The sequence below is a fragment of the Anomaloglossus baeobatrachus genome, unplaced genomic scaffold (genome assembly GCF_048569485.1).
Source record: "Anomaloglossus baeobatrachus isolate aAnoBae1 unplaced genomic scaffold, aAnoBae1.hap1 Scaffold_516, whole genome shotgun sequence".
NCBI lineage: Eukaryota > Metazoa > Chordata > Amphibia > Anura > Aromobatidae > Anomaloglossus > Anomaloglossus baeobatrachus.
This window is the reverse complement of record NW_027444522.1, coordinates 22,837-94,925: the sequence shown is the minus strand read 5'-3', so window position 1 is coordinate 94,925 and position 72,089 is coordinate 22,837. Positions and strand designations below refer to the sequence as shown.

General features: G+C 48.5%; 1 protein-coding gene across 5 annotated transcripts; it reads left to right on the top strand.

Moving 5' to 3' along the window:
* Positions 1–63,834: 63,834 nt before the first annotated feature.
* Positions 63,835–70,348, top strand: LOC142282650 (uncharacterized). 5 transcript variants are annotated; one of them, XR_012744514.1, is made up of 9 exons: positions 63,835–63,874; positions 63,983–65,122; positions 66,374–66,531; positions 66,677–66,795; positions 66,891–67,170; positions 67,441–67,536; positions 67,771–67,920; positions 68,055–68,194; positions 68,303–70,348. XR_012744514.1 is itself a non-coding variant. In XM_075333005.1 (5 exons), the coding sequence occupies exons 1-4, from the start codon at positions 66,882–66,884 to the stop codon at positions 68,162–68,164; spliced, it is 645 nt and encodes a 214-aa protein (XP_075189120.1). In that variant the 5' UTR covers positions 66,818–66,881; the 3' UTR covers positions 68,165–68,194; positions 68,303–70,348. The 5 variants fall into 5 exon arrangements, 1 of the variants encoding a protein (XP_075189120.1); XR_012744515.1 differs by having other exon boundaries at positions 63,983–65,098; positions 66,401–66,531; positions 68,303–70,347; XR_012744513.1 differs by having other exon boundaries at positions 66,401–66,531; positions 68,303–70,347.
* Positions 70,349–72,089: the final 1,741 nt, after the last annotated feature.

The following is a 72,089-nucleotide window of genomic DNA, read 5'->3' as shown; positions in this document are numbered from 1 at the left end:
GGCACCACGTCTCTAGCTGTTCGGAGGGTATGTGGTTACTGACAGGGGGTGCTGAGGTAGGTGAGGTGGCCTCGTGAAGGGTGTGAGGGTCTAGGGTAAGCAACTTGGCCAGTGTGGCCTAACGGGGAAGCCTGACTTCTTCCTCCCCACAATTCAGCACTCTCACAGGCACTCTTCCCTTCTTGACATCAACCACCCCTCTGGCCGCCATCACCGTGGGCCAGTGTTCCGAAGGCACGGGTTCCACCATTGCCGGGTAGTCGCGCCCTTGAGGACCTACTGCTGCCCTGCACCAGATCATCATCTCACTTCTGGGGGGCACTACCAAGGGGGCCACATCCATCACCCTCACGCCACCAATCTCTCCACCCGTTGAATTCACTTGCTGCCGATATAGGAGGGCCCGGATCTCACGCTGCACAGCTCTCTGTCGGCCTCCTCCTGCTGTGGCGGCCAACTGCTGCAACAGACTCAGCACCTCACTCATACAATGCTCCATCACATTGGTCCCTAGGACTACTTTTGGGTTATGATCACTGGGTTCATTCATCACCACAATCATCCCTTGGTGTTTTAGCTCCGCACGTCCCACGGTTAGGGTCACTTGTTTGTATCCCACCTGAGTTAAAGGGAGTCCATTGGCTGCAACCAGGATCAGGCTATCATCAAGGGGGGGCAAGTTCATCAGTGCCCTAATACTGCTGGTACAGTGAGTATGGTATCGTGGTTACCTGTGATCCTGTGTCCAATAGGGCCATAAGCGGGATGCCGTCTACTGCCAGAGGGATGATGGGGCGAGCTCCGACGTACCGGTCTCACCAGTCGGGGGGGCCGTAGGTGTCTACTCCTGAGGATTGGCCCTTGGCCCCAGGGGTTGCTCGTTTAACGGACACCGCCTAGAGTAGTGCCTGGGCTTGCTGCACCTGTAACAAATAGGAGGCCCATACCGTGAGTCATTGGTCTTTCTCCGCTGCATCCAGGGGACGTCCTCTGGGCTATCAGCGAGTTGGATCCTCCCTGGGGGCTTGACATTCGTCGGGAGCTGGAGTGCGGTGAGGATCTTGGCTAGGTCTCCATCCATGCGGCGGACCTGGGCAGCCAGCTCCTCCATCATCCCGGCGGGCGCTGCAGGGACCGGTAGCGCCGGGAGAGTAGGCGCCACCGTGATGGGAGCAGTTTCAGCCGGCCATGGGGCCGCATCGGGGGCGTCTGGTGCTGGGGGCTGCAGGGCCTTGATGGCCCGCTCCTTCAATACTGCAAAGTCCAGATCCAGGTGCTCCAGGGCCCACAGCCGTAGCTGCTTGCGGTCCTCCGCGGACCCCAGTCCCTGCAAGAATTGTTCCACGAGCATCTTATTGCTGTCCACCTCTTTAATAGTATCCACTTGCTTCGGAGCACGGAGAGCGGTTTGAAGGCGCAAGGCATAGTCTCTTATATTATCCACAGGCCGCTGTCAGCACTGGTAAAACTGCATCCGTAGCTCCGCTTCCGTGCGGGTCTCAAAAGCGGTTTGGAGTTTCTAAAAAATGATAGTCACCGAGGCCCGGTCCGCGTCGGTCCAGGTCTCCGTCTCCTGCTCAGCCGTGCCGGTTAGCTGCCCCAGCACTACCGCTGCCCGTTGCCTGTCCGTCAAGGGGTATAAATCGAGGACCGGGCTAATATTTTTCCAGAACACCTGCAAAGCATCAGGTTTCCCATCGTACTGCGGTAGCCAGGTAGCACCGGGCACATAGGGCAGAGAGAATGGCATCACCTGGGCGACCGCTGGACCCGCAGCCAGCCCCGCTCCTGCGGCCGGAGTACGGGCTGCCCCGTCTCTGTCTGCGGGCGCCGCTGCGGCTGCGACCGCCGCTCCTCCAACGGCTTCGTCGGGCGCAGACATCTTCTTCCCATCCCCCCTTGGTACTTTCTAGCACTCTTTCTCTCTCGGGGGCGGGGCTTCTCCTTCGCGCCTTCCCTGCTCGGGGAAGACGCTCGAGCGGGAAATCTTGAGGGAAAGATGGCGGCGCTTCAAATTTTTCTGCCGGACGCCGCCCGCGGGGACCACAAGGCGCACGTCCACTGGTAAGTCAGATCCTGTTCGTGACGCCAAGTTGTTGCGGGCGGCGGGGCGCTGCGCTTGCTAACGCTCGGGTCCGGCGCTGCTGCTGCTCGGTGGCTCGAGCGGTGGGCCAGATCCGGGGACTCGAGCGGCGCTCCTCGCCCGTGAGTGAAAGGGGAATGATTGGTATGGGGAGATTGTCCGTGACACCACCCACGGTGTGTGGTGACAGTGGCACCACCGCTGCCGGTGACGGGAATCCCGGGAGAGATGACAGGGGGCAGCGAGGATGTTTTCCCCCTCCGTGGGTAGGGGGGTTGGTGCTCCCGGGGCCCGATGGAGTTGACGGGGAGGCTTGACCGGTGGGGGTGCAGGGTCGCAGGGACAGCGCGGTGCGGTGCCGGACGGCACTGGTGTACACACTCAGATAGTCAATGACAGAGTCTCTGGTAAACCAAACGGCCGGATGGACGGGTCCCGCAGCCGGCTGCAGTGCTGATGTTGTGCTCTCCCCGGACGGCTGATGGTGGCTGTCTTTCCCTGCACCTGTGTACTTGGTTGACTCCGATGGTTCCCCAAACGGTAGTCCGCTCCCCGGCGTATAGGTGCCGTAGGAGCCCTTTTGCCCGCAGACGCTGGCCCTTGGATCTCTACCCTTGGCGGTGGCTGTATATCCTCACGATGTGAGCGGTTGCCTTCTAACGGGACTTGGGTTGTTAGGAAACCCCTGGGGTTCCGGTCACACTTGGTATTTGACCTTTGCTGGCGACTCTAAGCCTGGTCGGGGTCCGATGGCCCTGCCTGTGTGCTAACTTCACTCCAGTCCCCGGTTTGATACCGGTGGGCCACCGCCCAACCCCGGTCCTACGGTTCCGCGTCAATCCACCACTCCTGCAGACGGCCACCACCGTCTGCCAACCTTGCTGTCAGTGCCTGGGCTCCCTCCCAGACACCAGCAGTAGCTCCTCTCACTTTAACTGCTCAACACTATCTGCTTCCTTTTCCCGCCTCCAGGCCTGTGAACTCCTCAGTGGGTGGGGCCAACCGCCTGGCTCCACCCCACCTGGTGTGGACATCAGCCCCTGGAGGGAGGCAACAAGGATTTTGTGTCTGACTCTGGTGTTTCTGCCCGGGGGTGGGGGTGTGAGTGTTATTCATGTCGCTACCTGGCTAGTCCAGGGCGCCACATTCCCCCTTGGTAAAATGCAGACCGTCCGCGGGCTGCCCGTCCATCACCGGTTTTATTTTCACAACTGAAAAAGATAAAACATGTAAACATTTCGAACATAAGCATACTTTTCTGGTCACTTGAACGGTGCAAACATATTTACATTTTTTAATAATAACGGACGGACGGACTTCCGCTCTCCCACCCAAGCAACCTAGCCCTGATGCTGCCTCTAAGAAATTGGCAGCACCCCTTTACCCCAGTCCAGGTCCAGGCTGCCCGAGCGGGAACGGTACGGTATCTCGCACCCGGCTGTCGCTTCAGGGACCCCCACGTCCAAGGGGGACCCCTAACCCTCGGAGGATCGCCACCGGTTACTGTAGTGGCGGGCCTGGGCCATCACTTTCCTCCAGGCCCATCCTCCAAATCTGCCTCTCCGGAGGCAGCAACGGCATCCATCCCACAACATATTTACAAACCCACAAGTTTGTGGGTGCCCTGCAAGTTCTCGGGCCTGTTCATGAGTAGTTCCTCATGTGGGTATGGAGTCAACGGAACAACAGAGACAACTCCAGTCCCAATGGGGACGGTTCTTTTCGGATGGTAAATCAGGTGATTTTTTGGTTAGATCAGTACTTATCAACAGGAACAACGGTGCTGGGGGTCCCAACGGGGACAACGGCTGCAACGGTGGACTGCTGCCTATTCCACCTCTTCCTCTGAGGTGGCCTCGTCCTCTAACAGGGCAAACATACGGTAACAGTTCCGGTGGGAGAGGGCCACGCGGTATCCGTTCCCACCGCCGCACGGGACATAGAAAGCTATTGGCGCATTGCCGTCGGAGAGGCTCTCGCCCGCTTCCTCTGACTCAGAGACCAGTTCTGTATCGGGACCGGAGCTATCACTATCGGTCTCCTCCTGGGCAGGCATCCCCTCTTGGGCTGGGCAGACTGCCGGGGCCCCACTTCCTTCCGCGTTAGGCAAATCACCTCCAACTGCAGCAGCATCCGGGCCTGCGACCGTCTCCGTTTCTCCGACCTTTGGACCTCCTGAGATCAGCACTTCGGGCCCCGCCGCCATAGTATGGGACAGCGGGCCAGGTAGGTCAGCGCTGGCGGCCCCCACGGGGGATGGCAGGGACGGTACAAGGGGCAGGATCAGACCGGGTCTCCCAGCCGCAGCGACCAGTCCCTGTGGGACATGGAGGCGTGGGTCACTCACCAGCTCCATCACGTTGGCTCCCATTTCGTGCATTTGGGCGATCCCAACCAGCGCCTCCACCTCGGTGGTCCACTGCTCCGCCAGGAGACGTATCTGGCTCCGATGGTGTTGGTTAGACTCAGTCACTTGGGCCCTCATCCATGCCACGGTTCCGGGCGCGGGCTGCGGGGTCTCCGGCTGTGCAGGCGGGGTGGACATGGTGCAGCGGCTTCGGGATTCCAGGAACGGTATTAACACGGAGTCCTGGCGTCCCCGCTTCTCCACAACCTCGGCTACATGCGGCCGGCCGCCATTCGTCCCCCCTTGGTACTCTCTTGGCACTCCCTCTTTAGGGGCGGGGCTTTGTTTTTCCCGCCTCCTCTGCTCGAGAAGGCGCTCGAGTGGGAAAATCTTCGCGCCCAAGATGGCGGAATCTGAAATTTTTCGGTTGGACACCGCCGGCGGGGCTACAAGGCGCACTTCTACCAGCCGGTAGAACGGTAAGTATCCTGTTCGTGACGCCAAGTTCGCGGCGCTCCTCGCCCGTGAGTGAAAAGGGGATAGTTTTGTTTGGGGGTTGAGTCCGTGACGCCACCCACGGGTTGTGGTGAAGATGGGCACCACCGCTGCTGGTGACGGAGGATCCCGGGAGCGGTGTTAGGGAGCAGCTGGGATGTTGTTCTCCCCCTCCGTGGGTAGGGGTTGGTGGTCCCGGGGCCCGGTGAGGTGATGGGGAGGCAGGGTTGGTGAGGTGCAGGGTTGCTGGGACAGCGCAGCGCGGTGCCGGATGACACTGGTGTACTCACTCAGCAATAGATACACAAAGTCTCCGGTAAACCAAACGGCTCGATGGACGGGTTCCGCAGCCGGCTGCAGTGTCTCTCTCCCCGGACAGGTGATGGCGGCTGTCTTTCCCTGCACCTGTGTAGTGTTTTGGCTCCGATGGCTTCCCAACAGTAGCCCGCTCCCTGGCGTATAGGTGCCAGAGGAGCCCGTTTTGCCCGCAGGCACTGGCCCTTGGATCTCTAGCTTCTGGCTGTAGCTGTATATCCTCTGGTGCGGACGGTTGCCTTCTAACGGGTCTTTGGTTGTTAGGAAACCCCTGGGGTTCCGGTCACTAACGGATTTGACCTTTAACGGCGGCTCCAAGCCTGGACGGGGTCCGCAGGCCCTGCCTGTGTGTGCTGGCTTCACTTCGCTCCCCGGTTCGGTACCGGCGGGCCACCCCCCGACCCCGTTCCTACGGTTCCGCGTCGATCCACCGTCGATCCACCGTCTGCCAACCTTGCTGTCAGTGCCTGGGCTCCCTCCTAGACACCAGCAGTAGCTCCTCTCACTTTCACTGCTCAACACTATCTGCTTCCTTTTCCCGCCTCCAGGCCTGTGAACTCCTCAGTGGGTGGGGCCAACCGCCTGGCTCCACCCCACCTGGTGTGGACATCAGCCCCTGGAGGGAGGAAACAAGGATTTTGTGTCTGACTCTGGTGTTTCTGCCCGGGGGTGGGGGTGTGAGTGTTATTCATGTGGCTACCTGGCTAGTCCAGGGCGCCACACAACAATCCCCTGATACGTCCGGGCTCGCAGGCCCCTGCCATTGCCATACCCTGCACAGAGACACTGAGTCCCGGAGTCCCGGGGAAACCATTTCTACCCACGGAGGGGTTAACATCCAGCTGCCACTACATCTCCCCCGGGTGTCCGACAACAGCAGGGGTAGTGTCCCACTTCCCCAGGCACCGTGGGTGGCGTCACGAACTACGTACGGTCAAGCCAGTACAACTACGTCCTCCTTTTCATTTGGCGTGTCCGCGTGACCCCCGGGTCTGGAGGATCCCTCAAGCCACACACAGCGGGTCCAGATCCGAGCAGCCCGGCTGCTACAGGCATGGGAGCGGCACACTTGCATCAGATACAGAATATCTGCAGGTAGGAAAAGTGTGACGCCCTGGCGCTGCCAAGTGGTCACACACAAATAGACTCCTGCACAACACCCTCCCTCACAGGGTTACACCAAGCCAACAAAACCCTAGTCACCCCCACAAAGCAGGACAGGCACACCAGTAGGCGGGACCAGGTGGAAGGAAATGCCCACCTAGGGGTATAGAGAGTCCGGGGGGGGGGGGAAAGAGTGAGTTCAGGTTGAGCTTCAAGTGAGAGTTGAAGTGGAGAGTGAGAGTTGAGAGAGGAGAGAGTAAAGTGCAAGTGAGAAGCCAGAGAGGAAAGGCCGTCGGGGTTGGAGCCCCGGCGAGCTGGCTAGGTGGCAGACGGTGGTCCGTGTCTGACAGGAGACGGGAAGACGGCTGCCGGAGATCTGAGGTGGACAGGGACAGGGTAGGAGCCTGCCGGTACAGACACCGGAGAACTGACCCGGAAACCGTGCACAGAGGGGGTACCTGGACCCTGAAGCAGAGACTGGAACAACCGACTTTGTTAATTAACCAGTTGAGGACAGGATTACAGGTCCTGTCCCACCCAAAGTCCCAATAGCAGACCAGCAGCCCACCGGGGGGGATAGGGCATCCGCCAGGGCCCCTTTAGATCCCAAGGGCCAGCGTCTGCGGGCAAGGCTCCCACCCGTAGTTCTGGGAGCGGACTCCTGAGTTCCATACCGAAAAGTCCAAACTAAAAACAGTTCAGAGGAAAGTGACACAGACCATCACCCCGGTGAGGGACCAGAATATACCCGGCCGCGGAGCTCTGGCCACTGCACCTTAGTTACACTGGACTTGTGTGATTTCTTCAATAGTGAGTAGCCTAACATCCCCGGTCCGACCGGGTTCGCCGGCCCCTGCAGCCACCATCCTCAGCACAGAGACACTGGGCCCCGAGGCATCCATCCCTATCCACGGAGGGGTTAACATCCAGCTGCCATCCCATCGCCCCCGGGTGCTCCCCAACAGTAGCGGTGGTGTCACATCTCACCACTAGACTTGAGCGATGTTCGAGGTTCGATATTCGCCAATTTCATGTTCGAATGATTTTACGGGTGCTTGAGATCGAACTCGAGATTTTTGCTAAAAGCTCGACAGTTCGAGTAACGTTCGAGAACGGTTCAATCAACAAAAAGCCTAGCTAGTTACTAGCTGGCTTTTTACTTTAATAGTGTGAGTCACTGTGATTTACGCTATTATCAAATTTCAGCGTATAGTGTATGGGGGGGACGCGGTTTAGATCTGTGCTGCTGCTGAGTGCTGATATAATGCTGATCGCCATTTTTTTTTTCCTAACTGTGCGTGCAGTGGGGCGGGCCAGGCAGTCAGCCAATCACAGACACACACACAGCTAAGTGGATTTTTGCCAGACAAGCAAGTGCATGTGTCATAGGCTGTGCATGTCACATGTCCTTGCCTTATAAGATACTGCCATTTTCCCCGTCGCCGCCATTATCTGCCTTCTGTGTGTGGGTGACAGTCACCGCTCACGCTGCTGCTCCCGCTCCTGCTGTGTGCGCTATAGACATAGTGCAATCTACATCGCATTGTAGGGATTAGGGACTGCTGGTTATTTCAGCCCTTTTCAGGGCTGATTTCCAGGCGTTCATAGCCATAGCTGCTAGGCAGGTCTGTGCAAACGCTGTGTACAGCTTTAGATAACAACGTCTGACTTCCTCAGCTCAGGAAATTCCTTGCTGCATTTTTTCATTAGCAGGGATAGAAAGTGAGGCTTCCTTTCCTGTCCTGGTACCCACAGAACCCGGGCACTTTACCCACCTGCCCAGTTTTGCCACGCTTTTTTTTTTGCCCAAAGAGCTGACACTTTGTGTGCCATCCTAAAAGTGTCTGGAATACTAAGTTAGTGTTCCTTTCTTGTCCTGGTACCCACAGAACCCGGGCACTCTACCCACCTGTCCAATTCTGCCATGTTATTTTATTTAGCCAAAGAGCTGACACTTTTTGTGCCATCCTAAAAGTGTCTGGAATACTAAGTTAGTGTTCCTTTCCTGTCCTGGTACCCACAGAACCCGGGCACTCTACCCACCTGACCAGTTTTGCCACGCTATTTTATTTGCCCAAAGAGCTGACACTTTTTGTGCCATCCTAAAAGTGTCTGGAATACTAACTTAGTGTTCCTTTCCTGTCCACTGACGCACAGAACCCGGGCACCCTACCCACCTGCCCAGTTTTGCCATGCTTTTTTGTTTGCCCAAAGAGCTGACACTTTTTGTGCCATCCTAAAAGTGTCTGGAATACTAACTTAGTGTTCCTGTGCTGCCAATCAAGGTACACCACATGTGCATTCTACACTCCTCTCCATTACTGCTACGCAATTTTAATTTACAAAAGTGCGGCCACTGTTAGGGGCATACTCCAGTTGTCTGTGATACCACCTTAGTGTTCCTGTGCTGCCAATCAAGGTACACCACATGTGCATTCTACACTCCTCTCCATTTCTGCTACGCAATTTTAATTTTCCAAAGTGCTGACACTTTCAGGGGTGTACTAAAATTGTGTGGGATAGTACCTTAGGGTTTCTTTGCTGTCAAGCACGGTACACCACATGTGCATTCTACACTCCTCTCCATTTCTGCTACACAATTTTTAACTGCAGGTAGTTCAGCCAATCTGTGATGAAGGTGCAGGCGTGGATATAATGTTGCCTTCATCCAAAGGTGGTTCTCTTGATGTCTGAGAGAGCTCAACACCACCCGCTGTTTCCACTTCCAAAACAACTGAGGACATGACAATCACACTCCCTGTTGTGGGTAAAGGGGTGGAAGGTCAGCGTGTAAAGCATGTGTGACTGCTGTCCCCATAGTCACAGAGGATGAAGAGCATGCAGATGCCATTGATGGGGCAGACGGTGGTTGCACCGCCCCGTTAGTCCGCATTGTAGCATAGTGACGTTTCCACTGTGACTTATGCGCTATCTTCCCACAGGTATGTCAATTCATCCATCCAACTTTCCCATGAACTGATCTGCTCTCCCCTTCTCTCTGCTGTGTGTTTTAATACATGGTATGTCAATTCATCCATCCAACTTTTCCAATATATCTGACCTGTTCCCTCTTTCTTCAATATCTCCCTGGCATGCTCCAGCATCTCACTGTGATCTCTCACCCCCTGTTCCCCACCTTACTTTTATGACCTTTGTTTATTTTGCCTATGTGAAGCTGCATCTGGCAATCTGATTGAGTGATCAAAGGGTTTTTGTTGCACCCCACCCCTTCACAGCTGATTGCACTTGTATGTGTATATACTGGGCCAACTAAAAGTCTGCACCAACACAAGTATGCACCATATAAGTATGATGCATTGAATTAGGCCAGAATTGTGCCAGAAGTGTCCGGAAGGTGACTGCATACATAGTCACTGTAAACATTGTTTGTGTGTCTCTTAACTTTCACCTCTATAATACCTCACTTTCTACTGCACCCTCTGATCCCTAAACCCAGTAATGAACTTTTCATCTCTCCCTCCATCCTCCCCACCCATCTCACCTTTCCCTCACATATTTTCTTCCACATTTCACCTAGTGTCTCCAGACACACACGGCCACCTCACGGCCTCTCCTGCTCCCACCTACTAACACTCTCACTGCTTCTCCTCACTGCTGGAGGTATCTCTCCAAATCCTGGTCCTCCTCACCACATCCCTAATGTCACTTCAAACCCTCATCCACAATCTAACACAAATTTCCGCACCCTCTCAAACCTCATACCCATTCACCCAGCCCCGCTCCCCCAGTCCCACTAACAGGAGCTCTATGGAACGCTCGCTCTGTCTGCAACAAACTATCCTACATCCATGATCTTTTCATCACTAATAAACTCTCTTTCCTCGCCATCACTGAAACCTGGCTCACTCCCTCTGACACAGCCTCTCCTGCTGCACTTTCATATGGCGGTCTCCAACTCTCTCACACCCCCGCCCCAGCAACAAGCATGGTGGAGGAGTTGGTTTGCTCCTGTCCGACCAATCCTCCTTTACACCAATTCCACTACCACCCTCTGTTACTCTCCCATCTTTTGAGGTGCACTCCGTATGCATCTACGCCCCCTCCAACCTTCAACTGGCTGTCATTTACCGCCCTCCAGGGCCAGCCACTGCCTTTTTTGATCATTTCACCACCTGGCTACTACACTTCCTTTCCACCGACAGCCCCACCATCATTATGGGTGATTTCAATATCCCCATTGATACTTCCCACTCATCTGTCTCCAAACTTCTAACACTCGCTTCCTCCTTCGGCCTCACCTAATGGTCCTCTGCAGCTACTCACAAAGATGGCCACACGCTGGACCTCATCTTCACTCGCCTCTGTTCCCTATCCAACCTCTCTAACTTGCCTCTCCCCCTGTCTGACCACAACCTACTCACATTCTCTTCCCTCTCTTCGCCAAGTACGCAACCCCCCCTCCACAAACTTTCACACCCTCGCAGAAATATCAAACACATTGATTTACACGCCCTTTCTCAGTCCCTTCTCCCTCTCACAGACATTGCATTTCTACATGATGCAGATGCTGCTGCAACTTTATACAACACTACAATCTCTGCAGCTCTCGAATCAACTGCCCCCCTCACACACACACCAAAACCCGCACAATCAACAGGCAACCCTGGCACACGAGGCAGACTAAAGAACTAAGACGGGCTTCCAGAATTGCTGAGCGCAGATGGAAAAGGTCTCATTTCACTGAGCACTTCATTGCATATAAAGAGTCCCTGACCACTTTCAAGTCCACACTCACTGCTGCAAAACAAACCTACTTCTCATCCCTCATATCTTCTCTCTCTCATAACCCTAAACAGCTATTCAACACTTTCAATTCTCTCCTCCGTCCTCCAGCACCACCTCCCTCTCCTCTCCTCTCAGCTGAAGACTTTGCCTCTTTCTTCAAGAAGAAGATTGACAACATCAGAGCAAGCTTTGGCCCACAAACACCACAGCCACTTCTCACAACTACTCAGCCTTCTTCCTCCAAATCCAGCTTCTCCGCCATGGCAGAAAACAATCTTTCCACTCTACTCTCAAGATCACATCTAACAACCTGTGCACTGGACCCGCTCCCATCCTCATCCCCAACATCACCGCAGTCCTCATCCCAGCCCTAACCCATCTCTTCAACCTATCACTAACAACTGGTGTATTCCCTTCATGCTTTAAACATGCCTCTATTACACCCATCCTCAAAAAGCCCTCCCTTGACCCATCCTCTGTGTAAAACTATTGCCCCATATCCCTTCTCCCCTATGCCTCAAAACTACTAGAACAACATGTCCATCTTGAACTGTCCTCATACCTCTCATCCTGCTCTCTCTTTGACCAGCTACAATCTGGCTTCTGACCGCATCATTCCACTGAAAGTGCCCTAACTAAAGTCACTAACGACCTACTAACCACCAAAGCCAAGCAACACTACTCTATAGCTTCCTCCTACTGGACCTGTCCTCTGCCTTCGATACAGTAGACCATTCCCTCCTTCTACAGATTCTCTCATCTCTGGGCATCACAGACTTGGCCCTATCTTGGATTTCTTCATACCTAACCGACCGAACTTTCAGCGTGTCCCACTCTCACACCACTTCCTCATCTCGCCCCCTATCTGCCGGTGTCCCCCAAGGCTCAGTTCTTGGACCCCTGCTGTTCTCCATCTACACCTTCGGCCTGGGACAGCTCATAGAGTCCCACGGCTTAAAGTATCATCTCTATGCCGATGACACACAGATCTACGTCTCTGGACCTGACATTACCTCTCTACTAACCAAAATCCCACAATGTCTGTCTGCTATTTCATCCTTCTTCTCTGTGCGATTCCTAAAACTTAACATGGACAAAATAGAGTTCATTGTCTTTCCCCCTCCTCACTCATCTCCTCCAACAAGCCTTTCCATCAAACTTGATGGTTGCTCACTCTCCCCAGTCTTACAAGCACGTTGCCTTGGAGTAACCCTCGACTCTGCTCTATTATTCAAGCCACACATCCAAGCCCTCTTCAACTCATGCCGATTACAACTCAAAAATATCTCCTGAATCCGTGCTTTCCTTAACCAAGAATCAGCAAAAACATTAGTGCATGCCCTCATCATCTCCCGCCTTGACTACTGCAACCTCCTGCTCTCTGGCCTCCCTTCCAACACTCTTGCACCCCTCCAATCTATCCTAAACTCTGCGGCCCGCCTAATCCACCTCTCCCCTCTCTACTCCTCAGCCTCGCCACTATGCCAATCCCTTCACTGGCTTCCCATCACCCAACGACTCCAGTTCAAAACATTAACCATGACATACAAAGCCATGCACAACCTGTCTCCTCCCTACATCTGTGAACTAGTCTCCTGGTACCTACCTGCACGCAACCTCAGATCCTCACAAGATCTCCTTCTCTGCTCCTCTCTTATCTCCTCTTCCCACAATCGCGTCCAAGATTTCTCCCGTGCATCCCCCATACTCTGGAATGCTCTACCTCAGCACATTAGACTCTCACCTACCGTGGAAAGCTTCAAGAGGAACCTCAAGACCCACCTCTTCCAACAAGCCTACAACCTATAATAGCCCTCAGTCCAGTAGACCACTGCGCAACCAGCTCTGTCCTCACCTATTGTACCATCACCCATTCCCTGTAGACTGTGAGCCATCGCGGGCAGGGTCCTCTCTCCTCCTATACCAGTCTGTTTTGTACTGTTAATGATTGTTGCACGTATACCCTCTTTCACTTGTAAAGCGCCATGGAATAAATGGCGCTATAATAATAAATAATAATAATAATTTAAAGTAGTGAACAGGGTGGGCTTCCCAGTATACAGCAAAACCACACACTAGGAAAAGGACTCTAGACAGTTGGGTTGATAAATGATTGTTTTACTTTCCCAAAACGAACAATAAGAACCATTCATAAAACTGTAAGAACAGAACAACCTATTCACAATTCCAAAAGCCTACACCCCTATGCTGCGACAATCGTAATGGCGATTTATACCCCATGCTCACCAACTTTTTCCTAACCAAGGGACTGTCTAAAGAGTTGCCTACTACCTGGTAATCCCTCTGCGGAGCAGGAGTAATTGTGTGTGTGCGTGTGTGTTTGCGTGTGTGTGTGTGCGAACACAACTTACCAGTGTCGCATCACAAGAGCTTACAACTTATCTACCTAAAAATAGACAAAACCCATTACCCCCCCCCCCGAATACCCTTGTTAGCTGAAGCCTCACAGATAAGGCAGATGATAAAGGTGGTGTCAACACAGCGACAACGACAACGCCGTCACTGCTACGTCACCATTTTCTGTGACGTTGCAGCGACGTCCCGTCGCTGTCGCTGTGTGTGACATCCAACGAGCTGGCCCCTGCTGTGAGGTCGCCGCTCGTTGCTGAATGTCCAGCTTCATTTTTTGGTCGTCGCTCTCCCGCTGTGACGCACAGATCGCTGTGTGTGACAGCGAGAGAGCGACGAAATGAAGCGAGCATGGAGCAGGAGCCGGCATCTGGCAGCTGCGGTAAGCTGTAACCAAGGTAAACATCGGGTAACCAAGGTGGTTACCCGATATTTACCTTAGTTACCAGCCTCCGCCACTCTCGCTGCCAGCGCCGGCTCCTGCTCTGTGCACATGTAGCTGCAGTACACATCGTGTAATTAACCCGATGTGTACTGTAGCTAGGAGAGCAGGGAGCCAGCGCTAAGCAGTGTGCGCGGCTCCCTGCTCTCTGCACTGTGACATGTAGCTGCAGTACACATCGGGTTAATTAACCCGATGTGTCCTGTAGCTAGGAGAGCAAGGAGCCAGCGCTCAGTGTGCGCGGCTCCCTGCTTTCTGCACATGTTGCAGCACTGTCGTTATGATCGCTGCTTTGGCTGCTGTGTTTGACAGCTAAGCAGCGATCATAACAGCGACTTACAAGGTCGCTGCTACGTCACAGAAAATGGTGACATAACAGCGACGTCGTTGTCGCTGTCGTTTACTGTGACCCCAGCTTTACAGTGTGAATGCAAACCAAACAGCTCATCAACACAGTCCGGGAAATCCTGTAAAGCAACACTCAATGCAAACATGTGTCGCTGTCCCTCTATGAGTTTAACTGTAAGTGACAATTTGACAGTGCAGAGGCAGCAAGTCTTATTGTCTATATAGTCGGCCTAACCAGAACAGATATATGTTTTGCTAAGAAAACAAAGTGTTGCGTGCATGCATCACTGTCTGGTCCCAGCCTACCGTACCCGGGTACTATTGTCGCAGGCGGAGGGGACGCGCTCGCTACGCTCGGGTCCAGGGCTTCTGCTGCTGTTGCTCGGTGGCTCGAGCGGTGGGCCGGACCCGGGGACTCAAGCAGCGCTCCTCGCCCGTAAGTGAAAAGGGGTGGTTTGTTTAGGGAGATAGTTCGTGACGCCACCCATGGGTCGTGGTGATGATGGCACCACCGCTGCTGGTGACGGGGATCCCGGGAGCGATGGCAGGGAGCAGCTAGGATGCTATTCCCTCCATGGGTAGGGGTTGGTGATCCCGGGGCCCGGTGATGATGCAGGGAGACTGGATAGCTGGGGTGCAGGGTTGCAGGGGCAGCGCAGAGCGGTGCCCGATGTCACTGTTGTACTCACTCAGACAGAAGGTCACAAAGTCTCTGGTAAACCAAACGGCCGGATTGACGGGTCCCGCAGCCGGCTGCAGTGTCTTTGCTCTCCCTGGACAGGTGATGGTGGCTGTCTTACCCTGCACCTGTGTAGACTGTGTTGACTCCAATGGTTTCCCAACGGTAGTCCGCTCCCCGGCGTATAGGTACCATAGGAGCCCTTTTGCCTGCAGGCGCTGACCCTTGGATCTCTAGCCTGTGGCAGTGGCTGTATATCCTCACGGTGTGGACTGTTGCCTTCTAGCGGGACTTGGGTGTTAGGAAACCCCTGGGGTTCCGGTCACTCTCGGATTTGACCGTTGTCGGCAGCTCCAAGCCTGGTCGGGGTCCGATGGCCCTGCCTGTGTGCTTAACTTCACTCCGCTCCCCGGTTCGGTACCGGTGGGCCACCGCCCAACCCCGGTCCTACGGTTCCGCAGAGATCCGCGAACTCCTGCAGACGACCACCAACGTCTGCCGACCTTGCTGTCAGTGCCTGGTCTCCTACCCAGGCACACGCAGACGTTTTACTCCTCTCACTTTCGCCTCCAAAACTAATCTGACTCCTTTTCCCGCCTCCAGACCTGTGAACTTCTCGGTGGGCGGGGACAACCGCCTGGCTCCACCCCACCTGGTGTGGACATCAGACCCTGGAGGGAGGCAACAAGGGTTTTTGGTTGACTGGTGTAACTATCCAGGGAGGGGGGTGTGTGTGTTGTTATGTCTGTGACTACCTGGCTAGTCCAGGGCGTCACATTCCCCCTTGGTGAAATGCAGACTGTCCGCGGGCTGCCTGTCCATCACCGGTTTTATTTTGTTTCTGCAAAATATAAATTAACATGTAGACATTCAACATATGCATTTTTTTTCATTCTTCCCTTATGGGAGGCTCGGTACTTTAACGTTGCAAACGGTAAACATTTTTATTAAAACGGACGGGTTCATGTTCCTCCGCTCCCCCACCCAAGCAATCTACACTTTGATGCTGCCCCTAAGAAATGGGCAGCACCACTTTACCCCAGTCCTGGTCCAGGCTGCCCGAGCGGGAACGAGTACGGTGTCTCGCACCCGGCTTGTATTTCAGGGGACCCCGCGTCCAGGGGGACCCCTGACCCCCGGAGGATGGTCACCGGTCCTGGTGGTGACCGGACCCCAGCCTACTCTGCTGCGGGTCCTCCCTCCAATCTGCCTCTCCGGAAGCGGCAACGGATCACAGCCCACAAACTATTTACAAGACCACTAGTTCGTGGTTGGCCTGCAAGTACTTGGCCTTGTCCATGAGCAGTTTCTCACGTGGGCTGTTTTGGGTAATCACATTGATGGTCCCAACGGGGACAGCTTGTCTTACAACGGATGGCAATCAGGTGAGACTTCAGATTGATTAGGGTTCATTCAACGGAAAACAGGGTGCTGAGGGTCCCAACGGGGACAACTGGGTTGCAACGGTGGACCGCTGCCACTATTTGAGGTCGCCCTCCTCATAGGCCTCCTCCAACTCAACATCCGGACGGCACAGTGGGGGAGGGGACTGGGACCGCCTCTGGGCACTGCGGCCTACCCTCTGCTTGACATCCAGGGCAAACCAGCCCCTCTCCCCGCAATGTCGGGTGTAAGTCACTAAGTCGCCCAGTTGTAGATCGCGACCAGGATGACCAGTTGGCAGGTGAGAGTTCACGTCTTGGCGGGCCACGAATATCTCGGCCTCCAGGCCCGGTTCGTACACGAAGCCGTATACCCGCTGAGGGTCAAACCGCCTCACCTTGCCTTCATGCAACGGGCCCCGCACCCGAAAGGTGGCATTGCGGAGATTGTCCTTCTCCTTTATGACATGTGCCAGCACTTCGGCCTTCTGCTGCTCCCTAGAGGCAATTTCCTGGCCCAGCTGGCTCGGCTCCCTGTCCCAGTAAGGGGCGTTTGCATGCCCCTGCGCGCGGGTTGGACCCCGCTGGATTTCGCCCACACCGGCCACGACCGGTAATCTCTTGTGGGGGTCCTGCGGTGACGTGGCCTGGGCTCCTTCTTTGCAGCGACGACCCGGCGCAGCCTCACCCGAGGAGTGGGGTTCAGGGACAGCAGGCCTCACCCGCTGGGCCTTCCGGTTCATGGCTTCAACCTCTCCAGTAGCCGGACGGACTGCCGGGGCCGGGACGGTCTCGGGTGCAGCCGCTTCCGGGGCCGACGGCTTCTTTTCGCGGACGGGCACCTCCCGCGAGATCTTCCATGGCAGCAGGAGGGATGCGGGCCATTCACAGACAACGCCTACAGGCTGGTCCTCCAGGGTGGACGGACTGGGTTCCGCTGCTGGTGTCGGGGACAGCGAGCCTAGTGGTGAGGCGGCAACAGCCGATGCGGGTGGCGGGGGAGGCAGCAGGGTGAGCGGGCGCAGACTGGGCCCCTCAGCCGCAGCAACCGGTCCTTCAGGGACACAGGGGCGTGGGTCGCCTACCCGCTCCTCCAGCACTGTCTCCACCTCGTGTCTCCGCACGGCCGCCGCTACCTCCTCCATTTCAGCCACCCACCGCTCCATCAAGAATCGGACTTGGGCCTGCAGGCGGCAGCACATTTGCGCGGTCCGGGCCTCCACCCACGCCGCTGTTCCTGGCGTGGGCTCCAGGATCTCTGCATGGCCGGACGGGACGGACATGTCAGCGCTTGTGCTTCCAGGAACCGGATGTATCGCAGAGTCCTGGCGTCCCTGCTCTTTATCCCTGCGATTACATCAGGCAGATCCTCACCCGCCCCCCCCTGGTTCTTTCTAGCACTTCCTTCTGCTGGGGGGCGGGGCTTCGTTTTCGCACCTTCCCTGCTCAGGGAAGACGCTCGAGTGGGAATTCTTCGCGCCAAAGATGGCGGAACTTCAAATTTTTCGGCCAGACGCCGCCGGCGGGGACTGCAAGGCGCACTTCTACCGGTAGGTAGATTGGTTCTATCCTGTTCGCAGATGCCAAGTTGTCGCGGGCGGAGGGGACGCGCTCGCTACGCTCGGGTCCGGGGCTTCTGCTGCTGCTGCTCGGTGGCTCAAGCGGTGGGCCGGACCCGGGGACTCGAGCAGCGCTCCTCACCCGTGAGTGAAAAGGGGTGGTTTGTTTAGGGAGATAGTTCGTGACGCCACCCACGGGTCGTGGTGATGATGGCACCGCCGCTGCTGGTGACGGGGATCCCGGGAGCGATGGCAGGGAGCAGCTAGGATGTTGTCCCCTCCGTGGGTAGGGGTTGGTGATCCCGGGGCCCGGTGATGATGCGGGGAGGCTGGATAACTGGGGTGCAGGGTTTCAGGGGCAGCGCGGCACGGTGCCGGATGGCACTGTTGTACTCACTCAGACAGAAGGTCACAAAGTCTCTGGTAAACCAAACGGCCGGATGGACGGGTCCCGCAGCCGGCTGCAGTGTCTTTGCTCTCCCCGGACAGGTGATGGTGGCTGTCTTACCCTGCACCTGTGTAGACTGTGTTGACTCCGATGGTTTCCCAACGGTAGTCCGCTCCCCGGCGTATAGGTACCATAGGAGCCCTTTTGCCCGCAGGCGCTGACCCTTGGATCTCTAGCCTGTGGCGGTGGCTGTATATCCTCACGGTGTGGACTGTTGCCTTCTAGCGGGACTTGGGTTTTAGGAAACCCCTGGGGTTCCGGTCACTCTCGGATTTGACCGTTGTCGGCAGCTCCAAGCCTGGTCGGGGTCCGATGGCCCTGCCTGTGTGCTTAACTTCACTCCGCTCCCCGGTTCGGTACCGGTGGGCCACCGCCCAACCCCGGTCCTACGGTTCCGCAGAGATCCGCTAACTCCTGCAGACGACCACCAACGTCTGCCGACCTTGCTGTCAGTGCCTGGGCTCCTACCCAGGCACACGCAGACGTTTTACTCCTCTCACTTTCGCCTCCAAAACTAATCTGACTCCTTTTCCCGCCTCCAGGCCTTTGAACTCCTCGGTGGGCGGGGCCAACCGCCTGGCTCCACCCCACCTGGTGTGGACATCAGACCCTGGAGGGAGGCAACAAGGGGTTTTGGTTGACTGGTGTAACTATCCAGGGAAGGGGATGTGTGTGTGGTGTTATGTCTGTGACTACCTGGCTAGTCCAGGGTGTCACACTATGGTGTCCAGTTGCCATAAATACAGACTTTACGCTCCTCTCACGGTAAACAATATAGACAGCACCGGAAGAATGTCGGTCAGTGGCACAGGATGCTGCTCACAGGCGTTACGGTCCTCCTTACCAAACTCCAACACGACTCCCCTTACAATTGACCGAAGTGTTTCCGCGGGGGCTCCTTGCTGTAACACACACCTTTAGCTTTTCCTTCTGTTCATAGACAGCATCTCCTCCGCTCTCCAAGTCCACAGCCGAAGACTGTTTTGCTATTGCTATAGTGACCAGACAAAGGCAGATGCAAAAAAACAGCTGCCCCTTGTGTGTAGTGTGCCACAATGCATGCAATGAATGGCAAATAAGCATGTTGCATTGACAGTGGATAAAGCTGATCAATACACCCTCACGCTATCAATTCATGTGACACTTGTGACAAATGTGACACTTCATGGACAAAGTACTCTAAAGGCCACTTTACACAGAGATAAATCTGCAGCAGATCTGTGGTTGCAGTGAAATTGTGGACAATCAGTGCCAGGTTTGTGGCTGTGTACAAATGGAACAATATGTCCATGATTTCACTGCAACCACAGATCTGCCAAAGATTTATCTCTGTGTGTAAAGTGACCTTAAGTAGTGAGTTTTTAGCCTCTACTTAGAGATTGGTGAAAAATCTTACAGATGACATGACTTGGGTGATCCTTTGCGATGTCAAAAAAGCCCCAGGCTAAACAAGGCTTACAGTCCATGTGACCTGCAGAGCCACCACGACTTCTGCTCAGAGGCAGAGTTGTGGCTGAGGATTCAGTTGTTGACGTGCTTCCAGTACTTTGTCTCTGTCCAGGAAGACGCAACGTAACCTCGTCATCAGTAGCATCCTCCTCCACCTCCTCTGCTGACCTCATCGACTGGCTGACTTTGGTTTGAAAGTAAGTGGGGTCTCCAACCTCATCATCACCCTGTGTGTTTTCACTCCCCTTGTCCTGACTCCTCCGAGCCAAGCTCTTCCTCCCCTGACCGAATAGTAAAGTTGTCGTTCCAATCAGGTATCTGAGTCTCCTCAGCATGTTCCCCATTGTCTCCACCAGGATAATTTACAGTTTGGGAATGAGGGTGTACATTATGATTAGCACCTTCTTCATCGGGTCCTGGATCCGACTTATAAAGCTTCTGGGCATCAGTACAGATCATTTCCTTGTCTGGACTCACTGCAGCTTTGGGGCAGACCTCTGATTCCCAGGCTATTGTGTGACTGAACAGTTCTGCAGACTCAACCATCTCTGTTACCCCATACTCAGCAGGGCTGGTGGAAACTTGAGAGCTGTTAGGAAGCAAGTGCGATTGGGTTGACACCACAGAGGAATGTAGTATTTGGGATATTGAACTTGAGGTGGAGGAGAGGCCACTTTATGGAGCACTTGAGATCCATTGAAGCAGCTGCTGTTTTGCTGGCTCATCTACATTTGTTAGCGATGGTCGTGTCCAGGAAAAAAGGGATCATAGATTATCCACGGGAAGAAGTACACCTGTTATTTTGGCTGGTAGTTGGTGTTACGAAACGGTGCCTCCGTAAACGCAAGCAGACTGCTGCGGTTCCAGTTGCGCCCAGGCGTCACCTGCCATTTTGGGCTGTGCCTCGGGTTGTCCAGCTGGCTGCTTTCTCCTCCACGTCTAAGTGTGGAGAGGTGGCTAGTGCGCATGCGTGTGCCGATTTACCCCAGCCGCAGCCTAAGTCCACTGTTTTGCCTAGTGAGTATGCTCAGCCTGACTGTGCCATTCCTGACTGAGGATAAGTCCTCAGTTCGGGCTACAGCGCATGCTCCCACACTTACTGCGAAAAGCCTCTTTGCACAGGTACTTGGACTCCATGCCGTGTCTCAGTCCTGTGTTGTGCCTAGACAGCATGCTGAAGCTGATAGTCTTTTTTCTGAGACTGTTGTTCATGCTACTGAGCATGCTCAGGCACTTACTGCATCAGAGTCTAGGTCCGGGAATGAACTCTTTGGCCCTGCCCTGTCAGGTGTCCTGATGACGTGGCCAGGCCACTCCAGACTGGCTTGCAGAGGCCCGACCCTATGACTTGTCACCTCATTATTGTTGGTCAGACGATGACTGGTGAGGTGTTTGGGTCGTGGCTGCCATGAGGTCATCATTGAAGTGGCGGTTCCAAATAGGCCGCTGGTTATGCCACTGATGACGTGTCACTCTGCTTTTGTCTCCAGGAGGTGCATTGTGGTTCACCCTGGGTTGGGGCGGACCCAGGTTATAAAAGGGGCTGGAGCTAACAAGGAGGTGCGCAGTCTTCTATTATGCTCAGAAAGAGCACACCTCCATGTGTTGAACCCATTGCGGCTTTAGGCCAGAGGTAGGCAGAGATAGGGCGTCGGTGCAGGCCATCACCACAGTTGGTAACGCAGAATGGTTAAGACCAGTTCCTGTCCTACCAGTCCTGTTAGTGCAGCCCAGTGGCATTAACTGGGCTGCTGCTGCTGATGCGCCTGGTGTCCACAGGTGTGGCCCCTACGCACACGGACAGCGTACCCAATGGCCCCTGTGTTGTTAACTGGGAGTTCCTGTGCTGGGTGTGTGGACCCTGTGACGCTAACAGGGTTCCCAGTCTCTAGATCCGAGTGTCGTCTAACTCGGTTCAGGCTACTATTAGTTTCATAGCCACCCAGCTCTGTATCCTCCGCCTAACCTTCGTGTTGCCAGCATCTCCTTTTCCATCTGTGAGCATGGTGGACCCCGACTGGCGATTGGGATATATACCACCTTATCCTAATCTGCCAGTCCCCCCGTAACAGATGGTGTTTCTTCAGCAGATGTTACTGTTGCTTAACCACCAAACCCACGGACACAAACTTTTTTATACTTTCCAACACACCTGTTCCACTTTCCACCAGCATATGGCCTTTTGCCACTCATTTTGTATATTTACTAATTTGCAACTCTGCAGGGACACCATAGTCAACGCTGTCTCAGCACAGCAGCTAGCCCTCGGTCCCTCAGATGTAGACAAGTAAAAGACCATTTCCTACTAGCCATGACAAAATGTTGTGATTCACTCTGTGCAGCACTGGTGTTTAGTGGAAAAGCCGAGCTAAGATTGAGTACCTGCTTCTGCTGATACTCCTGCATATGTGCGTCCCTTTGTACGGCAGGATTTATTTTGCCAATTTTTGTCTTGTACCGGGGATCTAACAGTGTGGCAAACCACGAGTCAGCATTACTTCGAATTAGGACAATCAAAGGGTCATGTTGTAGGTAGTGCAGCAAGAAGGCGCTCATGTGTCTTGCGCATCAAGGAGGAACAAGTCCTTGCTGTGTTGGTTGCGGAGAGGTGAGAATCATGCCTCCTTCCTCTGCCCTCTCCCCCCAACCTCGCACAACCGAAAGGTGAGCAAGCTCTTCCTCATCTGCTCAGTCTTCCATGCCCATCACCAGTTCGTCCTCCATTTCTTACTGGGCTCTTACACCTTCCTCAACAGTTAGGCTGATACTATGCGCCCTTGTTAATCCATCTCCCCCACTGTCCCATGCCTGCCGCCTTGGTGCTACTGACCGTCTGGACCTTGTAGATGTTGTTATCTCTTGCACATATGACTCCTCCTGTACTTCCTCCCATTCCTCTTGTCCCACCACCTGACTATGAATGCTGTTTAGAGTGTGCTCCAGCATGTAATGACCGGAATTGTTATGCCAATGATGCCAACGTCAGCGCCAAACATCTTCGTTACCATTTGTAAACTTCGAAGAAGGGTGCATAGGTCCTTGATCTGAGACCACTCCAGCAGCGTGATCTGCCCCACCTCTGGATCTCTTTAGCCCAGGCTATACGTCATAACTATTGCAGCAGGGCTCGCCGGTGCTGCCACAGACACTGCAACATGTGCAGATTCAATTTCCAGCGTGTCGGCACATCGCATTTCAGGCGGTGAACCGCCAGACCGAAAGACTTCTGGAGCGATGCAAGTTGTTGAGCTGCTGGGTGTGAATGGTGGAAGTGAGCACATAGCAAGCGTGCTCGCTGCAGAGTGCCTTATAGGCCGGGATGGTGGTTTAAAAATTGCTGGACAAACAGGTTCAACACGTGAGCCATACAAGGCACGTGTGTCACATTGCCCTGACAAAGGGCCGCACCCAGGTTTGCATCATTGTCGCACACGGCTTTTAAGTCACCACCGGAGTCCGCTCCATCAATTTGTACTCCGGTCGCCAGGTGACAACGTGTTCCTTTCGTAGATAGTGATGATGGGAAAGGAGTCGATGGCATTCTATCCCCCTCTTTTTTTGCTTGGATCTGCACTCCCCCCATTTGGCACAGGTGATTTTAATCAGCAGGAGGCTACAAGAGGGGTCAGCCTTTTTTTGCTCCCAGTCCACATATGGGAGCCAGTGGGAGGTGAGTGCGCAGCTCCTCTCACTGAGTGCTGGTACTGTGTAGTGGCCGCTGTTGTGGTGGTTTCGTGACAGTGGAGCAGTGCGGCCTGGAGCCTTGGGGGCTTTGCCTTGCAGCATGGGTGCTGTGAGGCACCAGGTCGCCTGCCCTGCTGGTGCTTTGTCGCTGCAGCAGTGGTTGGTGCACAGTGCCGCACTATAAAGGTTTAGGTTAGGGACCCACTCAAGAGGTTTGCCGTGAAGTGGCAGTGGGCTTAATACAATCTGATCAGAATAGTAACAAAAGAACCTCATGTTCTGTTTATTAATTTTTTGCCTAGCGGCATTAGATCATTGTATTTTTTTGGGATGTGCGATCCATGTCTTTTTCTTTATAGCATGTTATACAACATTCTATCCCCCTCTTTTTTTGCTTGGATCTGCACTCCCCCCATTTGGCACAGGTGATTTTAATCAGCAGGAGACTGCAAGAGGGGTCAGCCCCTTTTTTTGCTCCCAGTCCACATATGGGAGCCAGTGGGAGGTGAGTGCGCAGCTCCTCTCACTGAGTGCTGGTACTGTGTAGTGGCCGCTGTTGTGGTGGTTGAATAGCCAATAGCAGCGGAGGGGCGGAGATGAGCAGGATGTAAACATCCTGCCCACCTCCTTCCTTCCGTATAGCCGCCGGCGGCAGGTAGATGTTCCTCGCTCCTGCGGCTTTACACACAGCGATGTGTGCTGCCGCAGGCACGAGGAACAACATCGTACCTGTCGCGGCAGCGTAATTATGAAAACGTCGGAGCCTACACCGATGATACGATAACGACGCTTTTGCGCTCGTTAATCGTATCATCTAGGATTTACACACTACGATGTCGAAAGTGGCGCCGGATGTGCGTCACTTTCGATTTGACCCCACCGACATCGCACGTGTGATGTTGCAACGTGCAAAGCCGCCCTAACACTTAAATTGTACCAGCAAGAAACAAGAACTGACAAATTTCCATTGATGGAAAAATATAAAAGTTTTTGGGATTCAGAAAATGGCGACACAAAGCAATTTTTTCTATTTTATAAAGATCATCATTTTTCTTTCACGACTAGATTATTGAAACCTCTCCTAATTTTGGTATTTCTGCACCCGTACTGGGCTGAGGAGCAGCAGTGCCAGGTCAGCTTTATGGGGTAATAAATGCTGTAAATGCAAAAAGTGATTTCAGTAACAATAAAACAGAAGAATCTTTGCAGGTTTGCTATCGCTATAATTGCTCTGACCCGGAGAATAATTTTTCTGGGTAAATTTTACCACAGAGTAAACTCTGTAAGAGCAAGATTCTTTATTCCATGCGCCCCCCCCCCTTATCCCCCCTCTCAAAAAAAAAGGTGGACTTACACTTTTTTCCCCCCATTTTTTTTTTTTGTTTAATTTTATTTTTTTGTTCCTTTTTTCCACTACAACATGTACAATAGTCACATATTTCATTTATGAAATTCCCCACAATGAAGTGCACATGCCGCCCTGGTTCCTGACCATTCTCTGGCTGCAGAAGGAAATTATTAGCAAGTTATTGCTGCTGCAATGTACACCATCACCGGCCGCAGTGCGGATACTACACCTGATCACTGTGCCCATTGATTGCTATGAAAGACTCCTGCGTTGATAGGAGGGGCTGCTGATAAGTCTTTGGATTTACCAAGAAAAAAAAGAGATAGGATGATGAAACTTTACATTTATTCCATATACTCTCCACTGATGTCAGCACACTTCTTACATCGGTATTCTAGGTTCTGTATGCCTAGCAAAAAAGTAGGATTTCGGTTGTGCCTCAAACCAGACATCCATACCAGCCATGGCATCAGAAATGGTGTGAAATTTGATACCCTTGAGGTAGTTCTTCAGGTTTGGAAACAGATGATAGTTGGAGGGAGCTAGATCTGGTGAATAAGGTGGGTGGTCAACCAGCTGCAAACCTAGCTCTGCCAGTTTTGCCTTGGTCACTTGTGCAGTGTGAGCGGAGGTGTTGTTGTGACGCCCTGACGGGTCAGGTAGTCACACTTAGGCCCCCGCATAACACCCTTCCATCACCTAGGTTACACACAGCCAACCAGAAACCCTAGTCACCTCCCCCAGGAAAAGACAGGCACATGAGTGGGCGAGACCAGACGGAAGGAAACGCCCACCTAGGGGTCTGGAGAGCCCGGGTCAGGAAAAACAGGAGTTGAAGTTTAGCTTTGGAGTGGAGTGGAGTGAGTCCAGGCCTGTGCTATAGGCCTGAGGCTGAACTGACAGGTGTCAGGGTCGGAGCCCTGACACATTGGCTAGGTGGCAGACCGTGGGCCCGTAGCTAGCAGGAGACGGGAAGACAGCTCGCAGAACCGAGGTGGACCGGGGCAGGGTTGGAGCCCGCTGGAACCGACATCGGGGACCCGACCGGAAGCCGTGCACAGAGCAGTGCACAGTGTTATTAATGACCCGTAGTTCCCAGCGCCATTGATTTTAGTGTAAGCAGGTTTTTGCGGCAAATCACTGTAAAGTGCGGGGTTAAAAATTCTCATCAAAACATAGTCTGTGACGTTCCCTGGGTCACATTTCGTGATTGTAAATGTGACGGTGCAAATTCCTTTATTGGACGGACGGACACACACACACACACTCAGCTTTATATATTAGATTATACACCCTACATATGCCCTGTACATGTCACGTATAGTGTGTAATGTAATGTAATTCTGAATATTGACCTGCCATATCCTAAAGGTGTGTAATATGCGCTCTGTTAGGATTTCACTTGCTGATTCGAGTAGTTGTCACCTGATCACTCACATGCGATTTGCAATGTGTGGTCATCTGCCGAATGACGTCTCCTCCTGTTTCTCTCAAATTGAAAATGATAACAATGAGAGACGCAGGAGGAGACGTCATTCAGCAGATGACCCCGAGTCTGCAAATCACTTGTGAGTGATTTCATTGGCAAATTAAATCCTAACAGTGTGTATTACACATTTTGTGGGTTCGACCAGTCAATGTGCAGCAGAGCAGGGAGACGCCATTGGGCACTGAGGATCACGCTTACGTTTTCATGAAATATCTAATGTTTTCATCCCTTGTCCAAGGCATTGCACTATTTGTTGCTTTTTGGCAGCAGAGAGATCCTTTTTCTTTCTCATATCACTTGAAAACTGTGGCCTGCTTAATATTGTGGAACATCCTGTTTTCCTTTTATTGGGCTCACCTGGAAACTAATTATCACAGGTATCGGAGATTGATTTCAGTGATCCAAAGAACCCTGAAGCACAATTCCATCAATGAGTTTCATTTAAGAGAAAAAAAAAAGAATCGGCATGACACTTAAATCCAATTTGCATAATTTGGAACATGGGGTAGATGCTGTCAGTGCACCCTGCCAGAACGCTGTACACCTCTGCCTGCTAAGGTATTCACTATAATGGGTGATCCTGCACTGAGCTGTACAATTTATGATCCTCTCCATATGCTGCTGCCTTCTGCTGATCTTACATAATTGTGCTTTAGCCTTACTGTATATCACTGCTCTCTTCTGCTTATTATGACGTTTAATATGACGTGTTTTTTTTATATATATATATATATATATATATATACATACAGGGCTGTATTTTGGCTTCATGCTGCCCTAGGCACTTTAAGTGGTTGCGCCCCTTAGTGATAACATAAAACTGAGTTTTCGCACACGACATCTGTTTAAGGCAGATGTACTCTGTAAAACACTTTAAAAAGTATCAATGAGAAATGAAGGGCACTAACCCCTCAAATGGGGATCACCACAGGCACATCAAAACATAGCAGGAGTATAAAATATTCCCACCACACCGTCCCCACTTATATACTGTGACTGTCACACTGCCCCTAATAAACTAAAACACCACACTGTCCTCACTTATAAGTTATACCCACCACACCTTCCTCGATTATGAAATATGATCTGTACATTGCGAGGGAGCAGCATGATGTGAGGACAATGTCCCATGCATACTGTCCCCTCCTCACAATGTCCCATGCATACTGTCCCCTCCTCACAATGTCCCATGCATGCTGCCCCCTCCTCACAATGTCCCATGCATGCTGCCCCCTCCTCACAGTGTCCCATGCATGCTGCCCCCTCCTCACAGTGTCCCATGCATGCTGCCCCCTCCTCACAGTGTTCCATGCATGCTGCCCCCTCCTCAGTGTCCCATGCATGCTGCCCCCTCCTCACAGTGTCCCATGCATGCTGCCCCCTCCTCAGTGTTCCATGCATGCTGCCCCCTCCTCAGTGTCCCATGCATGCTGCCCCTTTCCATGAGCTCCTAATGCTGCCTTCCTCTCTTCCATAATGACACCTCCATGTTGCCCCACTCATGCTAAGACCACCACACTAACGCTTATGCTGAGACCCCCCCCACACACACACACACACACACTACTCCACTCTTGATATTGGCTCCCCTACATTGCTCCACTCCATACTGATCCCACACATGCTGCCCCTTCTCCATAATGAGCTCCCAATGCTGCCCCCCTCTTATTCTGAGTCCTTACACTCCCCCCACCCAATCGATTTTGTCATTGCACTATCCCTCAACCCTTGTCCTCTGTCTCTAGCATTTAGCCCCTCTCTCCCCCAGCATCAGCCTCTATCTTCCCTCAGCATCAGCCTCTATCTTCCCTCAGCATCAGCCTCTCTCCCCCAGTCTCCCCAAGCATCAGCCTCTATCTTCCCTCAGCATCAGCCTCTCTCCCCCAGTCTCAGCCTCAGTCTGTCCCAGTCTCCGCCTCAGCCTCCCTCCAGCCTCCCCCAGTCTCAGCCTCTGCCTCCCTCCAGTCTCAGCCTCTGCCTCCCTCCAGCCTCCCCCCACTCTCAGCCTCTGCCTCCCTCCAGCCTCTCCTCAGTATCAGCCTCTGCACCCCCTCGCAAGCGCAGATCTCCGGTCTGCATTAGAGACACCCCCACGCTCCTTATGAATCTTCAGCTCTGCGAGCACTTACCTGCTCCAGTGCCCGCCGCCATCTTCCTGGCTCACGTGAGTATCTTCTTCTGACACCGGCTTCCATTGCGGCGTCCTGCTGTGAGCTCTGCATGTGATGTCCACACAGCAGTGGACGCAGCACAGAGGAAGGAGCGGATTGTCGCGCGCCTGTGACCCCGGAAGTGCAGGCGTCGGCAGTTCCAGGGTCAATCAGCTCCCTGTGCTCGGAGACCGCAGTTTGTTTGCATTCGCGTCTTAATTGATGCGGACACAAATAAAAGGAGGTGCGCCTCTTCCCCCCTCCCCCCTCCGAAAACACAGCGGATTTAATCGACTGTATAACGGAGGGGGACAGGATCTGTAAAAAAAAAAAAATAAAATTTTATTTTTTTTTGCTGCCAGAAGGTGCCGACCCAACATTTGTTCTATGTTCCCATCATATATCTTCCACCCACCATGGATCAGAACCTCTAGATTCTGGCCACCAGAATAAATGCTATGTGCAGCTGCAAAACTGTCAGGAACATGTCCATAGTGAGGTAAAGTAAGGTAAATCCTTGTTTTATTCCTCCATCTCACAGTAGTTGGGTTATTACCCATAGGGTAGGATGCATAATGGTCCATGTAAGTAAAGTGTTCCCGATTCTCGTTTTTTGGGCAACCATAAAAAGTGATTAAACAATATTTTATTTTATGCTTTTGGGTGTTGTTTAGTTTTCATAACTTTTTTTGAGAAGTATTGATATCAAATTTTACATAACTATATTTGGAAGAGGAGTAACTAAAAGTAGGTAAAGTGGATCTATTACCAGATATCATGATACAATCTACATACAATTGCATGCAAAAGTTTGGGCACCCCTGGTCAAAATTACTGTTATTGTGAACAGTTAAGCAAGTTGAAGATGAAATGATCTCTAAAATGCATAAAGTTAAAGATGACACCTTTATTTGTATTTTAGGCAACAAAAAAAGTATATATCTTTTACATTATTAAATCAAAAAAGGAAAATGGGCTGATGTAAAACTTTGGGCACCCTGCATGGTTAGTACCTTAGCGGCTGCCATTTACATGCTTGTAATGTTGCATGTTTACTGTTTTTTTTTGTTACAGCTCAGTTTTTTGGTGTTTTTGTCTGCTATCTTGCTTCATTGCAAGTTGGGGGCGCAGCCCTCCTTATACTGAGGCTGAACAACCAATTGCTTCCCACTTTGCTGTGTATTTAATCTGGGACCCAGCTGACCACTTGCCACCATTCACATTGGAGTTTTTGATAGACACAAGTCAGGTATATATAATGGTTTTAACTTTAGCTGGTTAGGGACCGTCCCAGATGGGTATACCTTGACGAGGTGGGACGGCTTCTTACGTTTTTGCAAAAATGTACGGTATATACTAAGTACCCTGTTATTAAGCACTTGCATTTTATTCATTATTATTCAGGGTATTTTTCATAGAATTTTTCTCTTTAGTTTTTTCATGGTTAGTACCTAGTAGCATCCCCTTTGGCAAATATCACAGCTTGTAACCGCTTTTTGTAGCCAGCCAGGAGACTTTCAATTCTTGTTTGTGGTATATTCATCCAATTCTTCCTTGGAAAAATCTTCCAGTTCGGTCATATTCCTGGCTCGTCTTGCATGCACTGCTCTTTTGAGGTCTAGCCACAGATTTTCGATGCCGTTCAGATAAGAGGACTGTGAGGGCCATTGTAAAACTTTCAGCTTGAGCTTTTTGAGGTCATCTATTGTGGATGTTGACATGTGTTTAGGAGAATTATCCATTTTTTTCCAGTTTTTTTTACTGATGGGGTTATGTTTGCTTCAAAAAATTAGTTGAAATTTCATTGAATCCATTCTTCCCTCTAACAGTGAAATGTTCCCTTAAAAGAGTAGTACATGTAAGACGACCCACAAATGGGCTGCTAAATGTGAAAGATGAAAATACATTTGTTTCTTTTGCCTAAAATACATAGGAAATGTGTCATCTTTAACTTTTTTGCCTTTTAGAGATCATTTCATCTTCAACTTGCCTGACTGTTCACAATAACAGTAATTGTAACCAGGGGTGCCCAAACTTTACTGTGCCACTGTATATATATACATATATATGTATTCCTGAATGTTTTGAAAATGATTTTATAAGTCTAGATCTCGCTGGACTCATAAAATGCTGTTTTAAATTTGAGAATGACAGACATTTTGACTTTGATTTCCATGGTAAGTGTACCAATCTCATCAGATTTAAGAGGACTAATTAACATATTACTGTATTAATGCACTGTATAATGTATTAGTGCACTGCAATAATGCTAATGTGGCGCCCCAGGACCTGGTCGCCACAACAGCATTGCCCTCCCAAAGGGTTAATGCTGAGCCTGGAGGTAATTGGGAGATCTATTGGCCAGTAAGTGTAACACCAACCGCAGTTCTCCCTCCGGCCAGCAGGGGGAGCTCTGAACCTGGAACTTCAGGGAGCATTCCTTAAGTCTGGCTGGAAGGAGGAAGTGGGGGTTAGTCTGGAGACAGGAGTGAAAGAGTGCAGACGCAGAGTAGTGCTGCCTTGTGAAACTGGGGCCTAGAGCTTGGATAGCTTGGCCCAGGGAAGCAAGGGGAGCAGAGAGGCACAGCAGAGACTCGGACATCGGAGTCTGTAGTTGCCAGGGCATAAAATCCATCCCTGGTAGCTGAATCCGGAGGGCAGGAGAGCTGCAAGCCCCCTGTCCCAGAAGCAATCTGAAGGTACAGCTGCATTCCAAGGGCCTGGTGTGGGCTCCAGCAGAGAAGCACCAGAGAGGGCCTGCGCAGTCTACCACACAGAAAAGGGGACGAACAACAAGTCCCAGCAACAAGAGGGCAATTGCAAACCCAAAGTGCAGTGTCCTAAAACAGCAGAGAAAGATTAAGGAGTAGGCCTCATACTCAACTGGCCAAAGATCACCCCAGGCACTTCCAGGCCGGCCGGACCACCTTTACCATCTGTGACGGTCTCCCAGGACTAAGTTTCTGCCGAGTAAAAGAGGAGAAGGTAAAGAGACTACTGTTTGTGCCTGTTTCTTTCATTGCTTGTCGGCCCTGCACCGTGTTAGTCACACAGCACCATAGACTTCCACAAGCACCAACTGTGCCCCGGGCATTGCTCCACCTGTGGGGAGCAGTACTACCATAGCTGCTATATCATCATCCCGGAGGCCTCACACAGCAGCGGCGGCGGCTTAATAGCCGCATACCACAGGTGGCGTCACGAACACAACCATTAACAAGCAAGCCACATATTCTACTGACACCCACCAGGGCCACGGAGCCGGGCCCAGCCACCACTGACTACCACCGGACTAGTCCGGCCCGGCACCGGGTGTCCCATAGCCCTGGGGTGGGCGAGTCAACTTTGGCGTCACGAACAGGATTTCGTGCCCGGTCACACCGGGTACTGTGCGCCTGAAGAATTGCGCTTAAAAGACTGTGTTACTGCGTGTTTCATTGTTTGAAAACTGCCGCCGCCATTAGCCTCGCTGAGCGCAGAAAGAAGGGGGGCGTGCCTGACAAAGAGCGCGAAGGGAGCGCGCCATCAGAGCAGAGCGCTGTTAACCCCGCGCGACCCAGAGGAAAATTTGAAAAGTGAACGGAGCCTGGTAAGGTTCACTAAGGGGGAGGAAGATGTCCGACTCCGAGGGAGAGCAGGTGGCTGCCATCGCCCAAGGAGCCGCAGCACCGGCCGAAGTAGTCCCAGTCGCCGTCGCCCCAGCCCCCACTGTAGCGCCGGTAATGCCGATCACCATGCCGTACATACCGGGAGCAGAATGGCTGCCGCAGTACTCCGGGGAGTCCCATACCTTGAGTGACTTCAGAGAAAGCCTGCACAGCTTGTTCCGGGTGTATCCTCTGACTGAGAGCCAGAAGGTGGGCATAGTAATGGGACAGCTAGCCGGCGCAGCCCAGCATGAAGCGAAGTCCTGGCCTGATACAGATAAAGGGACAGCAGCCCAGATACTGGCCAAGCTAAAGAGTACTTTTGACACCCGCACCGCAGCAGAGATAAAGATGAGATTCTTTGGGTGCAAGCAGCGGGCCACAGACAGCATAAGGGACTATGCCTTAAACTTGCAGGAGGCCCTGAAAGCAGTTAAACAGGTGGATCCAGAGAGTGTACGTGAAGAAGACAAACTCCTAACTGAGCAGTTCATAGAGGGGCTCCTGTCAGATGCCCACAGGACCCAGCTGCGTATCCTGGTCCTGCAGAACCCTGCTCTGGACTTTGCCAAGTTTAAGGACCAGGCCATCAGGGTACTGAGAGAATCTACACCGAATGACCCAGTACCCCTCCGGCCTCTTGCTATCACGTACCCCGGGGTGGTGCCTGCAACACGAGCCACTGCAGGGGCTGAGGCGCAGTCCCTGGATAAGGATCCCACTGCAGAGCTCAGACAGCAGTTCCAGGAGCTGACCAAGACTGTGGCTGCCCTTGCCAAGACCGTGCAGTCTCTACAAATGACCCCCTCGCCTGCAAAAATCGAGTTGGCCTCCAGCCCAGAGGACGTCCCATGGATGCGACAGAGGAGGATTCCGCCGACCCGAGGCAGAGACACAGACCGGTATGATTCAACAGGACAACCGATCTGCCGCCACTACAACCAGGCGGGCCACATTGCACGACGCTGTCCTTTAAACGGGCTGAGCCTGGGGCCAGGAGCCAACCCCCAGGTGTAAGGAAGCCCGGCTCAAACCCCAGCCGCAGCAAGTACGTGGGAGGACGACCGGTCCTTCCCATTGTGCTGGATGGGATCCCTTTGAATGCCCTCCTGGATACGGGGTCCCAGGTAACAACCATCCCCCACAAACTGTACAAAAGATATTGGGCTGATTCAGACATTGACCATGGCCCAGATGATGATTTAACAATTGTGGCCAGTAATGGTCAGCCCTTACCTCAAATTGGGTACAAAGAAGTAACCATTAAAGTGGGGCAGGTGGAATTGCCATGTCAGGGGATGATAATTGTAGATATTGATCGCAAAGAATCTGACCCACTGCTAACCATTGGTACAAATGTGATAGAAAATTGTATTGCCGAAGTGATAATTTTGTTGCAACAGGCGTCTGAAACTGCCAGCTCCGGGCAGCAGCGTGTCCTACAGAGGGAGATCAGAGCCCTGATGAGGAGGCAGCAGGTAGAGCTAGCCGGAGGAGAAATTGGCAGTGTGAGGGTAAGTGACCCCCTCCCCATTGTAATACCCCCAAGAAGTGAAATGTTGATATGGTGTCGGGCAGCAATAGGCCTCAAGGGTCAGGATTACCATGCCTTGGTAGAACCGGTGTATTCAGACAGTAGGCCTGGAGTCCTGATAGCCAGAGGGGTAGCGGACGTCCGCAAGGGGAGAGTGCCCGTCCGTGTCTTGAATTGTGGGGAGGAGGAGGCCAAATTGCCCCGGTACGCCACTGTAGCAAAACTGTACACTGTCAGCAACAATACCATTAAAGCAGTGGAACCCTTGATCCCGTCCGACCAGGCGGAAGACAATGGCTCCAAGGGGCAGCCGGAAGACTGGTGCCAAAAATTACATGTAGGCACCGACTCCACCCCCTCGCACCAAAAGCATGGGGTTTACCGGGTGGTACAGGAGTACGAGCGGGTCTTCAGCAAACACCCCCTAGATTTTGGGCAGGTGAAAGGGGTTAAACATCAAATCCCCACGGGTGATCATCATCCCATTAAAGAGAGATACCGCCCTGTACCCCCCGCACAGTATCAGTGTGCCAAGGAAATGTTACGGGAAATGAAGGAGGCTGGGGTTATCAGAGATAGTTGTAGCCCCTGGGCAGCTCCACTAGTGCTCGTAAAGAAAAAAGATGGTACGATGAGAATGTGTGTAGATTACAGGCAAATTAACCGCATTACACATAAAGATGCTTATCCACTGCCCAGAATAGAGGAGTCACTAACAGCCTTAAAGTCAGCTAACTATTTCTCCACCTTGGATCTCACCAGTGGGTATTGGCAGGTTCCCGTGGCAGAGGCGGACAAGGAGAAGACTGCATTCACGACACCAATGGGCCTCTGTGAGTTCAATTGTATGCCATTCGGGCTCTGCAACGCCCCAGGGACATTCCAAAGGTTGATGGAGTGCTGCTTGGGCCACCACAACTTTGAAACCGTGCTGTTGTACCTGGATGACGTCATAGTCTACTCCAAGACTTATGAGGACCACCTGAAGCACTTAGCAGAAGTGTTTGAGTCCTTGTCGAAATATGGCCTGAAGATCAAGCCGTCCAAATGTCACCTCTTGAAGCCAAAGGTACAGTACCTGGGTCATGTGGTCAGCGCAGAAGGTGTGGCACCTGATCCGGAGAAAGTCACTGTAATCAAGGACTGGCCAAGACCCACCACAGTGAAGGAGGTGCGGCAGTTCCTTGGACTGGTGGGCTACTACCGAAGGTTCATTGATGGTTTCACCAAGATAGCAGCGCCCCTTCAAGATCTCCTGGTGGGCCAGCCAAAGCAGGCTAAGAAGCAGAGCCCTCCATTTGAATGGAGCAGCCAACTGGAAACATCATTTGTCCGGCTGAAAGGGGCTCTCACGGGAGAAGAAATTCTGGCCTACCCTGACTACAGCCAACCGTTTGTACTGTATACAGACGCCAGCAACGTGGGCCTGGGAGCAGTTCTGTCCCAGGTACAGGGAGGCAGAGAGAGGGTGATAGCGTACGCCAGTAGGAAGCTTCGGCCCACAGAAAGGAATCTAGAAAACTACAGTTCCTTCAAGCTGGAGTTCCTCGCTATTGTTTGGGCAGTGACTGAACGCTTCAAGCACTATCTGGCATCGGCCAAGTTCACCATCTTCACGGACAACAATCCGTTGACACACCTGGCAACAGCCAAGTTAGGTGCGATGGAACAGCGATGGATGGCCCGGCTGTCTAACTTTGACTTTACCATCAAGTATCGGGCTGGCAAGAAGAATAACAATGCTGATGCGCTGTCCAGAATGCCTCACTTACCCGAGTCTGGAGAAGACATGGATGAACTCGAAGAGATAGAGTTACCGGCTTTCCATCACCAAGGTGTTTCCCAGTGTGAGCATGCGGTGGGAGTGAAGCGCTCAAGCCAGCACGAGGTCTCGGTCAACCCATTACTCCACCATAATTGGGAAGAAACACAGAACGGTGACCCGGCCGTGCGATTGGTCAAAGAGAAGCTAGCGCAAGCTGAGACCCATCTTGGCCCAGACGCTCCAGAGGAAGCCCAGCAGCTGTGGAAGGAGAGGGGACGACTGTTCACCTACCAAGGCAAGCTCTGCAAGAGATATGTCAACTGGCGAACAAATGAACTTGTCTGGCAGATAGTGGTTCCGCAGAGGGATGCTCCAATGGTCCTAGCAGCGTATCATGATAACGCAGGACACTTCGGGTGGAAGAAGTTGGAGGCCCTACTCCGTGATCGGTTCTATTGGGTGCACATGAGAAAGATGATCGAGAAGTGGTGCCGAGACTGTGGCCCGTGTAACCTGAGGCGGAAGGATGATGCCAGCCAAAGGTCTCCCCTACAGCCAATTGTCACGAAGCAGCCCCTGGAGTTGGTGGCCCTGGACCACGTGAAGTTAACACCAAGCCGGTCAGGCTATGTGTACGCCCTCACCATTGTGGACCATTATTCTCGTTTCCTGGTAGTAGTGCCTGTGAAGGACCAGACAGCCAGGACAGCAGCTAGAGCGTTCCAGGCATCCTTTTGTCGACCTCACGGCTATCCGGAAAGGGTACTGACTGATCAGGGTCCTGCATTCGAGGCTGAAGTGTTCCAAGAGTTCTGTAACATGTACGGTTGTAAGAAAATCCGAACCACACCGTACCACCCCCAAACCAATGGACTGTGCGAGAAAATGAACCATGTGGTTATTGATATGCTGAAGACCCTACCGCTGGAGGAAAGGAACCAATGGCCAGAAAAGTTGCCCGATCTGGTAGACCTGTACAACCATATCCCAGTGAATTCGACCAACTGCAGCCCCGCTTACCTGATGCGAGCCAGACCTGGCAAGTTGCCTGTAGACTTTGAGATGGGGACTGTGTCGCCCGAGGCGGTTCAAGAAATAGAGGATTGGGATACAGAACGGCAGCAGCGGTACCGTAAGGTCCAGGAGTGCGTAGAGAGGAGCCTGTCTCAAGCAAGAACGAGACAAGAGCAGCATTACAATCAAACCGCCCCAGCAACTCCCTTAGCACCTGGAGAACAAGTCCTCAAGAAGAAGCGGAGGACGCATAAATTGGATGATCAGTGGGAAAACGAGCCCTACACCATTATCCCCTCCAACTTTGACAATAGTAAGGTATGCCTCATAAGCAAGGATGAAGGCAAGACCTATCAAGCAATTTCTCGAGACCGCCTGAAAGCGTGTCCTGAACGGTGCAGAATCCAAAGAGAAATGGAAGGAGTACAAGGAAGTCCCCAAAGTCAAGAGAAAGAAGGGGAGATGATTCAAACCATCCTTGGAAAATTCCCCAAAACTTGGACCCGAATAAACAATGCCATAGTGGTACCAGTTTTGACGTTTCCGCAGTTGGTCGAGCCAGAAACAGAAAAGGTTCCGGATCCACCTAAAGAACCGTCCGCTCCAGCACGAGATGACACGCCAGCAGTGGAACAGGAGGATCAACCCCCTGTCAGTGGTGAACCTGTCATACCCTTGGCGACTCTTAGATCACAAAGGCAACCATCACGCTTACCTATTGGGGTTAGGCCCACCTGTAGTGCTGAGATAGAAGACACACCACGTAGTCAGGGGCAAACACCAGAGCTACGTAGGTCCCAGCGCAGCACTCGGGGACAACCCCCTCTAAGGTATAGAGAGTCAACTGTATAAGGGAAAGAGTACTTATTAGAATGTAAATAGTTATGCAAAATGTCTGTCATGTTGTGTACAAAATGTTTTCTTTTTCTTTGATTGCGAAAATGGACAATTGGGCCACTGGACTATGGGTGGCCAACACCTAAATTGTTCATAGTTAGCACCAGTGTGCTCAACACCCCTGAAGAAAAACCCGTCCGGCGTGCATAGAGTGGGGTCATCAATGCTCTGACGCACGCCCAGAGCCTACGTTGGGGGTTTGAACGCGGCGGGTCCCCCATGGAGCAGTGTAATGGACACCCGGCAGGGAGCCACACTGGACTCTTATAGTAATGTTTAAGGTTGTAACGTTAAAGTAATGCGCCTCCCATAATGGGATGAAATGTTTTAACATGTCATGTTTGTTTCTACAGTCCGGGAGTACTGAATTTACCTAAGGGGGAGTGTGGCGCCCCAGGACCTGGTCGCCACAACAGCATTGCCCTCCCAAAGGGTTAATGCTGAGCCTGGAGGTAATTGGGAGATCTATTGGCCAGTAAGTGTAACACCAACCGCAGTTCTCCCTCCGGCCAGCAGGGGGAGCTCTGAACCTGGAACTTCAGGGAGCATTCCTTAAGTCTGGCTGGAAGGAGGAAGTGGGGGTTAGTCTGGAGACAGGAGTGAAAGAGTGCAGACGCAGAGTAGTGCTGCCTTGTGAAACTGGGGCCTAGAGCTTGGATAGCTTGGCCCAGGGAAGCAAGGGGAGCAGAGAGGCACAGCAGAGACTCGGACATCGGAGTCTGTAGTTGCCAGGGCATAAAATCCATCCCTGGTAGCTGAATCCGGAGGGCAGGAGAGCTGCAAGCCCCCTGTCCCAGAAGCAATCTGAAGGTACAGCTGCATTCCAAGGGCCTGGTGTGGGCTCCAGCAGAGAAGCACCAGAGAGGGCCTGCGCAGTCTACCACACAGAAAAGGGGACGAACAACAAGTCCCAGCAACAAGAGGGCAATTGCAAACCCAAAGTGCAGTGTCCTAAAACAGCAGAGAAAGATTAAGGAGTAGGCCTCATACTCAACTGGCCAAAGATCACCCCAGGCACTTCCAGGCCGGCCGGACCACCTTTACCATCTGTGACGGTCTCCCAGGACTAAGTTTCTGCCGAGTAAAAGAGGAGAAGGTAAAGAGACTACTGTTTGTGCCTGTTTCTTTCATTGCTTGTCGGCCCTGCACCGTGTTAGTCACACAGCACCATAGACTTCCACAAGCACCAACTGTGCCCCGGGCATTGCTCCACCTGTGGGGAGCAGTACTACCATAGCTGCTATATCATCATCCCGGAGGCCTCACACAGCAGCGGCGGCTTAATAGCCGCATACCACAGGTGGCGTCACGAACACAACCATTAACAAGCAAGCCACATATTCTACTGACACCCACCAGGGCCACGGAGCCGGGCCCAGCCACCACTGACTACCACCGGACTAGTCCGGCCCGGCACCGGGTGTCCCATAGCCCTGGGGTGGGCGAGTCACTAACAGATCCAAAGTAAAAGGTATTTTCCCACTTTAGACATTTGTGACATATCTACACGGTATATTGGAATTTGGAGGGCATCTATCAGACAGTTAAGGCCGCTTTACACGCAACGACATCGCTAACGAGATGTCATTGGGGTCATGGAATTCGTGACGCACATCCGGCATTGTTGATATCGTTGACACGTCGTTCTAATCTCAAATATTGTTGCTGTTGCAGGACGCAGGTTGTTCGTCGTTCCTGCGGCAGCAAACATCGCTATGTGTGACACCGCAGGAACGAGGAACCACATCATACATGCAGACATCGGCAAAGAGGAAGGAAGGAGGTGGGCGGGATGTTCCGGCTGCTCATCTCCGCCCCTCCGCTTCTATTGGGCGGCTGCTTAGTGACGCCGCTGTAACGCTGAACGAACCTCCCGTTAAAAATGAGGCGGTTCGCCCGCCACAGCGACGTCGCTAGGCAGGTAAGTATGTGTGATGGGGACTAACGATGTTGTGCGCCACAGGCTGCGATTTGTCCATGATGCACAAACGATGGGGGCAGGTGCGATCGGCAGCGGCATCCCTAATGATGTCGCTGCGTGTAAAGTGCCCTTTATGAGACATCTTGTAGATAGGTAATAAATATTTAAGGTGTGAATATCTTTTTATTAAACAGTTTACTGTTTAAAAGGGGTTTTCTTTGAGTTAAAACACTTTTAATCTGAAAAGTTGTTTGTGTTAAAGAATGTTTAAATGCATTTTATCTTGCTGTTGAGTTTTTCCTGCTCCCATTATCCGGGGCACATGCCTCTTATTTGCTTTCAGGTATGTGGTTGAGTCGCCAGTGCAGCTTACTACAATTAGAACTTTACATTGTGGCGTCCTGTTCCCACCATCTTTATCTTCCAATTATACCTCCTTGCTCTGTTACTCCCACGATACCTCCATTTTCTATCTATATCCACCCGATACATCTCTTACTACACGAATATAATTCATTCCCTTACAGCTCCTTGTACCAGGTGCACCTTTCCATGTGTGATGGGCTGGAGTCTACTGAAACGGTGCATGGTTTGGAGCTACTGCGAGTTAAGTACAATAACTATGAAAGATGACCCTCCTCTACATGATTGTGCAGAGACTTTAATGGAAAGAGACTACACTTGGGTAAAAACTACTGCAAGGCAAGACCAGTAGCCCAGGATGTTAGTCCTGTCCCATGTACAATATGTGATGGATCATGTGGTGCATATTGGGGCAGTGGCATTAGTCTAGTAAAAATATATGACTGACAGACATAACATTACTATCACAAGACCCACTGACACGCAAAAAAAATAAAATTGGATTAACTCTTTAATTCCTTGCCATTTGTATCATTAACGACAGCAGTCCAAAATTATAATAGACCTACAGAATGAACAGGATATAAAGAAGAGCACACAGACACAATGAATAGAGTTTATTCATTTTTATTGTCATTATCAAATGTAGTATAATTTAATCATCCAGTGCAATTTATAGGATTTACTGCATAAAATGGATGTGAACCAGAGGAAGGCAAAACAACCCCATGTGTGGGGGGAAAAATTCCTTCCTGACCCCAAGTACTGGCGATCGGCTAATCCCTGGTTCACTGCAGTGTCAGCTCTGGATGAGGCCCTGTCACACTGTTATATGGAACATTTTATACATATCTAATACAAATATTTGTATCTTATCTTTATATCTAGAATATTTAAAGGTTTCAAATACAGATCCTTAATAATGACCCTCTAAAAGTAACAGGGATAACACCTAAGATTAATATGATAAGAAACATCTCCTGGATATAATTTTTTTTTTTTTAAACCTATACTCATCTAGATTTCTCTTTTCTTACCTATACTTATCCTTTTTCACCTATTCCTGTATAAATTTATCCTTTTTTTTAACCTACACTCACCTAAATTTGTCTTTTTTCTTACCTATATCCTTTCTTACCTATATTTATCCTTGTTTGTTTTTTTTTGTTTTAAAGTATACTCATCTATATTTATCTTCCCTTACCTATACGTATCTTTTTTTTATCTATAACTGCTTATATTTATCCTTGGGGTTTTTTTTTGTTTGTTTTGGGGGGTTTCTAACCTATACTTAGCTATATTTATCTTTTCTTAATTATCCTTATCATTTCCTACCCATACTTGCCTATATTTATCCTTGTTTTTTTAAACTTATACTCATCTATAGTTATCCTTTCTTACCTATACTTGCCTAAATTTATCCTTGTTTTTTGGGGGGGGGTTTAACCATTCATCTATATTTATATATATTTATATTTTCTTACCTATATCCTTTCTTACCCATACTTGCCTGCATTTATACTTGTTTTTTTTTTTTTACCTATACTCATCTATATTTAAAGGGGTTATCCGGCTTCTTTTGACTTTTTTCCATTATTACACTATTGGGCTACATTGGGGCAGGTAAGTAGATAGAGACCACTTACCTGCCCTGCTGTCAGCCCCTCTCCCCCGGCTCAGAGTGGTCATGTGACCGCTCCTGCCGCGATTTTGCTGCTTCCGGTCATTTCATGTCTACATGGGCAGGGCCATGTTGACATGCAAATCTGGAACAGCATGTCGCCTCCCTGCTGGGCTGTACAGTGCGTGGAGTAACCGCCCCCGTTCCCTGCACCCTCCCACACATTGCCCAGCACCCCGTACTCTGCCCACAACCTCCCACACACTCTGTAGTCTCCCTCCCCCGCCTCCTGTGCCCAGCTACGTGCGCCCTGAATTCCAGCCGATTCAGTGTCCAGTTCAATAAGGCAAGGAACAAGAAAGTTGCCCACTTGCTGTCAGATACACTGTCAGCGCTGTGTCCCCAGCGCTTGATCATGTCTACTGCCTGACGCCCTGGGAACTGTCTCCCCCCCTCCCCCGTGCGCGCTGTCTGTGTCATCATGGGTCATCTGTGTATGTGCATCAGTCTGTGTCCCGCGCTAGCCCCGCGGATGCCCGCACTGCAGCGTGTCAGTGTTTGCCCCCCTCTGCAGTATAAGCTGCTTCTCACCCTGCAGTGCGTGCAGCCGCGGGGATGCCGAGCGCTGCTTGTCATCACTGCCCGTGCAGTCTGTGTCCCGCTCCCTGCCAGCCCCGCAGCTGCCCGCACTGCAATGTCAGTGTCTGCCCGCAGTATCAGCAGCTTCTCACGCCGCGGGGCTGGCAGGGAGCGGGACACTGACTGCTAAAGGTGGTGTCACACACAGCGACAACGACGTCGCTGCTACGTCACCATTTTCTGTGACGTTGCAGCGACGTCCCGTCGCTGTCGCTGTGTGTGACATCCAGCAACGAGCTGGCCCCTGCTGTGAGGTCGCCGCTCGTTGCTGAATGTCCAGCTTCATTTTTTGGTCGTCGCTCTCCCGCTGTGACGCACAGATCGCTGTGTGTGACAGCGAGAGAGCGATGAAATGAAGCGAGCAGGGAGCAGGAGCCGGCATCTGGCAGCTGCGGTAAGCTGTAACCAAGGTAAACATCGGGTAACCAAGGTGGTTACCCGATATTTACCTTCGTTACCAGCCTCCGCCGCTCTCACGCTGCAAGCACCGGCTCCTGCTGTCTGCACATGTAGCTGCAGTACACATCGTGTAATTAACCCGATGTGTACTGTAGCTAGGAGAGCAGGAAGCCAGCGCTCAGTGTGCGCGGCTCCCTGCTCTCTGCACATGTAGCTGCAGGTTAGATTAGATGAGATAATTACCTGCTGTGACGATCTCCTGCCTCCTGACGTCACCGCGGTCACTGCCTTCTCTGCCCGTCTCGGGGGCGGCCCGAGACTGTCACTAGCAGTGACGTCACGGGCTCTCTCGATACTGCGTAGACTGCGGCGGGCATAGAAGTCAGTGACAGCGCTGACGTCAGCAGAGCAGGAGATCGTTACTGTAGGTAATGATCTCATCTAACCTCCTGACGGCAGCGCTCGGCATCCCCTGCAGTGACCTGGGCTGACCTATTGATGTTAGCTCAGGTCACTGCACGGCTCTCCCAGCCAATGGGGAACATTTTGTTCTTCATTGACTGGGAGTCTCATTGACTATGGTATGGATCGCCGTGCGACCCCCTTATTGGATTACGCCGGACCCGGATTTGATTGTTCTTGTCAATAAATTGTTGAAAGAGGGAATGTGGGGAGTGTTTTTTCAAATAAAACTTTTTTTGTTGTCTATTTTTTATTTCTTACTGAATGGGTTGGTGATGTCGGGTATCTGATAGACGCCTGACGTCATCAAGCCCTGGGCTTGATGCCAGGTGACATTACACATCTGGCATCAACCCCATATATTACCCCGTTTGCCAACGCACCAGGGCAACGGGATGAGTTGGGGCAAAGCGCCAGGATTGGCACATCCAATGGATGCGCCACTTCTGGGGCAGCTGTAGCCTGCTATTTTTAGGCTGGGGAGTGTCCAATATCGGTGGACCTCCCTAGTCTGAGAATACCAGACCACAGCTGTCCGCTTTACCTTGGCTGGTGATGCAATTTGGGGGGGACCCCACGTTTTTTGTTTTAAATTATTTATTTAATTTTAAACAACAGCGTGGGGTGCCCTCTGTTTTGGATTACCAGCCAAGGTGAAGCTGCCAGCTGTGGTCTGCAGGCTGCAGCCGTCTGCTTTACCCTAGCTGGCTACAAAAGATAGGGGGACCTCACGTCGTTTTTTTTTTTAATTATTTATTTTTTATTGGCTAAATACAAGGCTAAGCACCCTTTAGTGCCACATGAAAGGCACTAAAGGGTGCCAGCTTAGAATATGCGGGGGGGGGGGTAGGACATTATATTGGTCTTTCTCATCTATTATCTATCCCTCTATATATCCCTTGATTCATTCATCCATCCCTCTATTTATCCCTCTAGCTATCTGTCTCTATCTATCCCTCTATCTATCTAGCTGCTTCCGTTTTTTTGCAGTTTGAAAAAAATAGGAAGGTACGCAGATGACACACGGACCATATACGGAACGGAACGGATGCCACACAGTTGCATCCGTGAAAAAACATGACCATTTTTTTGCGGACCGCAAAAACGGGGCAGTCCTGTGAATGTAGCCTAATCAAGAGGCTTATGAGGGTGATGTATTTAATTACAAAAAACTGTTTTTTTCTTGGTGTATGTGTTTATTACTGTCACTTACAGATTACTAAGGGGGGGGGGGTGTCTCATAGACCCTGACGATTAATATCTGGCTTAGAGGCAGCTGTGGGCTGTGATTAACTTCATATTAGCCTGATTGCCACCGCCCCAGAGCAACCAGGAAGAGCCAGGTAAAGTGCTGGGATTGTCACATCTAATGGATGTGACAATTCTGAGTGGCTGCAGGCTGCTATTTTTAGGCACGGGGCGGCTCAATAAATAGGGGTCTCCCCAGCCTGACAATACCAGCCCCCAGCTTTTGTGGTTTATCATGCCTGGGTACCAAAATTCGGGGGGACTGAATTTCGTTTATTTTTAAATTATTTTTGTAAATCCAGAAAAAAGCCGCATGCAGTTCCTCTTATTTGGATAAACAGCCAAGATAAGCGCACGGCTGGGGGCTGCATACTGTAGCCATATGCTTTTTCTGTTCTTGGTGTCATAATATGGGAGAAAAACACAGTGAAAAATTTTATGCGTTTTATACCACAATAATGATCCGCTGAGTTGAATTGCTTTCCCACTCATCAACCGTCTTGGCGCCCGTGATTGGTTGTAAGCAGATGCTTTCACATACGCTAAGGATGCGTCTGACTGCAACCAATCACAGGAGACAGGACAGCCGGAGGACGGGGAAAGCAGTGCATATGAATGAGCAGTAATTAGCGGCCCAGCAAGTGAAGGAGAAGCCACGGGAGCAGTGTACAGCTGCAACGGAGCCTCGGTCAGTATGAAGCGCTTTTTTCTTTTTTTACTTTACTATTAAAAGGGGTTATCCGGCTTCTTTGACTTTTTTTTTTTATTTCCCTATTGGGCTACATTGGGGCAGGTAAGTAGATAGAGATCACTTACCTGCCCTGCTGTCAGCCCCTCTCCCCCGGCTCAGAGTGGTCATGTGACCGCTCCTGCCGCAATTTTGCTGCTTCCGGTCATTTCATGTCAACATGGGCAGGGCCATGTTGACATGCAAATGTGGAACAGCATGTCGCCTCCCTGCTGGGCGGGTACAGTGCGATGAGCCCCGCCCCCTTCCCTGCACCCTCCCACACATTCCCCCGCACCTCTTTTACTCTCCAGTAACCTCCCCCTGCACTGCTGTGGGGTCCGTGACCTGGGGGAGGGGCCTGGCGGCGGCTGCCGTGGTGTCAGCGCCAGCACCGGGCCCCCTGCTCAGGATCACACATTCAAATGTACCGGCATCACAGATCACAGATGCCGGTACATTTGAAAGTGCTGATGAGAAGCAGCGCAGCGCTGCTTCTCATCACTGTCCCTCCCGCTGTCTGTGCTCTCTTCAGCACAGCGGTGACGTCACTACTGTGCTGATATGTCCAGAGCACAGACAGCTGGCGAACGTGCAGGAGCGGCGGGGACCGAGGACGGGTGAGTATGTACTCCCTACATGTGTTCCCTATGGGGGGGTGGGGGGTGCAGAGCCATATGTGTGCGTGTGCAGAGCCATATGTGTGCGTGTGCAGAGCCATATGTGTGCGTGTGCAGAGCCATATGTGTGCGGTACAGAGCCATATGTGTGCGTGTGCGGTACAGAGCCATGCGTGTGCGGTGCAGAGCCATATGTGTGCGTGTGCGGTGCAGAGCCATATGTGTGCGTGTGCGGTGCAGAGCCATGTGTGTGCGTGTGCGGTACAGAGCCATATGTGTGCGGTGCAGAGCCATATGTGTGGGTATGCAGAGCCATATGTGTGCATGTGCAGAGCCATATGTGTGCGTCTGCAGAGCCATATGTGTGCGTGTGCGGTACAGAGCCATATGTGCGCATGTGCGGTACAGAGCCATATGTGTGCGGTGCAGAGCCATATGTGTGGGTGTGCAGAGCCATATGTGTGCGTGTTTGGTGCAGAGCCATGCGTGTTCGGTGCAGAGCCATATGTGTGCGTGTGCGGTGCAGAGCCATATGTGCGTGTTCGGTGCACAGCCATGCGTGTGCAGTGCAGAGCCATATGTGTGCGGTGCAGAGCCATATGTGTGCGGTGCAGAGCCATATGTGTGCGGTGCAGAGCCATATGTGTGCGGTGCAGAGCCCGATGTGGGGCTGTTATTTGCAATGCTGTAGTGATACCAGGTCAGGTGCTGGGGAAGAATACTGACAGGGAATGTGTGTGCTGGGGGCGGGCAGAGGATGGGGCTGGACACTGGGGTGGGTGGTGACAGCTCTGACTGAGGTTTTGCACAGGAAGTGGTCATGTTTGCTGGATCTGAATGTAAACAAGGTGCTGCAGAGAATAAAGGGATAATTCAAGAGGAACAAAAGTTAGAAAACAAAAAATAATGTAAGTGTGATTTATATGACAATACAGCACAGATAAACTCAAAAAATTTTGTTAAGCTAATGACGGACAACTCCTTTAACTTTTCTTACCTATACTTGTATAAAATGTATCCGTTTTTTTTTATATTCATCTACATTTATAATTTTCTTACCTAGATCCTTTCTTACCTTTATTTGCCTATTTTTACTTGCTTTTTTTGTTTTAATAACCTATAACGCCTCTATATTTCTCTTTTGTTACCTATACTTATCCTTTCTTACTTATACTTGTGCTTCTTTTCTGTACTTATCCTTTATGTATACTTACCTTTTCTTACCTTAACAGAGTGTTTATAAAGGAGGAGATCCTGGCCCTTGCTCTTCTCATCCTTCTTGCAGGAATGCGGGGCCAGGCGCAGCAGAGGGTTTCCTCTTCCTCGTCTATATTTGTGCTGCCTTTTTCTGAGACAGGTTCTTCCCGCACTATATAAAAACAAAAAAAACAAAAAAGTGAGCCGGAGTATGAGATGGTATACATGGAACTTGTGAGACCATGTTCACACTGGCCATGAGACAAAGAGAAACCAAGGAAAAAATTGTGAAAACATACCCTGCTGTAACTAAATAAAAGCATAGTGCATATAAACATAGGGTACTTAGTAAACACTGTTTTTGATCAAAAAAAGCATAAAGCTATCCCACCAAACATCAAGGTGTACCCAGTTGGGATAGTACCTACACTCTCTAATATTAAAACCTTACCATGGGTCTAAAATAGGCCTCAATGTGGCTAAGGGCTGAGAGTGACCGGGTCCCAACAGGACACACACAGTCAGGGGGATTCACAGAATTAAATGTCCAGCTCGCTGAGAAGGGGGCCACTCCCTGTTTGTACTGAATACAAAAAAACTACATAAAAACAAAAAAGTGAGCCGGAGTATGAGAGCCGGAGTATGAGACAAAGAGAAACCAAGGAAAAACCAAGGACATTTAATTCTGTGAATCCCCCTGACTGTGTGTGTCCTGTTGGGACCCGGTTACTCTCATTCCTTAGCCACATTGAGGCCTATTTTAGACCCATGGTAAGGTTTTAATATTAGAGAGTGTAGGTACTATCCCAACTGGGTACACCTTGACGTTTGGTGGGATAGCTTTATGCTTTTTTTGATCAAAAACAGTGTTTACTAAGTACCCTATGTTTATATGCACTATGCTTTTATTTAGTTACAGCAGGGTATGTTTTAACAATTTTTTCCTTGGTTTCCCTCTTCCCGCACTATAGTAGTGACGATTTCTTCTGGAATATGCTCTGTCTCCTATAAACATAGTGAAGTAAAACTAAAGAATTTAAATGTCGCAATTTAGCTATTAAATATTTAGAGATACTATTACCAAGAGACATAAGCCTGACATAATCTCTTTATTTCCCCAAACTTCTCCAATTGGTACACGAAGACTCAAGATGGACAAGGATTGCTTTTACATGTGTGGTAGAAGTACAATCTTTAAAATTAACATCCTTCTTCGGATTCTGTATGTCTTTCAAGCTCTTCTGATTAGGGTTCCCTTGTCCTTCTTCAGGTGTCTTGCTTCCATTGAAACCATGTTCATATGGTCTGGTAAGCCCAGTACTGTAGGAGCAGAACCATATTCTATTATTCTAAAATATCAGGAGTGATAGCGTTGCCCGACTTCAGAGATTTATTTGGCCTTTAAAGAAATACCATCTTGGCCTTTCTATTCCCTTATCCCTGAGAACCTGGAGAGTTGGTCAGCTTTCCCACTGTTTCCATTCATTCCCTTTTAGACTTTATTATAATAACAACAAGACACTAGTGATGAGCGAGTACTAAAAAGCTCGGGTGCTCGAAGCTCGGGCCAAGCCTCCCAAGATACTCGTGTACTCGGCCCGAGCACCGAGCCCAATGTTATCCTATGGGAGACCCGAGTATTTTTGTGAAATGACCCCCCGGCAGCATGTGGAAACCCTAAAAATGTCACAAAAGTCTCAGAAGAGTGCTCAAATGACATGGCATCAGCATGGGGAAGACCCCTTGAAGCATTTATCACTCAAAAGTCACAGCTGTGAACAATTTTGTCCAAGTTTTACGCCATTTTTACGGACTCACCAGAAAACCTTCCAAAATGACACCAAAATGAATTTTCATGGCGGAAATGTTAAGGGCACATACCCAATAGTGAGATAGAGCTGGTGTATGTTACTTTTTGAGATTATTACATGAAAGATTTTACATGAAAACCTTGTGTGGCACTCCGATGTCCAAAACGCACGTTTTGTGCTTTTTACTAGCGATGTCGGTCATTTTTTTTTTTTTATTCTATCTCCCTCAGTCCGTCGGTCTGTCTCTCTCTGTCTTGTCTGTCCCCCTCTCACAGTCTGTCGGTCAGCTCCCCCCCCTCTCTCTTACTTACCGTTCCCCGATCACTGCCGCGGCGCTGCACAGCTGTTCAAACTCCGGTGGCTTTTCCTCTTTTGAAAAAGCCGGCCGCTCATTAATCAATCTCCTATTCCCTGCTGTCCTGCTTTTCGGCGCCTATGATTGGTTGCAGTGAGACACGCTCCCACACTGAGTGACAGCTGTCTCACTGCACCCAATCACAGCAGCCGGTGTGTGTATACTGTGCAGTGAAATAAATAATTAAATAATTAAAAAAAACGGCGTGCGGTCCCCCCAATTTTAATACCAGCCAGATAAAGCCATACGGCTGAAGGCTGGTATTCTCAGGATGGGGAGCTCCACGTTATGGGGAGCCCCCCACCCTAACAATATCAGTCAGCAGCCGCCCAGAATTGCCGCATACATTAGATGCGACAGTTCTGGGGCTGTACCCGGCTCTTCCCGATTTACCCTAGTGCGTTGGCAAATCGGGGTAATAAGGAGTTAATGGCAGCCCATAGCTGCCACTAAATCCTAGATTAATCATGTCAGGTGTCTCCCCGAGATTCCTTCCATGATTAATCTGTAAATTACAGTTAAAAAACACACACACCCGAAAAATCCTTTATTAGAAATAAAAAACACTAACAAAGTCCCTCATTACCAATTTATTAACCCCGACAAACCCTCCATGTCCGGCGTACTCCACAGTCCTCCAGCGTCGCGTCCAGCTCTGCTGCATGGAAGTGACAGGAGCTGCAGAATACACCGCCGCTCCGGTCACCTCCACGCAGCTAATGAGATGAGTATAGCGATCAGCTGAGCTGTCACTGAGGTTACCTGGATCCAGCGGTGGATGCAGCGGTGGCCGCGGGTAACCTCAGTGACAGCTCAGCTGATCGCGCTACTCACCGCCGCTCCAGTCAGCTCCATGCACCAACTGAGGTGAGTATAGCGATCAGCTGCTGTCACTGAGGTTAATCGCGGCCACCGCTGGATCCAGCGGTGGCTGGGAGTTACCTGACTGACAGCAGCTGATCGCGCTATTCCCTTCATTAGCTGCGTGGAGGTGACCGGAGCGGCGGTGTCTTCTGCAGCTCCTGTCACTTCCATGCAGCAGAGCTGGACGCGACGCCGGAGTCCGTGGAGTACGCCGGACATGGAGGGTTTGTCGGGGTTAATAAATTGGTAATGAGGGACTTTGTTAGCGTTTTTTATTTCTAATAAAGGATTTTTCGGGTGTGTGTGTTTTTTAACTGTAATTTACAGATTAATCATGGAAGGAATCTCGGGGAGACGCCTGACATGATTAATCTAGGATTTAGTGGCAGCTATGGGCTGCCATTAACTCCTTATTACCCCGATTTGCCAACGCACTAGGGTAAATCGGGAAGAGCCGGGTACAGCCCCAGAACTGTCGCATATAATGTATGCGGCAATTCTGGGCAGCTGCTGACTGATATTGTTAGGGTGGGGGGCTCCCCATAACGTGGAGCTCCCCATCCTGAGAATACCAGCCTTCAGCTGTATGGCTTTATCTGGCTGGTATTAAAATTGGGGGGACCGCACGCCGTTTTTTTTAATTATTTATTTATTTATTTTACTGCACAGTATAGACCCGCCCACCGGCTGCTGTGATTGGGTGCAGTGTGACACCTGTCACTCAGCGTGGGGGCGTGTCTCACTGCAACCAATCATAGGCGCCTGTGGGCGTGGAAAGCAGGGAATATGAGATGGCTGTGTACAGAGCACAGCGCGCCGGCCGGTATAAAGGCTCGGTCACGCTGTGCAGGCCAGCCAATCACTGCAATTCCACAACTAACAGGGCTGTGGCATTGCAGTGGTCTGCCAGCCAATCCCTGCATGAGGGCTGGCTCTCAAAAGAGCGCCAACATGCAGAAATGAAGACCACGAGTAAAGCACGAGTATTGCAAAATTACTCGGTACCCGCCGAGTAGCCCGAGTACAGTGATACTCGTGCGAGTACCGAGTAGTAACAAGCATGCTCGCTCATCACTACAAGACACCTTTTGAGATTCCGTGTTTGGACATGGGCCCATTAAGACACACTTTATTCTTCCAATAATACTTGCTAATCGAGACCAACCTAACACCAATTTTCAAACCCAATTGGAAGGAGATTTGGGCTCTCTCTGACCAAGAATCATTGGAGACGTATCTTCACCTTAATGCATAACTTACCTATATGTTCCTGTTTACATGATGAGGCCAGGTAGAAAATACTCTCTCGGTGATATAGGGTCCCCACTCGCCTACACTCAATCTTTCCAAAAGCTAGTCCCCTGTGTCCCTTATGTTGGAGATGTGGGGAGGAGGAGGGTGATATGTTACACATTTTTTGGTCCTGCACGTTTCTTTTTCTTTTTTGGGGGAAAGAGCAGCAAGTGATTCGTGAACTCACAAATCTCATTTCAGACCTGAACCCAGCTCTCGGTCTTATCTATGAATGTGACATCCCTCTAAAAGCATACAGGTATTCGATATTAAGACATTTAATTGTGACTACAAGAGCGTGCATCCCTCTGCTCTGAAGGAAAGATACCGCTGTGGCAGTCTCCCTCTGGTTTACTAAAATAAATGAGGTGATGCTAATGGAGGAACTCTCTTCTATGAACCTACAAACCTGGTTTTAGTGGATGGATTTTAATTTGTTGAATGGCTAGCTGGTGTTTATCGGGGAGATCTGACCTGCACTCTTTGGGTCACACCTTTTGAACACCTATCTCTATTGTGTTCCCTCCCTTCCCTTACCCTATCCTCTTTTCTTCTTTTGCTTTTCTATTTTTTTTTGCTTTTCTCTTTATTCTTCTTCCTTCTTTGTTAACTTTTATAACTGGATTGCTACACTCAGCATGGACAATTACGGTTATGTATTTTCATATCCTGCTCTTTAATGGTCAATTTGTATTATTGACCTACACAGCCTTCAGGATTTGAGTAATGCGTTAATGTCTGTTTTTGTTATTTCCCTTCCCTCAGCGTGTGCACACGGCTTTGTACCGCTCAGTATTTAGCTTTTGTGATGCCGAAGTGTGTGTGTGTCTTGGCTTCAGAGAGACTCACTGCGCATGATCGGAAGTTGTCCGCACTTCCAGTCATGTGCACTACTCTGATGCCGGGTGTATATGTCCCGACTTCCGAGAGGTGTAGTACGGACAACGGACAACTTCCCATCATGCGCAGTGAGTCTCTATGAAGCCGGGACTCATACACCTGGCGTCACAAAAGCTCAATGCTCTGAAGTACAAAGCCATATGCATGCACAGCTTTGTATCAGGCTGCCGATGATGCTGGCTGTTGTAAATCATGTTATTGTGACACCCCTGAGGCTTCAGTTGCCACAGGGTACTGCACCTCACTTAAGGTGCAGTACTCACCCTGGATCTAGAGGAAGTTGGTACTGGTTCCACCACACACCAAATCATCCACACAACCAGGTTGGCCTCTCCACTGGGGACGGGGTAGGGTCTTAAGGCAGTCACTAAACATGGGGGGAAGCCACCCACTAGCGACAGAGAACCGGGGGAGGGACAGCTACCAGGGGGAGTCAGGAGCAACATAACAGTCAGCGAGTTCTCCAGCAGGAGAGGAAAAGAGCAGTCGGGATTTACCTGTGGCTCTGGTGGGACGCAGGAGTCAATACGGTCACCGAGGGGAGAGCTTGATTGCTCCCTCGGGACCGGCGCTGAGAAGGGTGCAGAATCATAGGGTGGATCATTCTGCAGGCCAGGGGATTGCATGTCCCTCTGGCCCCCACAGTTCCCAGAGCACAGTGCTACACAGGGTGCGGGGTCGTGTTCCAAGGCAGGCCCCACATTGGACCCGTGGCACCTGCATACGGGATGGGAGTAAACACTTTTCAAGAACCGGGGTCCCCAAGAAGCTTCAGGCCACGGGGATCCAACACCAAGTGCAAGTAAGAAGGGCCCACCATCCACTGTACTGGTTCTGACCTCCAACGGATCCGAGATCGACTGTTGCCCATCACGACGGAGACTGGCATCTCCCGGGTAAACCAGGACTGTGAGTAAACGAAACCTTGAACCCGCAGAGACTGTGCTAGAGTGGTGCTTTAATTAATTAATTAATCAGTCTCAAACATTTGTGTTTGCTAGACTCTGCCCACAAAGCAGAAAAGAACAAAACAATCAAACGAGCAAAGATAAAGACAAACTTCAATAAAGGCACAAATAGAAAAATGAATTAGATGCCAACAGAAAATGCACAAAACACACAAAAGGTAGACAAAAAAAACAGGCACAAAGGCAATGAGAAATCAGAGCCTGTAACCTAGAGCCCATTGCCATGTGTAATGATTCTAGAGTTTAAAGGGAACCTTTCAGCAGATTTGGGGCCTATAAGCTGCGGCCACCACTACTAGGCTCTTATATACAGCATTGTAACATGCTGTATATAAGAACCCAGGCCGCTGTGGATAACATAAAAATGACTTTATAATACTTACCTAAACGGTCTCTGCGGTGGAGTTGGGTCATATGGGCGTCTCCGTTCACCGGTGGTGGCGCCTCCTCTTTCGCTATCTTCGTCCTCCTTCTTCTGAAGCCTGTGTGCATGATGCGTCCTACGTCATACACACTCGCCGGTCCCACGCAGGCGCACTACAATACTTTGATCTGCCCCGCTCAGGGCAGATCAAAGTGCACCTGTGCAGAACCTCAATGCCGGCGAGTGTGTATGACGTAGGACGTGTCATGCACCCCAAGCTTCAAAAGAAGGAGGACAAAGATGGCCGAAACAGGAAGCGCCGGCACCGGAGAACGGAGACGCCCATATGACCCAATTCCTCCGCACCGGCCGTTAAGTGAGTATTATAAAGTATATAAAGTAATTTTTATATTCACAGCTGCCTGGGTTCTTATATACAGCATGTTAGAATGCTGTATTCAGTGTATCAACCCATATTCTATCCACCGCCATTAACTTCAAAACGGCGGCAGCTATAGGCATAGAAGTGGTGTCTAGGTATAGTAAAGTAGCTACCCAGTGAAACCACCTATAGCGCCACCTGATGGAAAACATCGGAGTTAGCATTTTTATTGCGAAAACTGAACGAGATAGAGAAAAAAAGTGAATTACAAAGTTGTAGGGAATCAATTCAATACGAATCGACATCTTGCATACAGAAATGCTATGATTAGAACGTGTAAAACTCTCAAGGCTGCGGATATGAAAGGATACCTCATGGAGACCTTCCTACAAGTCATTGGGTACGGTGGCTGCGTGGAGTGGCCTCCACGCTCACCTGACCTGACCTGACCCCATTGAACTTCTCTCTGTGAGGTCACATCAAACATGTGTATGCGACCCCTCCACCAACATTGCAGGACCTACGACGACGTATCACAGATGCTTGTGCAAATGTGTCACCTACCATATTGCACAACGTGCAGCAAGATACAGTATGCTGTCCAGAGTCCAGATGTTGAGTCCTGTGTCCAGAGTTCAACATTTTAATGAATTTGTATTCCCAGACCCTGCGATGGCTCTGTGATCTGAAGTTGCCTTTTAATATGACAACTTTCATATGGTTTATGTTGTGTCCAGAAGCACAGAAATGTTTGGCCACAGGTAAATGGATTTTGTCTGTAATTGTGTGGCGGTGAGATCTCATTTTCGTCTACGGCCAGGCCCTCAGATATAATTGTATCTGTTCCAGCCCTGCAGACAGGGATGAACACTTAACCCATCTTAAAAACACATTTCTAAACCAAGGCTACCACCCCACCTCCATAGAAGTTCAGATCATTAGAGCAACAAGGACCCCTAGAAGTGAACTGCTTCAATACAAACAAAAAAAAGAGGAAAATAGTTGAGTACCTCTGGTGGTGACATACAACCCACAGCTTGAGGTACTGAGAAGAACGGCCAAGAAACTTTACCACATTCTACACATGGATAACCGGTTAAAAATAATATTCAAAAGATCCTCCATTGCTGTGGTACAGGCAACCTCCTAATTTAAGGAGCATCATGATCCGAAGTTCTATGCCCTCAGACACACCAAGAGGAACTTATCCTTGCAATGTAAAGAGCTGCAAAACCTGCATTCATGTAGAGACCAAAGACTGGATACAGATCCCTAACACACAGAAGAACTACAAAATTCCTGGGACATTCACATGTTCCTCTTCCAACGTGGTGTACTTAATCCTGTTCACTATATGTCCTATTGGGGGTCTCTATGTTGGAGAAACAGGACAGAGACTGAGAGCAAGGATGAGATCTCATCGCCACACAATTACAGACAAAAAAAATCCATTTACCTGTGGCCAAACATTTGTGCTTCAGGACACAACATAAACCATATGAAAGTTGTCATATTAAAAGGCAACTTCAGATCACAGAGCCATCGCAGGGTCTGGGAATACAAATTCATTAAAATGTTGAACTCTGTGGATGTAAAATGATTGAAATTAATACATCAAGTTATCAAATATTTCATAGTAAGACATATACGTTCATAGTTCTGTTCATGTTGGAGGGCATAGGTTATTAATAAAGTTTATAAGGGATAAATATGCCCATATTGAATATACTTGAGTGATGAGCATGGAGGGATATATTTGAATCCTTCCCGAAGCTTTCCGAAGTTTCCAGAAGGTTACGTAATATGGAACTATATTCAACTGTGTTACACTAGAATGCCCTATATGGTCTGAACAGCTGGTATATAAGGCACGATGGAGGGGGCTACTGGTCGCTCTCCACACTGCCTGCTGTGAGAAGACTCCAGTGCTGCAAGATATGACACGTTGTCCAGGCTAAGAGATGACATCCCCAGCATTGCCGTTCAGGAACCAAAGAAAGTTGGGTAAAGACTTCCCATTGATTATTATGGACTAAATGAACTCTTTTTTACATAAGCTATCAAGGTATATTATTTTTCCTTTCTGTAACTGAACCCTGGCAACCATTTTTAAATAGATAAAATACATTTATTTTTTACATCTTTGGAAGTTCTTTCTTTCATGCGGCTTTACGTATTCGAAGAAAAATATATTTAAGAGTATATTTTTTTTAACATTTTGGCGAGTCAGCTATTCGTGATTTTTTTTACATTTTTTTTGTTGTTCCTTCACTTTGCATAAGGGGGGTCGAAGTTATCAAAGTCATAAGTATTTTAAATATCTCCTGCAAAGGATCAGGAATCGACAATTTATAAAAAAATCACGCAGAACCTAGGAAATACGTATGAGTCAAGTTGCATGAATGTTTTTTTTAATGAACTTTAAAGTTTTTACAAAGCCACAGAAGTTAACTTTTGACGTATTTTTGAGTAAGAAGATAAAGTCAGTCCATAAGAAGTATTGGACCTGCTGAGTAAGGTGAATCAAGTCTTAGAGGATCATCCATCAGATCATCTGATCATTTCAGGTAAGAAAATGGATTTTATCTCTTCATATGTTAAGCAAAGTAAACTTCAGTTCACTTATTCAGATATTTCTAATGTAGAGGAGCTTTGGTTACGCTTTTATGAGGAGTGTGAACTTGAGAATTCACGTATAGAATGTGCAAGGTCTTTTAATAGAGAGAAACAGAAAATCAGAAATGTCTGTCATTTAGTCTATGATTTTCACAGGTTAATCGTAGAAAAGTGTAAAAATGGTGGAAATAGACAACCTGAATTGTCAGGAGAGTTAGTGACAGAGAAATCCAAAGACTGCTTAGAACTTGGAATGTCAGTCAGTGATATTGTGAATTCTGACTGTAATGTTGTAAATGATCAGTCAGATGATTTAGACTGTAATTTTGTAAATCAGAATTTTGATAATGGCGACAGACACGTGTTACCTAATCAAGGTGCCTTTCAAGATACGGAGGAAGAAGCAGGAAATGACGTAGTGAAGCCAGAAGGGGGAGGAGCCAGAATGGGACACAGGCAGAAAGCCGTCAGAGAAGGACATGTGGAGAGAGAAAATGGCGACGATCAGTTTCTAAAAATAGAACAGGCTAAGTTAGGGATTACACTTAGAAAAAATTTATTGGACATATGCAAATTAATTCCCGCATATAATCCTAAAATACATGTTTGCAGAAATTCAGAGGTTTTTGAAGGTTCCATAGAGAAGTTAAATTTAACCAATAGTGAGACGAATCAGTTATTCCGTATGTGGTTACCTCAGCATTTCTTTAGACAATTGGCATTAAAAAAGTCTTCTGACAATGAGACATTTGATTGTTCAAATGATAACGATATCATAAGGCTGAAATATCTCATCTTCTGTGCAAGGAATGAATCTGATCCAAATTATGAGATGTTGAAGGAATTACAAATTGAACAGAATGAGAGTACGTTCTCATTTATGTCCGTTTTTGAACGTTTGTATAGGGTGGTCATTCCAAATGTCAGATTGGATGGAATGATACGTTTATTCATCAAGAAATTTAATTTCCTTGATAATGCAGCCTGTGCAGTGGCATTAAATAAAAAGTCCCTATTCGAATGTACGACATTTATCAATTTTGTTAGAAGTCGCCAAAGTCAATCAAGACAGAAATTAATTAATTCTGAAAAACCAACACGGAAAAGGGAGCGTTTCCGTGAAAAACCAACAGTGTCTCCCAGATCCAGATATTTCTGTGACAGGGTATATGCAATTCGGAGGAAGATGCATACGTGTTATAAACCATACAATTCACCCCAATTTTTATCATCTAAAAGTCTTTTTTCACAGGAAAAACCCCTGTCACCAGTGACGGGATCGATCACTGGGATTGAGGATCCCAGACAAATGATGAGTAAAAGCTTTGAAAGACAGAAACAGGTGTCTTGTGCAGACTCTTTCCCTGGATTAGGGTTTGATAGTCAGCAACAGCTGGGTGGTTTTTCAGAGAGAGACATTCTCTCTCAAATAAGAGAAAACCTTGAATTACATAAGTTCCGAGATTCCTATAAGTTCAAAGGGAATCTAATAAATCGAATCTTTGAAGAAAAAATTAGGTATGGTCTTCAGTTAAATAAAGTGGATTTCTGGGTAAATTAATTTTATTGTTTGATAAATATGTTTATTCATATACAGTGAATCAATACATACATATTTATATATTAAAGGTAGTGATAGTAAACCAAGGTCATATTTTCATTTAGTCAAATGATAGTTTAAGGTTATAAATTAATAATTTGATCTCTGTATATGAATAATAATATTTAAAATAAAATAATAAGAGAAAGTAACGGATTTTAAGTGTTTCATTTTTATCATAAATATGATAATAATTTTATTCTTTTATTTCCCTCAGAATTTATCAGTAAAACAGATTGATGAAGTATTAACTTTTTATTTTTACATATGTTCTTGTCCTCAATCAGGTAACATATATTTTCTTGTGTAAGGTTAATTCGCGAAAGCATGATTGGATAATAATTATTATTTTCTCAGGTACCAATGGTCAGAGAAGTATACTTGAACGTTTTTTTTTATGAATATATATATCTCCTTTAGAGTTATTAGAAATGTAATCTGAGCTTTGGAAGTGTAGTAAAACTGCTTGCTGTTTTGGAATGGTGTTCCTTGCACGTAACCAGAGCATGACTTGGTACTAAAGCTAAAAATAAATGTTTGTTTCATGGTCATATGTACAGTATGTAATACATTGGAATTTGTATTTTTTTCAAGAAGTACTTCAAATTAGTAACATAATTTTTGAAATGCGCATAGAATATTGGAAAAAAAAAAAAGGGGATATGTGTTTGTCAGTTTCTATCTTGTGTGCATAGATGTGTCTATGAATGATTGATTGTTTGAGCAGCTGCTAAAGTCAGAGTAATTGGATCCAGACAAAAAAAAAAAAAAAAAAGGGAATTTTTGTTTTAACTTCGAGGTTATAATATATGTATGTATACTATTAGATAATAAGTTATAGTACATAAGTATAAATGAAGGAATTTATACCGGATATATATATCTTATTCTTAGACATTTCTTTAGTATAGAGATATTAGGATTTTTTATTAAGGGTTTATTCTGAAGAGTTACATTCTAGAATAAGGTTATAACGTTTTGATTTTCTTATATCTTTTTGTGTTAGTCACTTCTTTTACTGATACACAGATTGGTAATCATTTTTTCTTTTCAAATATGGAAGTGATATTTATAATATGGTCTTGAAGATATACCACACAAATTTTAATTTAATTTAATCTAAACATATTAATTTTTATAATATCATATTTCATGATATTGAAAGGGGGAGGTTTGGTCTCAATCACACACATTTATATTTGATAAATATATGTGTTTACAGGATACTTTAATAATTAATATTTCAAGTACAAAGGAAGAATTGGAAAAAAAAAATATATTTGAAGTATATCATAATGCATTTATATACTAAGAGAAGTGTATTATTTGCAAGGTTACATGACTTAATTATTTTTATTGGTTATTGATAGGTTTGGTAATTTTATAAGATACTGGTAATATTAAGGTTATCTGGTAACATTAAGGTTATGTATTATTAAAGACATAGGTGTTATATACATAGAAGGCCTTATTTTTATTTCAAGTTTTATTTTTATTCCGATTTTCATTTTTCTTTTTATTCCTATTTTTTATATTAATTATTATTTAATATTCACGTTTTTAATCAAAATCTTATATTATACAATTTTTATTTTTTCTTCATATTTTAAATATCTCAATTGAGAAAACACTTCAATATTTAGTTCAGTAATATCTAATATAAGAATATTACTTTATTAAATATGAATCATTTTAAAAGGGAAAAGTTCCACTTTTTTGGAAGAAAAGATATTTCCTTCATCATATATACAATTGTTTACTTTCTGGTAATACATTATTTTTATATTAGTATGTTAACACAATAAGGATGAAGCATTACTTATAGTTACACATTTCCTTATAGTAGGTTATTTAATAAATAATAGACAAATCAAATAAATTAAATTAGAGTAATAAAGATGGAAGATTAAGGTACATCTAGGTTTACCTTCCTATATTTACAAATAATATATATTATATTTTTAATCAATAATAATTTATAATGGGTATTGTTGTGTTTTGATGGTATCATCCAGTCTTTTCTAAAAGGTTATTTGCTTTGGTTTATAATTTACAAATGATCTAACTAATAAGCCACATTGTTGCCTTTCATATTTATAATATGATACATGTTATAGGTACACATTATATTGTTTCATATTTTACATTATATTTTGGTTACATTCAACACATTGCCACCTATGGGTTTGGAAGGGTAATGCACCAATGATAAAAAAGGTCATTACAAGAAAATACTATTGTCTATACCATTATGCAGTATTTTATCATTCTGAGTATCAATTATATTAATACTTTTACGATAATAATAATGACATGGTATTATAGTATTAGAGTTATGATACGCTGTGACATTTATTAGTGATAGTTATTGCCATATTTGGTATTTAGGTAGGGAATGAAGTCTTCAATCAAGATTATAGAAGATAAAACGACTTTATATTTTTCCTAAAGTTAAAAGGGATTCTGCAAAAAGGTCCAAAAGGTAACGTCTCAAATAAGACTGTGTAACATGTAAAATACACTTACCGTGCTTGCATCTCAAACATAGTGCTCCTATGGTTCCAAGATGGACAATGACACATGGTCTGAGCATTAAGACCTCCCTAAAGTTACTAAGAAGAGCAATGACATGTTAAAGTTAACCCCTGTCGTGCTGACCAAGAACGTCTTAACATCTGTTCCTGGGTTATTTGACAACAGGCAGCATGAAAGGTGACTAGTGTAAATCACACTGCACAGACATCAAAGACTTTTGGCTATTCTTCTACATTCATGAACTGTGGTTTATCAACATTGGCTATGGACTTTGCAATAAAAAAATAAAGTTTATGGACTGTGATCTAACAATGATAAACAATATGGGACTGTATGAATTGGTAACCATTCATTTTTATCAAAGGATTTATTTCTAAGAGACTGTGTTTATGCCGGATTACATCGGAGATAAGAAGACATCAGCTCAGAGGACATCATATGGTGACCGGATTTGGTTTTTGCATTTCTTTTTAGGTCTAGCGAAGTATAGTTATATACATTTTTATATGATTGATCAGTCACAGCCTGTCATAACATGAATCCACATTATTATATTATTGAACTTACATGAATAATGCAAATTAATTATTCTTCATCATTATTATTGATATTAATCCGCTATTGACAAATAAGGAAAGAAGATTTGTTATTTTAATGATGTATTAATTAATTTTCGGGGTTGCTCCACCCACTTCAAGGGGGAATTGTAAAATGATTGAAATTAATACATCAAGTTATCAAATATTTCATAGTAAGACATATACGTTCATAGTTCTGTTCATGTTGGAGGGCATAGGTTATTAATAAAGTTTATAAGGGATAAATATGCCCATATTGAATATACTTGAGTGATGAGCATGGAGGGATATATTTGAATCCTTCCCGAAGCTTTCCGAAGCTTTCCGAAGTTTCCAGAAGGTTACGTAATATGGAACTATATTCAACTGTGTTACACTAGAATGCCCTATATGGTCTGAACAGCTGGTATATAAGGCACGATGGAGGGGGCTACTGGTCGCTCTCCACACTGCCTGCTGTGAGAAGACTCCAGTGCTGCAAGATATGACACGTTGTCCAGGCTAAGAGATGACATCCCCAGCATTGCCGTTCAGGAACCAAAGAAAGTTGGGTAAAGACTTCCCATTGATTATTATGGACTAAATGAACTCTTTTTTACATAAGCTATCAAGGTATATTATTTTTCCTTTCTGTAACTGAACCCTGGCAACCATTTTTAAATAGATAAAATACATTTATTTTTTACATCTTTGGAAGTTCTTTCTTTCATGCGGCTTTACGTATTCGAAGAAAAATATATTTAAGAGTATATTTTTTTTAACAGTGGACACAGGACTCAGCCTGTCAGAAGGATTTATGGCCCATTACAAAATCTGAGGAGTCTATTCCAGAGACTCACCAGACCTCTGATCCTACATGGATACTGGGACAATAAAACTCACACCACTAAGCAAAGCTAATTAAGGATTCACTTTCTTAAGGCCCCGTCACACTAAGCAACATCGCTAGCAACATCGCTGGTAACGAACAACTTTTGTGACGTTGCTAGCGATGTCGCTGTGTGTGACATCCAGCAACAACCTGGCCCCTGCTGTGAGGTCGTTGGTTGTTGCTGAATGTCCTGGGCCATTTTTTAGTTGTTGCTGTCCCGCTGTGAAGCACAGATCGCTGTGTGTGACAGCGAGACAGCAACAACTAAATGTGCAGGCAGCAGGAGCCGGCTTCTGCGGAGGCTGGTAACCAATGTAAACATCGGGTAACCAAGAAGCCCTGTCCTTGGTTACCCGATATTTACCTTTGATACCAGACTCCTCCGCTCTCACTGCCTGTGCTGCCGGCTCCTGCTGTGTGCACATGTAGCTGCAGGACACATCGGGTTAATTAACCCGATGTGTGCTGTAACTAGGAGAGCAAGGAGCCAGCACTAAGCGGTGTGTGCTGCTCCCTGCTCTGTGCACATTTAGCTGCAGCACACATCAGGCAATTAACCCGATGTGTGCTGTAACTAGGAGAGCAGGGAGCCAGCGCTAAGCGGTGTGTGCTGCTCCCTGCTCTGTGCACATTTAGCTGCAGCACACATCGGGTTAATTAACCTGATGTGTGCTGTAACTAGGAGACTGGGGGCTGGTCACTGGTTGCTGGTGAGCTCACCAGCAACTCGTGTAGCCACGCTCCAGCGATCCCTGCCAGGTCAGGTTGCTGGTGGGATCGCTGGAGCGTCGCAGTGTGACAGCTCACCAGCAACCTCCTAGCAACTTACCAGCGATCCCTATCGTTGTTGGGATCGCTGGTAAGTTGCTTAGTGTGACTGGACCTTAAGATCAGTGTTTCTTTAAATGTCTTTTATTATGCCATCCTTCTGCTCTGTTTGTGCATATATTTGTGTTTCTTAAGGTATTTTGTCAGACCATGCCTGATGAAGGGACCTGAGATGTCTCGAAAGCTTGCTTTGTAAAATCACTTCATTTTATTTGTTAGCCATTAAAAAGGTATCACAAGATTATAATTTTGTTCCTCTCACTGAGAACATTCAATAATTTTCCTTACTCCCAGCAATCACCTCGGTACTCTTGAAGTGTCGCTCCAGGATCTCATCATAAGTGATGTCCAGGTGCGTCATCTCAGGGGCCTAGTCTGCCGCCTCCGCACTAAAGAGATACAAAAAACCCATGAAGAGGATTCCCGGATCCATTTGAGGGGCATCGTGAGGGGGGGATGGGGGGTCAGGACGCAACCTACACTATTGTTATCGCCGCAGTCGTCTGAAAATATCTGGTCTCGATATGGATGGAGAATTTCAGAAGAAACGTGCACTCAAGAAAAGAGAGAAAGCATTGCGTTATAACGTCCTCCAGTCACATCCAAAGCTACAACTACTAAATCTTCAGCTGGGAGCGCAGATATTCGCCATATCTGAGTGACGAATAATTCTGCTTACCATATACGCTGTGGGCGAGCCGGACGACGAAGGGTTAATACGGTTAGTTGATCACAGAGGAATAAAGTAAATATATATATATATACACATACATATACATACATACATACATACATACATATATATATATATATATATACACACACACACACACACACACACACATATATATACTAGCTGTACTACCCGGCTTCGCCCGGATTAATAACTGTTGTTAACAAAATAGAATGTAGTAACATTCCCGGGATAGAATGTATAAATAGAATGTATTAACGCCCAGGATAGTAACTGCCTCTCTGTTTCCCTTTCTTTCCCTGTCTGCCTCTTTCCCTGTCTGCCTCTTTCCCTTTCTTTCCCTGTCTGTCTCTGTCTCTTTGTGTCTGTCTCTTACCCTGTCTATGTCTGCCTCTTTCCCTGTCTGTGTGTGCCTCTTTCCCTGGCTGCATTGTGACATGCCAACATTCCATATAAGGGCGTGGCAGCGCATTCTTCTGAAGTTCTGGCTGCACTGTGGCTCCCAGCTCCATTCGCCTTAATGGAGGCAGGTTTTTTGGCGAATAACTGTAAAGAGCGGGCTTAAAATTTCCCCTCAACACATAGCCTATGATGCTCTCAGGGTCCAGAAGTGTGAGTGTGCACCCCCCATCGTGCTCCATCCCCTAAGCTGCGCACCCCCCATCGTGCTCCATCCCCCATGCTGAAACCTAAGGACCATAAGCCCAAAAATGACTCTCCACGGTTGGTAACCACTTTTAATTGTCAGTGGTCAGATATATATCAGACCCTGAATAAAAATTGGAACATCTTGTTGTCTGATTCCAACCTAAAAAAGTTTATCTCTTCCAGACCACTCCTTACAGCAAGGAGATCAGCAAATCTGAGGGACCACCTTTGTAGGAGCCACTTCACACGACCTACCACCCGTATTGGGAGAGGAACCATTTTGAAGGGATCTTTCCCATGTGGACAGTGCTCTATTTGCCAATTCATGTCTCCTGTATCCAATTTTAGTAACCATCGCACCCAGAGGTCGTACCTATTACGACATTATGTGAACTGTAGGTCCCAGAACGTTGTTTACGCTCTCACCTGCCCTTGCCAACTCATTTACGTCGGACAGACTTCGCAGGAGCTGCGACATCGTATTCAAAAACACTTCTCGGACATTGCGTTGGCTTCTAAACATCTTAAACAGGGACGAACGATCTCTACAGTGGCACAGCACTATCTTAGACACCATGGGAGCAGAATTGGAAATACAACCGTGGTTGGCTTGGATAAAGTTTTGAGCAATATACGAGGTGGTAATCCCACTCCGGCACTCCTGAGAACTGAATCCTGGTGGATTTTCCAGCTTGATACAGTTATGCCCAATGGCATTAATGAGAATCTTTTATTTACTGGGTACTATAAAAAATAGACACTTTTATCCTGCATTTTGATTGGGCTCCCCTTACCTTCTCCTCTTTGTTCCACTATAAACATGAGAATTCCATATAAACTTTCTCTAGGATGCTTTACTGTGTCTGCAATTAACCCATTCTCTGCTCCATTTGTATACCTGTTTGTTTGCTTATTCCTGTTGCTTTGCACCTGTGCATTATATTGTATCTAAATGTGTATTGTCCTTGCAGAGAAAATATTAAGTCGTTCTTTTGTTTCAGCACACACTGGGGTGACCAGTTTCCTGTTTTACACTAAAAGGATTACATTACTATGGAACCAATAGATGTGCACATCTGCTGTTCAGGGTCTTATCTGTGGTATCCTTAGTGATACCAGACTCTGAATGACGCTGATAACTGCCTCTGTACTCCATAGGAGTTGAGGGGCGGGGCTTGACGTCACTCCGGTCACATGACCGGATCACATGGTGCTGCATTCCACTGTGGAACGCACGCCGACAGCCTGGTTCCTGTTTACAGGGAGATTACAGAGGATTCTGCCCTCCTCACCTGCTTGGTGAGTGGTTTATTCAACCCACCGGTTAGTAATTATTAATGGTCCTTTTGTATATATATATTTAGGCTCTGGTCACTCCTCAACTTACCCCTGATGAAGCCACATATGGTGGCGTAACGCGTGGGGCAGGCGCACCCACACCACCTCCCTCACTATTTACTTACCTGGTATTGTATTAGCTCTCTTTGATCTGTACCATATTTATGTGAATCCTACAATTGGTGACTATGTACTGCTGTATACTGTCCTTTGGTACTGCTTTTGTGAGCTAGTATGCTTTATATTAATTCATGAGGTTTTGGTTGGTGATGTGCCAATTTGCTCATGGGTAGATCATTCTTTTGATCTTTCCCATTTTTAAATGGTCTTAACAATATTTCTCTGTGTTATTAATAAACTTTTTCACACTTTTTGCATGCAACAAGGGACTCCTCTTGCTTGATTCCATTATCCTGGATTTTCCAGTATATGTTTGGTGTAGTTGTGCTCACTCTTTCCCATGTTTTGTGTTCCAGATTCTATTTATGGGTTGAAGCACACTTCCATTACCTATATATATTTAATGGTGGTGCCGTCCCTATTTTGTTCTATGATCCTTGTTCTATGGTTTTTCACCATCAGGGACTTGTGCACACTATCATAGTTTGATTTAACTGTCTGATTTGGATTACATGAGCCCTACTATGGCTTATGACTTGGAAGCAAGAGAGGTGTTTTGGAACAATCAGGTGGCAGCGGTGTTTGATTGTCAGGTTCCTGACACAGCAGACGGTGATTTTAAGGCTATATGTGATGAACTTTTGAATTTACATAAAAGATATATCCGTGTATGGTGGAACATCAAGAGCCTGGAACAGTATCTAAAATTGAAGATTATTCCCCGTGGACTGAGGGTTCAGATATTTCCCTCCTGGGAGGTGGATGAACACTTCAGAGGTCTTTGGGAAGGGGGTCTCATTCAGTGCTCTGGCATATTGCTTGAACTGTTGATAGGACATGATCGTAATTTGCTGGTACAGATCAAAGAAAGTATTAAGGCAACTGAGCTTAAAATTAATATCTTTGATAATAATACATTGGTACAACCATTTTTAGTCAAATTGAAGGAAAACATTGATAAGTATGAAAAGGACATTATTGCCGGCAAAAAGAGAAAATTTGCTCGCGACAAGAAAGACTTTGAGGATAACCATGCCTATAGGTGGAGCCATCAAGGAAATAGAAGATCTCGGTTCGCTGTGTCTAAACAGAGCCACTCAATTAATCCGGGCGAAGGCTCGTCTACTGATTTTTTATCTACAGACACAAGCGAAGCAGAAGGAGGGGGAGAAGAGGTGGCCGGAAGAGGAACCAACAACAAAAGAATACCACGGAATCGGACACCGAATGTATACATGCAGACTCGCTACAGGAACAAGAATCGGAGATAGTTGGTGAGAATACACTCCAAATAATCAACCTGTCTGATCATGTTTTATCCCCTGCAGAGGAGACTGTCCTGAAACGTGGTTTGTCCTTCTCACCAATACAGAAATTAGACAAATTTACCCTGATTAAGGATATTTATCTTTTCTGCAGAAGCCTCATGTTCAAATACTACCACCTCTACCCTTCGTCCTTACAATCTTTACCTGAAATGGAACAAAGAGCTTTTGAGGACCTGATTGATCTGTTACAGGAGATTGAGGATCCCTCAGGTAGGAAGCCGTTCACCATATACAGACCATCTCAAAAAACACCGGCTTTTGGGACTTGCCCAACTATTAACGTCTTTTTTAACACCATGGTACAGGATATACTTACACTTAAGATCAGGGGTGCTGCCCATGATAACCTTACCCAGGATGAGAGAGATGCTATTGTCACACTTAAGAACAACACAGCTTTTGTCATCAAAGAAGCTGACAAAGGCGGCAACATAGTCCTTTGGCCTACGGATCTTTACGTGGAGGAAGCCAAAAGACAGCTTCTTAACACATCTCTTTACACGGTATTACCCTCCGACCCCACCTCGGTGTTCCAGAAGAAATTGGATGCCTTGCTTGCTGACGCATTGTCGCGGAATGTTATAGGTAAGAGGGAGCGAGACTTTGTATATAATACTCATCCTGTAACGCCAACGTTTTATCTACTTCCGAAGGTGCACAAATGTATTCAAAATCCACCCGGAAGGCCAATTGTGGCAGGGATCGGTGGTCTAAGTGAACATGCCTGTGTCTACATAGACTTCTACTTACAACCTCTTGTGGCCAATTTAAAGTCCTATGTACGGGATACTATGCACTTGCTGGAAATTTTGGATAGTCTTGAATTACCTCCACAGACCTTACTTGTTTCCCTAGACGTCGAGGCCCTCTACACGAGCATAGGACATAAAGAAGGGTTACATGCCGTTTCCACCTTTCTCAAGGATGACCAGGATAATATCTCAGCTCACGGTACGTTTGTTTTGGATTTACTGGCCTTTATCCTCCGACACAATTACTTTGTCTTCGACCGGACCACCTACAGGCAGACGTCTGGGACCGCGATGGGGGCGCGCTGTGCGCCTTCTTTCGCTAACCTGTTTTTGGGTTGGTGGGAGGAGACGTGCGTGTATCCCTCGTCGTGGTGTCGTGACTATGTCTGTGGGTGGTTTCGATATATCGATGACATTTTGTTTTTGTGGACAGGACCTAGAGACCTTTGCCTGGAATTCATCTCGAATTTGAATAGTAATCAACTGAACATCAAGCTCACTTCGAAAATTACATCGGACAACATGGATTTTTTGGACCTGACATTGGCAATAAAAGGGAAAAAGATTGAAACTAATCTTTACCGTAAGTGCACATCCACTAATAGTCTTTTGCATTATAAGAGCTCACATCCTAAACATCTTAAAGTTGGTATACCGGTGGGCCAATTTTTTCGTTTAAGAAGAAATTGCAGTGCACAATCTGATTTTCTTGTACAGGCACAGGATCTGTCCAAACGATTCAGAACGAGAGGTTATCCACGGAAGATCATTCATCGAGCATACCAGAAAGCCATCAACACGGACCGCCATACTTTGCTGAAACCTAAGGACCATAAGCCCAAAAATGACTCTCCACGGTTGGTAACCACTTTTAATTGTCAGTGGTCAGATATATATCAGACCCTGAATAAAAATTGGAACATCTTGTTGTCTGATTCCAACCTAAAAAAGTTTATCTCTTCCAGACCACTCCTTACAGCAAGGAGATCAGCAAATCTGAGGGACCACCTTTGTAGGAGCCACTTCACACGACCTACCACCCGTATTGGGAGAGGAACCATTTTGAAGGGATCTTTCCCATGTGGACAGTGCTCTATTTGCCAATTCATGTCTCCTGTATCCAATTTTAGTAACCATCGCACCCAGAGGTCGTACCTATTACGACATTATGTGAACTGTAGGTCCCAGAACGTTGTTTACGCTCTCACCTGCCCTTGCCAACTCATTTACGTCGGACAGACTTCGCAGGAGCTGCGACATCGTATTCAAAAACACTTCTCGGACATTGCGTTGGCTTCTAAACATCTTAAACAGGGACGAACGATCTCTACAGTGGCACAGCACTATCTTAGACACCATGGGAGCAGAATTGGAAATACAACCGTGGTTGGCTTGGATAAAGTTTTGAGCAATATACGAGGTGGTAATCCCACTCCGGCACTCCTGAGAACTGAATCCTGGTGGATTTTCCAGCTTGATACAGTTATGCCCAATGGCATTAATGAGAATCTTTTATTTACTGGGTACTATAAAAAATAGACACTTTTATCCTGCATTTTGATTGGGCTCCCCTTACCTTCTCCTCTTTGTTCCACTATAAACATGAGAATTCCATATAAACTTTCTCTAGGATGCTTTACTGTGTCTGCAATTAACCCATTCTCTGCTCCATTTGTATACCTGTTTGTTTGCTTATTCCTGTTGCTTTGCACCTGTGCATTATATTGTATCTAAATGTGTATTGTCCTTGCAGAGAAAATATTAAGTCGTTCTTTTGTTTCAGCACACACTGGGGTGACCAGTTTCCTGTTTTACACTAAAAGGATTACATTACTATGGAACCAATAGATGTGCACATCTGCTGTTCAGGGTCTTATCTGTGGTATCCTTAGTGATACCAGACTCTGAATGACGCTGATAACTGCCTCTGTACTCCATAGGAGTTGAGGGGCGGGGCTTGACGTCACTCCGGTCACATGACCGGATCACATGGTGCTGCATTCCACTGTGGAACGCACGCCGACAGCCTGGTTCCTGTTTACAGGGAGATTACAGAGGATTCTGCCCTCCTCACCTGCTTGGTGAGTGGTTTATTCAACCCACCGGTTAGTAATTATTAATGGTCCTTTTGTATATATATATTTAGGCTCTGGTCACTCCTCAACTTACCCCTGATGAAGCCACATATGGTGGCGTAACGCGTGGGGCAGGCGCACCCACACCACCTCCCTCACTATTTACTTACCTGGTATTGTATTAGCTCTCTTTGATCTGTACCATATTTATGTGAATCCTACAATTGGTGACTATGTACTGCTGTATACTGTCCTTTGGTACTGCTTTTGTGAGCTAGTATGCTTTATATTAATTCATGAGGTTTTGGTTGGTGATGTGCCAATTTGCTCATGGGTAGATCATTCTTTTGATCTTTCCCATTTTTAAATGGTCTTAACAATATTTCTCTGTGTTATTAATAAACTTTTTCACACTTTTTGCATGCAACAAGGGACTCCTCTTGCTTGATTCCATTATCCTGGATTTTCCAGTATATGTTTGGTGTAGTTGTGCTCACTCTTTCCCATGTTTTGTGTTCCAGATTCTATTTATGGGTTGAAGCACACTTCCATTACCTATATATATTTAATGGTGGTGCCGTCCCTATTTTGTTCTATAAATAGAATGTATTAACGCCCAGGATAGTAACTGCCTCTCTGTTTCCCTTTCTTTCCCTGTCTGCCTCTTTCCCTGTCTGCCTCTTTCCCTTTCTTTCCCTGTCTGTCTCTGTCTCTTTGTGTCTGTCTCTTACCCTGTCTATGTCTGCCTCTTTCCCTGTCTGTGTGTGCCTCTTTCCCTGGCTGCATTGTGACATGCCAACATTCCATATAAGGGCGTGGCAGCGCATTCTTCTGAAGTTCTGGCTGCACTGTGGCTCCCAGCTCCATTCGCCTTAATGGAGGCAGGTTTTTTGGCGAATAACTGTAAAGAGCGGGCTTAAAATTTCCCCTCAACACATAGCCTATGATGCTCTCAGGGTCCAGAAGTGTGAGTGTGCACCCCCCATCGTGCTCCATCCCCTAAGCTGCGCACCCCCCATCGTGCTCCATCCCCCATGCTGCGCACCCCCCATCGTGCTCCATCCCCCATGCTGCGCACCCCCCATCGTGCTCCATCTCCCATGCTGCGCACTCCCCATCGTGCTCCATCCGCCATGCTGCGCACTCCCAAACGTGCTCCATCCGCCATGCTGCGCACTCCCAAACGTGCTCCATCTCCCATGCTGCGCACTCCCCATCGTGCTCCATCCGCCATGCTGCGCACTCCCAAACGTGCTCCATCCGCCATGCTGCGCACTCCCAAACGTGCTCCATCCGCCATGCTGCGCACTCCCAAACGTGCTCCATCCGCCATGCTGCGCACTCCAAAACGTGCTCCATCCGCCATGCTGCGCACTCCCAAACGTGCTCCATCCGCCATGCTGCGCACTCCCAAACGTGCTCCATCCGCCATGCTGCGCACTCCCAAACGTGCTCCATCCGCCATGCTGCGCACTCCCAAACGTGGTCCATCCGCCATGCTGCAGACTCCAAAACGTGGTCCATCCCCTATGCTGGCCGCAGCATCAGCCTCTCTGCCCGCAGCATCAGCCTCTCTGCCCGCAGCATCAGCCTCTCTGCCCGCAGCATCAGCCTCTCTGCCCGCAGCATCAGCCTTTTCTGTCCCCAGCATCAGCATCTCTCCTCCCAGCCTACCCCAGCCTCAGCCTCCCCACAACATCAGCCTCTCTTCTCTCAGCCTCCACCCTCCCAGCCTTCCCCAGGATCAGCCTCTCTCCTCCCAGCCTCCTCCAGCACGCCGTGCTCCTCTGCCGACACTCACAGATCTGATCGTATACACTCACACACACACCCACCCGATCGCATACACTCACACCCACCCACCCGATCGCATACACTCACACCCACCCGATCGCATACACTCACGCACACACACATTGACGATATTACACATACGCGCTCATACTCACAACATCCGGAGATACCACATGCTTCTGGCCATGTGATCCTCCGGCAGGTCCTGAAAGCTCACAGCACAGTATCGCGGCCGAGAAGCAAGCGATATCCCAGGATGTTGTGAGTGTGTGGATGTGACCTCAAGACCCACCTCTTCCAACAAGCCTACAACCTACAATAGCCCTCAGCCCAGTAGACCACTGCGCAACCAGCTCTGTCCTCACCTATTGTACCATCACCCATTCCCTGTAGACTGTGAGCCCTCGCGGGCAGGGTCCTCTCTCCTCCTATACCAGTCTGTCTTGTACTGTTAATGATTGTTGTACGTATACCCTCTTTCACTTGTAAAGCGCCATGGAATAAATGGCGCTATAATAATAAATAATAATAATAATAATAATAATGTGACGTGTGTGTGACGTGTGTGAGTGTGAGTGTGAGTGTGAGTGAGAGAGAGAGAGTGTGTGTGTGTGTGTGTACTCACCTGTGGCTCCGTGTCAGTTGGGGGAATGCGTGCGGGGCCAGAGCGAGCGTGCATTGCGTGAGGGGGGCGGGGCCTGCAGAGAGCCGGGGCGAGAGGCCAATCCGTGTGGGGGGGGCGGGGCCATGGCGAACCCAGCGGCCAATCAGCTTTGTGTCACCGTAAGGACATGTCACCGTGACACAATTTTGGAGCATGACAGACAGACAGACAGACAGACAGACAGAATAAGGCAATTATATATATAGATATACACATACA

Excerpts from the sequence above, each read along its gene's own strand:
- LOC142282650 (XM_075333005.1), top strand. The coding sequence starts at position 66,882 with ATGGTACAGGATATACTTACACTTAAGATCAGGGGTGCTGCCCATGAT. Across the intron at positions 67,171-67,440 it reads ATTGTCGCGGAATGTTATAG|ACGTCGAGGCCCTCTACACG; the intron begins GTAAGAGGGAGC and ends TTGTTTCCCTAG. Across the intron at positions 67,921-68,054 it reads GATTGAAACTAATCTTTACC|GCACAGGATCTGTCCAAACG; the intron begins GTAAGTGCACAT and ends TTTCTTGTACAG.